Here is a 72,089-nt window from a genome sequence, read left to right on the forward strand (position 1 = left end):
TCTTCTAATAATGCTTCCGTAAGGGTTCCACGAACATATCAGGCACATGCCGTACTGAAAAAGATCTCTCAGTCTTCACAACCTAGCTTCGACACAGCAGTGGGCTCTTCTTAATTATCTGCTAGTTCGCAAAAAGCATCAGCGCGTGCTACTGATGAGTTGTCCATGTTTAGCACAGAAGCCGTTGCGCAAAGTTTTTCCGCAAAAAAAAGAAAAACAAGACACGCAAATAAAACCATGCGCCGATGCTATCTGAGTGTCCCATCATGAAATTGCAGTCCATGAACGGATCGCAGATGGCTGTTCCGACTGTTTTGTACAAGCAAACAGAAGGAACCGATTCATGGTTCTGTCATGCCTTTTTGTCAAAGCCCTATAGAAATCGCGTTAGGATCAAACTACATGTAGTGACAGTTACGGAAATGCTTCGAGTAGAATGTTTCCTTTGGTCGGCTTAAATTTATCTGTCTTCTCAGCAACGCCGCATTGCGCCGCAAGCTTTTAATACAATGTAAGATTATATCGTCGCGTCCACAGCTGTTCGTGCATCCGAACACATACAGAGCTGTGTTGTATCAGGTGCACCACACTAAGTTGACGTGTTTTGTACGTTCGCAGCGCACGCAAAACGAGGAACAGCGCACGCCGAAAACCCCGTTCGTTGGCTCTGAATGCCTCCGGCTCCTAACGGTCACCTAACCATGGACGGAGAAGCGAGGTTTCTCCTTCCGCTTTCCTCTTCTGTAGCAGTCGTGCGGGGCGCGGGAAATTTGAACTGCGCGCTTTCAGTCGAGGATTGCGCAGGTCTTTTATACATAATCGAAAAAAATTACTTCACAGACGTGACAAACAAATAATCTACTTCAAAAGCCTATAGTATTGGTACATTTGAAAACCGCTGCAGTGTCCCTTTAATGATAGCTGCTCCGAGGCGTAAATTCGATCCTCTTCGTCTTCTTCTCCTTCTCGGCCCGTTGAAACGTGCCTCACGCCCACACGAGGAGAATTGCGAATGCTCTGTGGCATACACATCGCACAACTTGTTCTGTCTTCTCTCTAGTTCTCTCGCTGCAAAGTGAACAGTGATTTCAGCAAATATATTTCTCTGGATGCAACTTAAAAGGGAACACACTTTCATACAAGGCGTTCAGTGATTTGGTGCAGTAAAGGGCACCTTGTCATAAATACGGCACACCAACATTTCATGTCGCCTCCTGTCTGTGTTGACCGCTGTATTTATGGCTATTTACATCCAAAGGCATTCCATATTGCAACATAAAAGAGACACAGCCTCATGGAAAATGGCAGTAATCTAACTGCCGCCGCTTCGACGACTCTCTGAAAACTGCTGACAGATATGCTGAGCGAACGAAATAGTGGTACCGAGAGGGCAATGACCTTTCGACGTAAGTGGCGATTCGACTATGACCAACCATGAACTATTGAAATCTGTCAAAGAAGCATAATCTTAAAGACTGCTGAGGATGCACATGTTATTGCTGGCAGTAAATTCGTTAAAACGTCAATTTTCACTTTATTTGTGTTGACATTTTCGAATATAATCGACCTGAAGCGCCAGCTTTCAAGATCATATAACATGAACTCCGACAATAATATAGCTAGCCGCATAGACATCTGACTTCAAAACATCATTTTATTTAAAGCACAATCTCGGCTAGTGAAATTTTTGTGGAATTATTTATTGGACGCTTTCCGCTGTGAAACATCGAGATGCCACAGTAAGCGGGCTACAAGAGTAGACGTTTGCCTTGCAGAAAAGTGAATTTTTGCGACTAGAAATTTGTCCTTCTTTAAAGAGATTTGAATATAGGAGAAAAAAAAAAAGAAAAAAGCATTTCGGCAAGAATACAGGACGACATTTAAGTATACAAAGAATAGGGCACATTCCAAAATTGCAAGCATTGTATGAATATTGCAAAAGTTTTTTAGCAGCCTTTGTAAGGTGAGATCGGATTTCTCATGCATAGATTGCTCACTAATTGAAAAAAAAAAGCTTGTTCAAGCAACAAAAGCAAACAGACCGGTATCCCATTCTCATTTTTTTTTCATAACGTTAAGTGATAATAATGGAGGCGATTTGAAATTAAATTTGATAATGATTAACTGGGGAGATCAAGCAATGCCCCTTTCTCATCTAATTTGTCTGTTTTGCTAGGCTTTAGAAGTGTTATGCAAGTCAGGTTGATAGTCTTAGCATTAGATGGGCGCTCCTTGAAGTGTTATATGGTTATCACGGCTGTCTAATTATTTACGTGTAGTGTTCTCGTACAGATTTTTTAAAAAAGGTTAGGTTAAACAAAAGTCCGAGTGGCAGAGGTGATCTTCCAATCTACGGTCCTTTTCGTGAATGTTTGACAGCTGTCAGTTCTAGGCTTCGATCAGAGTGAAGCAAAGAACAGAGACCTAAAAACCCTCCAGCAGTGGTACGTGTCTTATTAAGGTGGAGTTAAAAGCCAGATGGTCAGACACAAAGTACGTCAGAAGAAAGTAGCGCTGAGACGATGCAAGAGAAGGCGAGGACAGAACGGGCACTGCTGTTCAAAGTGTATGAACTGATATTTAAATGCTTCCGACCAATTAGGAGATAAGGTGCAGGTCTCTACGATACGGTCTCTTTTCAAAATACGTGCCTTGCCTTGGTAAAGGGCAGAATAATCTACCCTAATGCCATGATCATGCAATTCATTGTAGACAAGAATTGCAATTTTTGGGTGAACTATTCTGCTCGTCATCAGCAAATGGTGCTTTAAGTAAAAATGCGCATTTATGATCTAATGAATCTATATTTTTTATGCAACGCAGTTCATTTTTGCAATAACTTAAACCTCTGCATGTTTCTCTTAGGGGCAGCATCCTTTCCGGGCCTCGAAATAAAGGGTAGAATTCGTGCTACAAGTATTTTGTAAGGGCAGATTTTCGAGGCCTTCTAGGTAATAATCAGTCCAACTGGTCACCGTGGAAGGATTCATGAAGGGGAAAAAGGAAGATGATCGCGAGAAAGCGAGTGCCACGCGCTGCATTCGGAACGTGGCTCGCGTAGGAGCTGCGGCAGCGGTGACGTATCTAGCCGCTGGCTGACCAAATCAGAAGACCAGTTTCCGAAGCTACCGGGACACTTACTCCGAGCTAACAGCCTGATTTCTGCCCAGGATAGAACATATATGCCCAGGCGCACGGACGGCTCCTTTGAGTTCAGCATCGTGGCCCTAGCTGACGATGCGGCCAACGCTTCCAACACCGGTTCCAGAACCATCTCTGCCGAGTCAGATCTCGGGGGAGTCTGGGGAGCTCGCAGCATTGTGTCTCAGCTCAGGAGACCTCCATCCATACGCCGTGCATGGCACGAAGCTCTCGAGCTCAACAATTTGGCCCACTCGCTGCAGCCGGCTGCTGTGGAACGAGCCTAGTGTCAGCGCCAGCGCTTACACTCGCGGCTGGAGACCAGCGCCGGGACCTACCAGCAGAGCCGGTAGAGTTCCGTACACACGAAACCAAGCTTTTCAACAGCGAGAACTCTGTAGAGCTTGCCCCCGCCACTGATGTCTTTTCAAATGCAGAGCAGTCCGCCCCTAGGACCAAGACAGATGGCCCGTTCAACGGCGACGCGAACCTGTTGGCCCCACAGCGTGGCGAGAAGAACGATGCCCTTGAGCAAAGTTTCTACTGCACCAAGATGTCGCCGGCAACAAAGACACGGTTTGCCGGTCAGAGACGACGCTGGTTCGGATGCAAGATACACTGTCGTGCCTCGTGTTTGTTGGAGCAAGCAGCGTCGAAGACAAGGATGACTCCTCCACATGTGTCAACAGGTCGACCATTGTTTCCGAGACCATGGATGATCTACGCCAATGCCTCTTCATCTGCGCACGACTGCACTGGTGAGTGGACAAGGATGTTTCCTCCGCTTGTCTCAAGACCACACTTGGTGATAAGGGCATGGACATAACTTGCGCCAGCACATGTTCCCAATTCCGCCATGCTCTAACTGCTTCACCGGAGGCAATTCAGACTAGCTACTGTAGTTCCGCAACCCTGTTTGATTTTCCACAGGAGGGGCATCCGTGAGATAGGTAGAAGATTTGCCCGGCAATACAGCTTTTGATGACTGCAGTGCATATCGCCGGTGCTGTAACATTTGATTTCCGATGGGTGGGCCGAAGAAATAGGTTTGGGTGTGGCGCATAACTCCGTTTTAATGGTATGACGCCACAGCATTAACGGGCCATGTATGCGTCGCCAAATACTGATTCTCTTTAGTGTTCATGAACTTTGCACTGGCCTAATAATTGGACTATTTCGTTGTAATCTCTCTTATCTAATAGTTATTATCCGGGTCTATAGCCGTCACCTCCGATATTATGTCAAATACCGCATAACATAGACACAAAGTACCACTTAACAAAGCCTTTCAAATGTTCCTGACTGACCTAGGAGTACAATATGTCAGACTCTGAAGGCAAGGTTCGTGGAGGGTTCGATTCCCATCAACCTTCTATCTGTATTGACAGCCTGTTTGGCAGCTCCTACCAATAGGCTACGTCAAGTGGTCGCTTGGCGTAATTAAGCTTATCTGTCGGGGGCTTATCAGTCCCCGTCTATATCAGCTGGCATATAGTTACACACATGATTTTTCTCACATCGCAGAAGATGACGCCAGTAATGAAAATGACTGAATTATTTATTTTTGAGAAAGGATTTTTAGTGCTGTCATGATAAAAATTATATATATGATCTTATTCATGGCCCTATTTTCTACAACATCAGCTATGCGTGCTTTTAGAAGATACTGATATAAGCTCCCAAGACCTGCGTATACTTTTCCTGCAACCGATATTCCATTCATTAAAAACAAACATTCCTCGCATTACCAGGCCACAGATAGGCCAGTGTGAGCCACAAGTAGTAGATTCTAGGGGGTCAGGTTACGTGTCTAGTACATTTTTCTTTAGAAACAAGTGATACTTATAATTGTGTCGCATTTAAGCCTATAAATTCACAGTGCATGTTTTCGTAATGTTCATCCATGAACTGACGAGAACGATCGCCCGTCACGAATAATTATATATTGAGAGAAAAGTTTTGGGTCCGCTTTCTTGCCGCGCGGACCTTTCCACGATGTCGCTAAAGCAGCGCATTGTACTCGCGGGCTTTCAGCCATACAAGCATGGAATCATCGTTGCAAACGTCCGCTTCATGCCGATAAAGATATGGTTTACAGCGCGTAGCGCGTTTGTCCGCTGCGCCAACTAAAACTAAGGATGCTGGCTAACTGATCGTGAACAAACACAGAGTTACTCTGGGATGTTCAACCTCATAAATCAACTAACCAAGCAACCCAGAAATCGGGCACTGAGGATCAGGTAGGCGGGGAGCCGCGAGGATGCTTCCGGGCAAGACGGATTTCGCCACTCTATACAACTTAGGTGTTAAATTTCTACATATGCTATGCACTTATACAGCTTTTATACTATAATATGATATTATTAATTCACCTTTAGAAGTCCCCAATGTTCGCTGGCATTCGTTAGATATGTCCTGTATGTCGGCTGTCCAAAAACGCGTCGGTTGCCTACTAGACGCCTCATAGTCAAGGCGGTTGAAAGCGCGCAGCTACGCTCTAATCCGCAAAAATGTGCCAGAATTATCAAATGAGGTTTATCTGGACCGATTAACAATTTTTAACTTTAGTGATTGCTTCAAAAGACGTCGACTTTTTTGGCTCAAAGCATGAATTGAGAGTTCCATTCTGACTTCTTTCTTGGCTTCTATCACAGGTGTAGCGATAAATTCTTTGTCGATTATACGATCCGCGGAGATCATCAGACACGGTCGGGGTGTTGGTCTGAACAGTTTCAATAAAAGATTCTTCGCTCATCGTGTATATAGTTCGTCACATAATATTCTCCTGAGCATCTAAACTTAATTACCTAAACGGGCGACGTTCAAAGCTGCCAGATGTCAACAACGTGCATTAAAATACTCCTGATTCACAATAAGCTGATGCAGATTTTCACATACCGACTTAGCAGCCTACTCCTCATCCGGTGTTATCAATGGTTGACAGCCCTGATGATATTACTACAGATTTCACTATGGCAGAATCACCCATAAACCACCTCAAGACAAACATTGCCCCCGGACACGATGGCAAACTTAATCCCTTGTTTCGCAATATAAAAGTGTCGGCTTTACAGTCTCTGCTTGATACGTTAATTGAAGTGTGGTATTCTGGAGTGATTCCGAGAGAAAGGAAACATTCTATTGTTTTGCCAATACCAAAATCAGGTCCATTGCCAGTTTCTCTAACGTCCCTCCGTCCTATTTCCCTTACACCTGCTATATGTAAGCTTTACGAGCACATTCTAGCAGCTCGCTTGTCATGATGGTTGGAATCAAATACTTGTTATCCAGAATCTCAAATCGGCTTCCGTCCTCTAAATTGGAGAGAAGACGGCCTTGCAGTTTTCTCTGCTGATGTACTTAATCATTCTCCCGAGAGTCATTTGGTTCGTACTGTGATCGCTACAGACATCGCAAAGGCATATGACAATGTCCTTCACTTGTCACTTCTTGGCACCATTCAGAATCTGTCTCCCGAATCGCTTTCTTCTCTCAAATCACTCCTTTTTAAGAAACAGAACCTTTAGTATTCGTGTCCATGGGAAGCCTTTTGTTTATTTTACCTCCAACCAGGGGGTTCCTCATGCTCCATCTCCGCCTCTACATTATTTACCTTGGTTTTTATTCCTCGTGTCCGAGCCCTAGAAAGCATGTCTTCTGTACGCGTTCTTGTGTATGTCGACGACGTGACTTTGTAGTCCTCTCATCCAGATGCGTCCGTACAACAGTCGGCGCTCCAGCACGCGCTGGATGTTTCAACATCACAGCTCCCCACTTTGGGTCTATCCATATCATGTAATAAATCATATTTTATTCGCCTCGGAAACAGATCTGGCTTACAGAAAGCAGCATCTTTCACTTTTACGGTGGATAATTATCAAATTCTTCAAGTAGAATGTGTTCGTGTGCCAGGTCTTCTTCTTCATACATCTGGGACTGGAACAGCTTGGCTAAAAACTACCTGTAAATCGTCTCAAGCTGCACTTAGTCTGATTCGTCGCATAGCTATGCGCTCAGGTGGAGCGCGTTCCGATACTGCTCGTCGGCTCGTGCGCTCCATCCTTCAGCCGCGGATAGTGTACCAGGCACAATTTCAGTGCCTCACCCATCGTAAATGGGACTCCCTTGAAGCTATCAGTCGCGAGGCTATGCGCGCCATAACCTATCTCCCTCGTCTTGCACCCATACCCGTTCTGCACGAATATGCTCAACTTAATACATTAGCTGAACTCATCGACTAGCGTGAGACAAGCAGAGCAAGGAAAATGTCGCTTCACCTCCATCGCTTACCCACCCTTCCTCCTTGGTCGTATACTATCAACTCCCAGACAATCGCTCCACTGCTTCGCAGCTGATATCAGCCGTGCATTTGCCTCCAATTTGCATAATATACACCGATGCATCACTCACAGCTCGGCAGGGAGTTACCGCTGTGTACAGTCTCTCCCATCCTCATCTTCTCTCTCGCGCAACGTACGTATGGCGTGGATACATGCAACACCCTTGCATTGGAGCTTCAGGCGATACACAACTCAATTAGTTCCTTCCCACTCGAACCCACATTTGATACTGTTCTCATTTACACTGACTTCCTAGCCGCCCTTCGGCTGTTCGGCGCTGTTCGGCGCACATTCAAAATTACACAATCCGTTCACCAGCTCTGTAAAAAATATCCCTGTCCTGTTCGTGTACACAGGATTCGCGGCCATGCTCACGATTTACATAGTATCCATATGGATAAAATGACCCACCTTGACACATAAGACATCCCGCCACCCTCCTCTCTTCCTCCAGATCTGCTCATGTCTCATGTTTACGAGAAAGAATCTTTGCACCAGCGAACACGCGCTCTTATTCCTAAGTGTTCGTATCCTCTCCCCCGTAATCTCTCTCGGGAGGAGGAGGTATTTGTGCGCCGGATTCGGGCAGGAGCTGCTCTGACCCCTTCTGTGCGTCATCGGTGGCGTGACCAACGCTTACAAGTTACCGAAGAGTGCCCGCATTGTGGTGTTTCACCGAAACTGTGCGATGAGAAGCATCTGTTATGAACCTGCCCAGCTACGGCATCCGTGAGACAATGCTACCTACGGAGAGTAGGCCTGCGGATGGACCGTGAATGTGATTGCCGGAAGTGGACGCTGAGCTATCAGTTTATCGGCAACATATGTGATTATTTAAGGGAGACTTGTTTGTACTCTTTCTTCTAGTTTCCTCCTACTCCCTGTTCCCTTTTAAATATGGCTGATGGAAAATACCTCGACTAAAAAAAAAAGAAAAAAAAAAGGCCGATCTCATACAAATGGTACAATATCATTTCTCATACGCTGAATGGGGTTTGTTTGAGGCATGAGAAATATACGTGTCTTCTACGCAGGCGCTCGGGGGCCAAATTACGGGACTCGCTCTAAAGTTTTAGACCGTGACGTCTCAATGACGGCACCAAGGCGCCTCTGCGATATGTCAACTTATGACGAAACGCGAAATCAACCAATAATCGGCAGGGTGCAGCCCCGTACCGCTTATTTTTACGACAAGAGGTTTATTCGCACGTCAGTTACATGTTTGCTAAGTTTTTTTATATACATTGTGTGTGAATAAATTAACTAATGCTTTATTTTTGCAAGAAGCAGCATTTCTTTTTCAACATCATGAAAAAAAATATCAAGCAGCAGCTACAGTTTTGCAATTGAATGGTCTCGTGGAAAACTTCTGTCGCCTTGAAGGTGCGCTGGCAGAGGTAAACAAGCCGTACAAATGGCGCCCTTCAGTAAAACAGCTGATTCCACGGCCAGTTCTGATTGTTGTGCATTGTCTGAAGTCGAGATACTGTGTGGTGGTTCTATATGCGTGAAGAAATCTCATTCAAAACAATGCATTCGGGGCTCTGTTTGTTTTTCCTTAACAAACAGACACAAAAGAAACATCGACCGTGGGCACGCTCCATCGGACAAAGTAAACTTTTATGGCCGCACGAAATTCTCACACACAAATTCTTCAGTTAGAACGAGCACAGGAAAAAGAAATGAGGTGGAGCATACCCACTATCAACCTCGCTCGTTTTCACCTGTTTTCTACTGTACGTCGCCTTCGCCAACGCAGTTTGATTTGCGTGCACTGCGAAGCGTACCCACCCTTCAGAGCGCCAATCTTGCAGATAAGGTCAGCCATTACACGCACTTACTTGTTCCCGTGGGCTTTGAGAGGGCCACGATCTGCGAAGACTTGATTTACTCCGGAGGCAAAAAAAAAGAAATAATAAAAATCTATCGGAGCGCGCACGCCAAGTCGTACTAGGCATAGGAACAACCCGCCGGAGAAGTAGAACGCATTCTCACACACTGCCCTTCGCCGTTGCTTGAGCCGGCGTTGCCGCTTCAAACACCGCAGCCAGCGCTCCACCACCGATGCCGTCGCCATTTTCGCTCCAAAATGTTTGAGACCACCTCATCGGGCACTACAAAAATAGTTTAAAACCACGGACATAATTAGACGCGCGACGTATACTGTTTTTCTCGAATCCGCGACACAATCGCAGCATCCCGTGACACAACTTTTCAATGTGCGACGGCGACCAATAGGAGCGGACGTTTTAGAGCACTCTCAATTCTAGAGAGGCCCGTAATTCGACCCCGGACGTCACACTTTAGCAATACTGTTTTTAGAGGCCGACGCTAAATCGTTTCCACATGGTGATTTGCGTTCGCTTTCGTGCATTTTGGCGCGGTCTTTATCACTTTATTATCTTCATTTGTTATCTAAATTACCTAGTAAGCAGTCTTTAGCAGCACGCTTTTCTCAGCTACGATATTATATGAAATACCGCTCGACATAGAAATATCCCGCTTAACAAAGCACTATGGAGGTGCACATAGGGACCCTGCAAAGAAGTTTGGTGTATCGCTTGCCGCGCCGTAAGACATAGCCTAGCGAGAAGAGCAAACACTTTATGGGCGCTCCCGTAGGGCATTTTTACGCCACCTGCACGCGCTTACAGGGATCAGATTGCACGCAAAGCCGATCCCCTGTACGGCGTGCCTCAGATATCTGAGTTACGTTGAGCGTTTGGGCAAGGACGTTATCTGCCACACGCGTGTCTATAATGCTGAGGAATATGGTCGGTCATTTATCGCGAACCAAGCTGCTAACAGCTGCAGTTTTTAGGCGCACTGTGGAACAATCGCAGCGCCGCCTAGGCAGGGCAGGTTCCCGATAGGAGTGCCCTGTTTTAAAGAAGCTATACAACCGACTAAAGAGTACGACAAATCATTTTGTTCTGTCGTGAACGTTATTTTCAGTAGTTCTGCAGTACTCTATAGTAGTATTGGAGTTTTGTTTCGGTTGACGTTTCTGAAATCTGTAGATAGTAATATTTGTTGTAACTACAAAGAATGCCGACGTTATTACAGAAGCTCCCGTGGCGACAACAGGTTGCATGCCAAAAACCGAACAGAAATTATGTCGTAATAACGAAAACTTTCTGCAGCATTTCCCGACAGGGCGCCATGTCAGACTCAGAATGCAAGGGTCTTAGATGGTTCGATTACCCTCCCGCTTTTATCTGAATTGGCAAAACTGTGTTCTAAACTCCTGAGAAATCGCCAGTGTCAACCAGTGTCAAGTAGTTGCGTGACGTAATTAAACGCTAAGGCTTATCAGTCCCCGTCTATATCAGATGTCGTAGCCATGCGGCCATGCCATCGGTTTTTCTCTCGCAACGCCGGCGATGATTCTGACAACCCGAGCGACTTTTTTTTCATTTTTTTTCTTTTTTTAGGAAACGGTATTTGTAACACTACCGTTTCATGAGCAGATACATGATCTTGTTGACGGATATTATTGATACTACAAAAGTGCCCTCGTGCCCACTCCTCCTGACAAGGTGCTGCACGAGGTTTGTTATTCATGACTGGGTGTGTCTGCTTCGCAGATGCCAAGTGCGAGGGGTTCGCGAGGGCCGTGCTCGAGTCTCCACAACGAGCCACACTGCATCAAACAAGTCCCCGTGTTATTCAGCGCGGAAGGCAACGGCCCTGGATGAAAGTGCCGTTCATCGGAAACTGAGGGTGAAGCTGACAGAGGGCTTAGCGGCTAGATGCGGACATACTTGTACTAAGGCACTGCCTGCAGAGTAGCTGTTGGCCTCTGTCAGGCGGCTCATGCAGCTTTGCGAATCTCTCCGCTGGTCTGTGCGTTGTTTTTAGTCTGCTTCAGCCAAGAACGCCATGGCCACGTGCTGCTCATCAAACTGATATCTCGGCTTCCCCACTTTACATACTGTGTTATTGTTTGTTAGTGGACTGTGTGAATTTCCAATTATTCGATTCGATACAGCTCTATACATCGCCCCAAAACGTCTTGAGAGATCGTTTTGCTGTTTTGTTTACTTAGGGCACCTGTATTGGGAAAAGCTTTGGCCTTTGTAAGATCCATGGGAAACGTTAGACAGACGCCGGTAGCCCGTCTGAACAATTTCAGTTTACGAATCGTCCCCAGTAAGGCATATCTTCTGAGTCACACCCTAATAGCTGAAATCTGCCCACGGTCAGCAGCATATACAAATAAACCAGACGTGTAGCACACCAAGCACGCCTGTTTGTTCATCGGGGATTTTGTTGCGCACTACTACCTCAGCTATCGAGTTCATTCACATTCACTCCTTTAGTTCCCATCAATCCTGTCATGTGCGATGAAGGTATGAAAATATATTTTCTAGCATTATGCCTGACTGCGAAAGAATCTCGCGTGTTCAAAAAACAAACAAAATTTTTTCAACAATACATTAGAAATCATGCTTGCCTGCAAGCCACCGGAGACGTCGAAAGCATGCCAGAAGATCACATATACCAAAATATCACGTTCCTTTCATTAAAAAATTTAAGCGCGAAGAGCTGCTGCAATAACGCACACTTGAGTGTTTTGATACCTCGATATTGGTGGAATTTGTGTGCACACTGTTTCATTTGGATCTTGCAGATCAAACATGCTTTCAGCGACAGTTTAGCATTTCTACCATCTATGAGCCAGTTGTAAACACGTCAGTAATGTTTGAACTACTCGGTCCCATTATCTACAATCTCAATGAATTAATTATTGCCTACTTCTGTAAGTCCAGAGCAAAGCTAGAAAGCGAGGCATCTTTGGATAAAACATTGTTTAATACCTGACCACAATCACCTTTAGAGTTGAAAATATTTTTTGTTTTTAGTATGAATCACCGAAACCTTTCTTACGTTAAATAGGGTAGTTTTTATGTGTCCAACAGCCTTGTCAGTGCAATAATTATTTTTGATTTCACTCCGGATCTACGTAAGGTAGAGCAATTGAGTTTACGTACGTGGTTTGCCCTCCTTCGGTAGCCTTCCTAGCCCATGTAGAGTAACCCGCTTTGTTTGGAGGTGATATTAGAGGTCATGGAATCAAGGCAGAATTTAGCTTAATGCGTGTGCCATAGGTGCCACGTTCAAAGCCCATAATACCGCAGAGAAGAAAATTACACTTCCTATTAACTAATGGCGTTGAAGAACGCCAAGTAGAACACGTGATAGAGGAAGACAGCGAGGGTGTAATACTAATATAATTATTATTATTATTATTATTATTATTATTATTATTATTATTATTATTATTATTATTATTATTATTATTATTATTATTATTATTATTATTATTATTATTATTATTATTATTATTATTATTATTATTATTATTATTATTTACACTCCGCTCTCTAGTCTGCACTAATTTTAACCGCTTTAACAGCGTGCAATCAGATTCTTAACGAAACTTTACTCAGAATGTAACATGGAACCGATTAACTCAAACGATGAGGTAAGGCGGGGATAAGTGGAGCCACCGCTCCACTTCTTCGCCGTCTTCCTCTATATCACACGTGCCCTTTTTCTCCGTATTCTATGGCATATAAGCATACTCGGCCGGGAGTCGGTAAAATTTATGTCAGCCACCGCTTCCGCCCGAAGTCGTCAAAAAGCACGTGCCAGACGTTTCTTGCATTAGACATTACGGTGTCCTAATAGCTGCCAATGTAGGTACAGTCTGTGAAAATTGTAGAGCCCAGAGGGTCTGCTTCTGAGCCACATCGTGAAGCTTGTAATGCATTTACAGGGCTGCAGATCTCTTGATGGTAACTAGATTTTTTGTCCTGCCTTCTCCAGTGGGAAGGATCTCCACTAATGTTGAATCAGCACCACTGCAGAGCTCAGAAGCAGACCCCCCGGGCTGTGCCACTTTTTACAAAGGCTGTACATCCTTCCAGTTCTTGAAAGGTACCGTACGAGAGTCGGCTGCCCTCCGCTGTTGCGTCGGAAGACGCAGGATGTGACGAAGCGTGCGAGAGCAATAGCACGTCCACAGTTCCTTCTGCTGAATTCAGCGTCGGCTGCTCTACTGTTGTCATTAGTGGGAAGTAAACCCTGAATCGAATATTACGCATCGGGACTCCAAAAAGCTGCCTCAGCTTGTTTCGTTGCGAAAGCAACATTACGCCAAGTTTCGGCCCGTCGCGTAGTCCGTGGCCGCAGTCACGAATAACCTGGAACAGCCGCGAAGAAGACGAAGAGGAAAAGCACTAAGAAGAAGAAGAGGAAGAAAAAGAACGCTCGGCCACCCGCAGCTAATGCTTTCGCTTCGCATTCGGTTCAGCAAAGTTGAACCATTCTAATGTTTTATCGCTTGTATACATTGCGGCTAGTATCTGTAAATAATATTTGCAGTAAACAATTCACAATGCCCAATAACTACTTACAAGCACTTGTCTCTCAACAGTTATTCGTCTAGAGCATGGCCATATCAGTGCACTAAATAATGTAATAAACATCAGCGAGACAGTACCCGCAGATGGTACAGGGGACAAGCGCCTTAAGCGCAACGTTGCAACTTTGCTGCTATCAAAGCTGCAAGCACAAAGCTGATAGAATAAGCTATAGCTAAAATAAGCTCTCTCACAACTCGGACGTAAATCGTGACTTGAGCGGCTGCTTCAGAGAAGCAGATCAGCCAAGCAGACGTTTTGCCCTCAAGCAGGACGCTTACATCCCCACCCTTCCCCCCCACCACCATTCTCGTTCCCTCTCCAGATTTCGGCTTCGCTTCAGCTCAGCGCCGCTGTATCGGCCATTCGATGCTCGCACGGCACAGATAAAACATTTTCCACACGTACTGTTTTGAGCTTTAGGAAAGAGAACGCGGGAATGCGTGGCAGATAGCCGCATCGAACTGGAAGCGAAGCTCGACGTAGACGTTGAAAAAAAATGAGTGTGGTTCAGCTCCGGGTAAACCTCGTTGGGTAGCGAGAGCAACAGCTGCATGGCTACGCTTAGGATAGCGTGTAGGCTACGGTTTAGCAGCGGCCGGGCTGTCCTTCTCCAAATTGGTCGATTCTGGCCGCGCGCTCCTAGATTTATATATACACGAGTCCATACAACCAACGAAAAAAGTTATGCGCAGCTGTCGCCTGTTGTGGTTATGACGTCACTTATGCGACACCGGTTCAGCGCGCGGCCGAGCACTGCCGCGATCGCAGCTCCTACACACCAGCTGCTACCTGTGACTTCACTCGGCTTCTCGCGCATGCCCAGCTTGGCCCCTCCTGTACCACGCGAAATGGCTCGACGAATAGAGTAGTGTTGCTTTTGCAACAATAATGTGAAGGGAGTGTTGCTATTTCATGTTCTCGCTGCATCCCGTGCACAACGAGAGGATTTTGCATGGGCAGCTAAATGTCCCTGTGGCGTAAGGCTGCCGGCAACTGGTCCCCGTTCTCTTAACGCAAAATCGCAACAGCGGTTGATAACAAAATAACCACGTTAATCTTGGCGCTTGCGCATAAAAAATGAAATGTACAGTGTTTCTCAAAAGTTTATAGCCCAGGGGATCTGCTACTAATCCGTGTACTAGTGCTGCTTCAGCATTTGTGGGGGTCTTCGCGTTGAAAAGTGTAGGCCGAAAATAGTTTTATCTTCGTTGGATTAGAACACTGGGGAAGCACTACTCAGAAGCAGACGCCCAGAGATCTAAACGTCTGGCTGTACAACGAAAGAAAGCGATACGACATGCATTCTTGCATGCGGGAAGCTTGTGACATCACGCATGGCCCATGTATTGTTTGCACATGGTTTGTCTTGGTAGCACGTCGTGCACCACCGCCCTTGATCACTTTTGCAATCCTTGATTGTAGCAACGCGTAGAGGGCCTCATCGAGCGGGTAGTTCTGGCATCGGCGCTCCCGTTCTGGTTGGACTGGGTCCGATAGGTCTTTGGCGTTTTGCGATTTCAGTTATAACTTCGAAAATCACGCTTTCATTAGCCCCACGCGTGATCAACAACACCAAGGTAAGGACGGTCTTGTGGCCACACTGCAAGCATGACCTATCACTTGAAAAATATTTTCACACTCTTTTTGCAGTATATAAGCTGGAGATAGATCCTGCTGAAAGAGGTAGGAACCGTTTGGCAACGTTTCATTCAAGACGCAGCGAATCAGAACGTGGGCAAGTATTGTGATGTACGCGGTGCTTCTGAATTTTCTGCGCATTTTCACCAGAGGGCCTAGCCCGTCGCAGGACAGGGATCTACGCTAACAGACATGCGCCAACTGGCCATGACCTGCTTGATAATTTTTTGTCAAACCCCCGCCGCGCTCCGTGGTGTTTATACAATTTGATTGATAATGTTGATTGACCTGAGAAAAAGCAACTACTCTCTTCCAGTCCTGCGCAGTCCATTTACTCGAATATTTCGCAAATGTAAGGCGAGAAGCCCTACTTGATTCCGTTTTGATGGCTTCTGTGCCTCAACACGGCTTCATAATCCGGCCTCTCTTATCAATCGGCGGACCTAGGTTCACTGTCGCTAGGTTAACAGCTTGACGCACATCCCTTACACGCTGGAAGCTGTCCTGGGCTGCAGAAGCTATAATAAGTAGGTCCTCCTCATGCCTCTTCGTGGTCTTCCGCTCCGTGCGGTATATACGCTTAGACAATTCGGTTGGCCTCCATAAGTGGCCGTCCTGTGAGACGAGCGATGCGCCTTTGCCTGTAACTGCTTAGACAGAGCTCTACAATTCTGATGCTGTTATTATCAGACACCCTGAGCATCTTTAATTACGAGAGAATTGTGCCAAATCTGCTTTGATAGCCAAGGAGTAGAGGTTCTGTGTGCCGCACCGTTCCGAGACGATGCGTCTAGCGCAGCAGCGTATCCGATTGTTTCACAGCAGCAGGCGGTGAAGTTGTAAATAAAAAACAAAAACAGCCAAACCCTTTGTCGTATTGGTTTCTTTTTGTTCTCACTTTCTTCTATCCTTTTTATTGGAAGGCCTTAATAAAAATTACCGACGATTACGTTACTTCCTAATGCAAAATTTGAGCGCAGCAAATAAGCTGTTTCACCTTTTCGATAGATTGAGGAAAAGAAATCGAGCAACACATGTATGCGCTATCACTGAATTTTTTTTTTCACACGTTTTCCTTTAAGAAAGACTCCCTTCCCGGCGGCGGCGATGAGCTTCTGCTTCAGCCTCGCTTACACCTGGTTGCTCTCGACGGTGGCGATGAGCCTCCGCTTCGGCGGTGCGAACGGCAGGGTCTTCTCGATGGCGGCGATGAGCTTCTGCTTCAGCCTCGCTTACTCCTCTGGATTCTGGCGGCGACGGCGCTGCGCCTCTGCTCTGGGAGCTCGTTTAGCAGCAGCAGCAGCAGCAGCAGCAGCAGCAGCAGCAGCAGCAGCAGCAGCAGCAGCAGCAGCAGCAGCAGCAGCAGCAGCAGCAGCAGCAGCAGCAGCAGCAGCAGCAGCAGCAGCAGCAGCAGCAGCAGCAGCAGCAGCAGCAGCAGCAGCAGCAGCAGCAGCAGCAGCAGCAGCAGCAGCAGCAGCAGCAGCAGCAGCAGCAGCAGCAGCAGCAGCAGCAGCAGCAGCAGCAGCAGCAGCAGCAGCAGCAGCAGCAGCAGCAGCAGCAGCAGCAGCAGCAGCAGCAGCAGCAGCAGCAGCAGCAGCAGCAGCAGCAGCAGCAGCAGCAGCAGCAGCAGCAGCAGCAGCAGCAGCAGCAGCAGCAGCAGCAGCAGCAGCAGCAGCAGCAGCAGCAGCAGCAGCAGCAGCAGCAGCAGCAGCAGCAGCAGCAGCAGCAGCAGCAGCAGCAGCAGCAGCAGCAGCAGCAGCAGCAGCAGCAGCAGCAGCAGCAGCAGCAGCAGCAGCAGCAGCAGCAGCAGCAGCAGCAGCAGCAGCAGCAGCAGCAGCAGCAGCAGCAGCAGCAGCAGCAGCAGCAGCAGCAGCAGCAGCAGCAGCAGCAGCAGCAGCAGCAGCAGCAGCAGCAGCAGCAGCAGCAGCAGCAGCAGCAGCAGCAGCAGCAGCAGCAGCAGCAGCAGCAGCAGCAGCAGCAGCAGCAGCAGCAGCAGCAGCAGCAGCAGCAGCAGCAGCAGCAGCAGCAGCAGCAGCAGCAGCAGCAGCAGCAGCAGCAGCAGCAGCAGCAGCAGCAGCAGCAGCAGCAGCAGCAGCAGCAGCAGCAGCAGCAGCAGCAGCAGCAGCAGCAGCAGCAGCAGCAGCAGCAGCAGCAGCAGCAGCAGCAGCAGCAGCAGCAGCAGCAGCAGCAGCAGCAGCAGCAGCAGCAGCAGCAGCAGCAGCAGCAGCAGCAGCAGCAGCAGCAGCAGCAGCAGCAGCAGCAGCAGCAGCAGCAGCAGCAGCAGCAGCAGCAGCAGCAGCAGCAGCAGCAGCAGCAGCAGCAGCAGCAGCAGCAGCAGCAGCAGCAGCAGCAGCAGCAGCAGCAGCAGCAGCAGCAGCAGCAGCAGCAGCAGCAGCAGCAGCAGCAGCAGCAGCAGCAGCAGCAGCAGCAGCAGCAGCAGCAGCAGCAGCAGCAGCAGCAGCAGCAGCAGCAGCAGCAGCAGCAGCAGCAGCAGCAGCAGCAGCAGCAGCAGCAGCAGCAGCAGCAGCAGCAGCAGCAGCAGCAGCAGCAGCAGCAGCAGCAGCAGCAGCAGCAGCAGCAGCAGCAGCAGCAGCAGCAGCAGCAGCAGCAGCAGCAGCAGCAGCAGCAGCAGCAGCAGCAGCAGCAGCAGCAGCAGCAGCAGCAGCAGCAGCAGCAGCAGCAGCAGCAGCAGCAGCAGCAGCAGCAGCAGCAGCAGCAGCAGCAGCAGCAGCAGCAGCAGCAGCAGCAGCAGCAGCAGCAGCAGCAGCAGCAGCAGCAGCAGCAGCAGCAGCAGCAGCAGCAGCAGCAGCAGCAGCAGCAGCAGCAGCAGCAGCAGCAGCAGCAGCAGCAGCAGCAGCAGCAGCAGCAGCAGCAGCAGCAGCAGCAGCAGCAGCAGCAGCAGCAGCAGCAGCAGCAGCAGCAGCAGCAGCAGCAGCAGCAGCAGCAGCAGCAGCAGCAGCAGCAGCAGCAGCAGCAGCAGCAGCAGCAGCAGCAGCAGCAGCAGCAGCAGCAGCAGCAGCAGCAGCAGCAGCAGCAGCAGCAGCAGCAGCAGCAGCAGCAGCAGCAGCAGCAGCAGCAGCAGCAGCAGCAGCAGCAGCAGCAGCAGCAGCAGCAGCAGCAGCAGCAGCAGCAGCAGCAGCAGCAGCAGCAGCAGCAGCAGCAGCAGCAGCAGCAGCAGCAGCATGGGGGCAGAAGCGTGCGCAGGAAGCGGACAACGCGATAAAGGTAGGAGGGAAGAGATAGCAGCGACTGACTGATGCTGCTGACGCCGATATTGAGTCAACCCCAGCTGCGGAGTTGGTTTCAGGGAACCGCCGCCGATGCTGACGCAAACAATATGATACCCTCGCTTCCGCAGCGCCAAGAACCAGGTCTAGCCGTGGGAAGGTGGTCACGTATTCGTCGACGTGCCGGGACCTACGTGAAATAACCGGCGCGTCGGCAACTGAAGAGCACCCTATCTGCCACACAGGAACAGGGGGGGGGGGACCCTCCCCTCCTCTTTCTGCATGGCGGCGACGGTGTTCTATGCAGTCAAGTTATCTTGACTCTCTAGCGGCGTCAGCGGCATCCAGCGGTATCAGTCGGTCGCTGCTAGCGCTGCGGGGATGAAAGGGGGGCGGAGCTGGTTACGAAGCCGACGCCGACGCCGACGCCGACGCGAAACCCAGGAACGGACGCCAAAGAGCTGCGCTCTAAAACGCGCTCCCTTTCTTCACTCTCAGCCGTTGTCTCAGTTTTCCGCGAAGCAAGCGGTGGTAGCAGTTCCTAGCAGCTGACACCACACAGATATTTAGTTGCCGATGCAACTTTACTTTCACTTTCAACGCCGCCGTGGCGCCGCGTCTTCCTTTTGGAACGAAGCTATCTTCCAGGCGCTCTCGTGTTTCCTTTCATAAAGCTAACGACTGTAGCTGTTTGAGTTAGCGCTTTTGTACGATCTATACCAGTGTATACAAGCAGGAAACGGAGAAGACTTGCCGCTCGAATCTCAGCGAGTGAGGCCACCCAGCCTGCGAATATGTCAGTCGTCTAGCTTGCCGCGCACTACTTGGCTACATTTTCGTCTGCCGCAGATGGAAGGGTCGCCTATGCAGCTGCTGTACCCGACATGACAGCCCTGAGTTTAACTGGGGGCTTTCAAGCTTCAGGAGTATCGGTCAAATTTTCCTGAGGTGTTGGCTGTAAAACCTGGCGCGTGCATTCCACGATAAGGCCATGCCCAGAGTTCCTTCCGGCTTCAACAAACCCATACTCTCGACATCAATAATATTTTTCTTAGAAATTTACCAGTCACCATTGTATCATTTCAAAATGATTCTTACCACATTTATCGAAAACAGACGAATTGTCTACTGAAGCTGGTTTGTTACCTCAGAGTGTGAACGCATAAAAGCGCTATAACCTGTATTTTAACTGGGAAGCATACGGGAAAAAAATGGTGTCTAAGCATGGCTGTAACCTGCAGCAATAGAGCTAAAGCTAAGAGTGTTGCAGCGATGGTCTCTGAACCCGGCCTTTTAAATATGCGGTTTTTCTCAATATTTTTTCTTTCAGTTAGGTTTTGAGGGAAGGAAGGGGCCTCATACGTTTGGGTGTACACCATGAAATGGGGGACACCTATTCAGATTAAGTTCATGTTTTGATATTTTTTTGTAAATCGTAAATTATATTATAAGAGATGAATCTCGCAGTATCTGTCAGACTTCAGGAAAGGGGGGAAGGTGGGAGTGAAATCGGAAGGAGTGAAAGAGGTGACGTAGAATAGGGCTCCGACGCAATTTCGGCAACCTGGGGGTCCTTAACGTGCGCTGATATCGCACAACACAGGCCTGACTCTCCATTGAAGCTCGCTTTTGGGGAAAATAAATCCAAGTATACATTGACTGGACAACCACAATTAGATCAAAGTCACTTGAAGGTCTAATTTAGCGTCTCGCGAAAACCGGTTCTACCTAGCGTAATTGTGAATTGGTTTGTAGGAAAGGAGAGGCGCAATAATGGTCAAGGTCACTTGAAGACCAAATTATCAGACACGCGAAGCACAGCTCTACCTGCTTTAGTGAAAGCCGTCAACACGTCAATGCAGTGGCTCCCAAGTCGTTGAGCGCACAGGCAGGAAGTGACAAAGCAGTGCAATGGAATGGAGCACCTGCGATTCTCCAACAGAATCACGCAACAGCAATCATGTATGTATGAGCATCCAATCAACGGCGATGAATGCGAACGTTGCCAAACATTGCTTCCGCCACTTGAAGAATTCACTCTCATACGACTGAAGTTGTTTAGACGACCCCCCTCCCCCCCCCCCCCCCCCCCAATTTATGAAAAAAAAAAATTGAAGTGTTTCGTTCGCTGTCGCTATTGGCACTAGCATACTGACTTTATTGTGAAAACATTAAACTTATATGTATACAGTCCAGCACAATTTGAAGGCTATCGCAGGGGCGTCGATCAGTTAGCGTTCCAGGCGCCAAGCGGCCTGATTTATACAGGTAAAATCTCAATTTCACCTTCTTTTCTCCCTCGTTCACTGTTCCGCCCTTTACTTCCAACAAGACTACTAGAGTTTGGCATCAGTTTGAACATGTGTAAAATTGATAGCCTTATTTAGATGTATTTAAAGGTTTATATGCCATTTTCCTAGATTTCCCTGAAATACTCAAAATAACAGATGGTTAAAATAATTCACTGCCGCTCATTTGCATTCGCAGCCTCGTACAATAATGCGTTTTCTAATTGACTGCTCTCGAGTTTTAGGCGGCTGAACAGATCCTTTTCTGAGCAAATTAAATTTATAGTTAATTCCTGAATAGTCAGAGTCAGCGCCCTCCATATCTCCGCGTGATTGCTGCTTTTAAAAAAATAAGAACGATTATTTAATTTTAATCTGGTTGCTAATAGTAGGGTACAATTACCTCACTAGGCTTGCTTTTATTTACCATCTAATGTTACGCTCAGTCTGAAATAAAGAAATTAACAATCATAAAAAAATTAGAAGGAATAAAAGTATCTTAATTAGAGCTGGAAATTGTCGTCGGTTCGGCATATTGTACTTTACGGTGTGAACTTTAAACTGGCCATAAAAGAATGTTTAACGACGTTAAGAACACCGCACGACCCGTGGGAGTTATATTACTTACTTTCGTATTAAAAAACTTTTATACAGCATATTCAACACCGAAAACCAGCGCGACTAAAAGGATGCACCTCCTCTTCCCTCCTCAGATGCGCAGATGCGCGAGACCAAGACGCCATCTGTCGCTGAGTGTCCAAGCGCGTTCCACCCACGTCACTTCTGCACAGCCAGTGAAATTGCTAACCCACTTCCGCCGCTCTGCTTCAGAGGCAGCGCGGTGGCAATGAGACGTTTTTAGGTGGATGACACGCTATCGGTGGCGAACACCATTTTTCAAAAATAGTTTGCAAAGTATAGTGTTCACGCAGAACGTTTAAATTTCAGTCCAGTACTGACAAAGACACCTTATACAGATCTGTAGTATTAGAACATTCCTTTGAAACTGTTTAGAGAGACATCGGGGGCAAATAAAAGTTGGCAAGGACTTAGAAATTACTGCTCTATATTTACAAACAGGTGCATTTGAAAAAAAGTAGGTCAGCATTGATCGTTTTGCCTCCCCACCCTCCCCTTTCCAGACCGCAAAAAGAAATTATACTCATCGCTACCCTCGGCTGCGTTCACAAACTGGAAGCGATCAAGCCGAATTATTTTAGGATGCGTATCGGTGATACTAAGTCATACATTCCATTCACTACCAAACTGTGATCATGTCATCCTATTTGATACATATTTCACAAGTTTGCACCGAGGGGTGCGAAATTTTTAAGCCCAACTTTCTCAGGATCGGATTCCTTTATGTGTGTTAACGTCCCGAAGCAACTCCGTTTATGAGAGATACCGTAGTGGAGGACTTAGTAAATTGCGACTACATGGGGTTATTTAACCTTCACTGATATCAAACAGCACACATTGTAGCCTGCCTTTTCATCTCCACCAAAAAGCGGCCGCCGCAACAAGGACTGTATTCCGTATAATTGACAGCAGTCGAGCGCCCTACCCACTGCACATGAGCGGCGTGGTTTTCTCAGCACTGAACGTAGCTTGTGTTGTCAATCGTGCATCCACGTAGCAGTAAAACACTTCGCCAGCTCATGAATGCGGAAAGGTGGTTGTCTACCGGTTTCTAAACGTCAGGTTCTCTATTTTGTTTTCATTTTGCTAATTCCATAACAGTAGTTAGCTGAACGGTCGTATATATGAAAAGCAAAGATCGGATGGAGTTGCCCTTATTATCGGTTGTATTGAAGCCTATACTGGCAAATTAATTTATAGTAGCAGCTATCTCCAGGTATAAAACAACGATAGAGCGCAGCATATCCTGTGTGCGCACACAAAGTCTTGTTAGCAATGAATTAGTAGCAGGGGAAACAAAATTGCTTAGTAATCCGTTGCCGGGAATAGTTTCTTGTTTCGTCTCTATAGTGCAGCAAATATCATCTTCCAGATTTGATCTGTAACAGGCAATAACAGTGAATCATTGAGCTTACTAAAAGCATTCTGTGTTTCAGTCAATTTAATTCACTTGTGACCACATCGCTGAAATGCAAGGCGCTTGAATATTTCACCTTAAACACTGCATCATGCAACGACATCCTCGAGTCCGCCCTCACATCCTACATAGTACTTAAGGTTTCACTTAAGGCAAAGCCCCCGGGTGGAATACGAAGTTGAAGAAGAACGTGAGAAAACGTGTGCCTCCGATATATGTCTGGGGTCAGATAAGTGTGGGCAATGTGTTTTGAACTGGATGTCTGTAAATGATGTGCGTTGCTGTAATAGTACAGGCATAACCTTTTATAGCTTCTAGTTCAATAATTGATTTAACGCTAGCAGCGAATGGACTAAGGGTCTCATCATGGTCTACGGTGGATGGTGGTACCTTTAGCGCCACTTCCAAAGTACATTTAATCGCTCCCTTTAGAGCAATTACTTGTGAACAAACATTTGTCAACCATGAACTCTTTAACTCTTCAAAAAGCTTGCGAATTCCCCTTTCTCCTCCATACCATCATCTGAGCAATCTGAAGGTGCTTAAAAAACACTCTCTTCTCTGTTAGATGCCACTGAGCATTCAGTGGTCGCTGTGAAATCGTTTGTCTCTAACAGAATGTCGTGCCGATGGTGGAACGAAGAATGTGAAAAAGCATAGCGTCGTAGAAAAGCTGCGTGGAAGCGCCTCTCTCATAACCAGCGTCCCCAAAATTAGATAAATTTTAAATGTTATGCGGCATCATTTAAAAAGAAACCATTCGTTAAGCTAATGATAAATATAATGCAAATATGAATATTTATCTCTCTAATCCAAATAGTCGGAAGGCTGAGGAGACCATGTTGCCGGGCTAGTTGGTGATCCATTAAGTAAAACATTTAGCGCAAAAAAAGAACACAAAGGACAAAGAAGAACACATAAGACGTTTGACGAGCGCTAAAACCGAGCGCTCGTCAAACGTCTTATGTGTTCTTCTTTGTCCTTTGTGTTCTTTTCTTGCGCTAAATTTTTTACTTAATCACAAGGCATTGCATAGATTAATGGAACGCAACCAGAGTTCATCTGAATAACATGTAACCGAGTCAGAAGTGTTACCACCAAATGAAGCAAAATATAAATTTGAACAGATTGAAAAAACCCTTGCTCTTCGCTTTCAAGCGCAAACGATGTGTACGTTATTTCGAACTGCGCCATGTGCGGATTTATTGCAGTTGAGCCATCGGAGTAGCATTGTATAGTGGCTGCTCTGAAACCTGTAGCTCCTGGGCGCGACGGTATTACAGTCGATATGCTGAGAGCTTTAGGACAAGACAACAACTCGATCCTAACAGTTGACTGTTGTAAATTTTTCCCTGAAGACTGCTTGGTTGCCAGATGACTGGAAAGCTGCTAAAATTATGCTAATCTTCTAAGATAAAAAAAAAGGTTTGGCATGCAAAAATTTCGGCCGATTTCTCTAACTTCAAACTTTGTAAAACTTGTTGAACGCATATTTCACCTGCGCGCCACTAACCATGTTGTGACCCTGAATGCCTTTACTGATGCAAAGATTGGGTTTCGTCAAGTGTGCTCCCTTTGGACAGCTCATATAAACTTGGAGAGTAGAATTAGGATTGCAATGAAGAGGAAAGAGGTGTCAGGATTGATAACTTTGGACATCGCGAAAGCATATGACAGTGTAGAAGACTCTAAGCTGTTGAATAAGATAAACGAAATTTTACCACCTTTTTACATTTTTTCATGGCTAAAAGAATTCTAAGGAATGGGAACTTTTTCTGCCCTAGAAATTTTTTAACTTCAGAACCTCATTACTAAACAAGAGGTGTGCCTGATGGATCGGTGCCATCTCCATTGATTGGTAATATATTAATGAGGAATATTCCTGTTCATCCAAATATAAAAGTGTATGCGTATGCGGATTTTTTTTTTCTCTTCTGAAAAAGATATGTTCATTCTTTATACCAGTTATTGCAAGCCTGCTTGAATGCCCTTGAAGTTTGGCTGGGTAAAGTAAAATTAATTCTGAACGCGAAGAAATCCCCAGTACTCGTTTTCCCACTGGCACACCTTCTTTATATCACCCTTGTGTATTGTGGTTCGCAGATCTCATAGATTGAATCCATAAAATACTTTTGTATATTATACGACTCCCAATTAGACTGGTGGCCTCATATCAAAAGGAACTGCCTGAAAGCCGAGCCCTTGGTCGTCTGGTGAGAATTAGCCATACGAAATTCGGTATGCGCAGACTCTTTTGTTACTCTATAAACTTATGTAAGACCAATTCTGGAGTTCGGTTGGGTGCGTTTCTCTGGCTATCATGAATACAAACTACGACCTTTGTTGCTTCTGGAGAGACGTGCTTCAGGACTATGTTTGGGTTTACCAAAATCAGTTTAAAATGCAGTCCTCTATTCAGAGGTCCGTGTACGAGGCCTGAACTCTCGGTTTGAGCTCCTCACTGTGCTAACCTTTTTACGTGCACTTGAACCTCTGTCTGTAGTGGCTTCTCCCATTTTTATTCCACACCAAGCTGAGCATTTTTTATACATTTTAACCCTTTTTTCATTGATTTGTATTCCTATTGAATCAAATTTGTCCAAAATATTTGGGCAACACTAATTCGTTATTAATAAGTTATCTATCATACAGTCATACAGTCATCGACATCATGACTTTTCTTTTGAAAACCTGCAATGTATTCTGGCCAGTCCCCCACCGTAGGTATGTGCCACATGCACCGCAGAAGAAGAGAAAGAAGCCTGTCTAGCGCCAGTGCTCGCGCTGCGCTTTTTGATGCTCTTCAAGGATAATCTATTTATTCAGTCCTGAAAGATGCCCAGCGCAGGTCACCCAGGCCTGCCAATTCCTGTTGGCGATTGCCGAGACCTGTGTACTGGAACAGCCTTGGAGAAAGCACTCTCGGTTACTTTGAGCCTGGCGAGTGGCGGCCCTGATGGTCCGAGAACATGGTGCGGCGGCAGTCCTTCCTACCGGGTCTCCTCCTCAAGGTTCCCACTTCTGCCGGGGTTCACTGGGCACAAGTGAGGTGTTCCGCCTATTGACGGAGGCAATACGGTTCCTCGGGAGTTAAGTGCCGAGAATTTCCTCATAGATGGGAGCGTATAGAGTGCACGTGTGAGAGTACAAGTCCATGTGCCATTTATCTCGGTGTAATTCGCACAACAGCTTTAAGTGGCGGTTGTAGCTTTTTTTCAAAAATGAGTCCACGCATGCTCTAAACTACCTGTCTACGTAGGTGTAGACGTCGCTTCAGCGCATTCACGTCGCGGTAATTGTTGAAACTATTGCCCCCAGCTAGTCGTACACCTCTTTGTCGGTTTCTTTTCGAGTGCGCTTTTCAAGTAACCCAGGGGTGCGAAAAATACTTTGCACGCTGAATTAGTTTTTCTGCGAGTAGTTACCTCAGCTGGACGCTCTTGCTCAGTCTAGCTCATCAATTTATTGCGCTTGCGTGTAATTTAATTTCAGGTTCGTTTTATCGAGTTTCTACAATAAAGTCACAAAACTATACCTCTTAAACGCTCCTGGCAAGCGAGCAGCAAGCGACTAGTCTTTCTCCCCATCGCAGCAACTGTACGCAGAAACTGTACAACATCTACGCTTAAGGAAATTTAACAATAATTTCAATTGAAGCACCATGGTTTCCACTTTAAAGGAGTCGCTCTAATGACTCGCCCAAGTTGTCTAATACAAGCCGTTCTTTCTGAGGAGTAACAATTACTGCATTAGAAGTAGACGTGCTGGCGCTCCCTTTAATATGCATGGATGGTTGCGTCCAGATCTGCAGCGTCCGGGCTGTCCAGCATGCCGCCGGTCGAAGAAGGCTGCCCCTACCAATCTGCGTGGCTCGCCCACGGCCCTCACAACGCTTCTATGCAGTTCGAGCTCGTTTTCGCCGACTACCGCCTAATCATCGCCGAAGACGTCAAAGGTACGCAATGTAACACTCAGGCTGCTGTGAAAATCTGCAGTGGTGGCCCTATGACAAATTAATGATATGGTGTTGTGCACGCGAGACAATTTTCGGCGTCCGAGTGGGGATTGGATAGAGATTAAAAAAATGTTTACTTCACTGATCTCGTTCCTCCTCAAGGAAAACATTGCCTCCGTTGTAAAGGCGGGGAATGCGATGGTCAGACCAGTATATTGCAGTGTGCTGGCAACTCACGCCAAGTGTCTAAATCTATGGCACCTTCTGAGCACTTTAATATTTCGTGTTGCGAATTAGCGATCTGCATGTTAGCGGCATGCATAACGCATGATTAAGTTGGGCATGATGATCGGTAGCCAGCGATTTCTACTCCACGTCTAAGCGTCACTGCGACGAAGCTGTTTGGTGAAAAAGAGTGTCACAAAATGAGACATCCAGCCAGCGTTGTTTATTCTGTGAGATTGAGTTCGAGGCCTTCAATTTGGTATTTTATAGAAGCATGTATAGCTAAGCGAGGTGAATAACCTGTTCCGAATGTAATTTTTGGTAGGTGCAGCAATTCCTGGAATATTACTGGCATAGCCGCAGGTAACCACCTTTTTCGTTCTTCTTTTTGCCACTAAATATCTTAAAGTCACAGCTGCTCATCATGATTGGGGTAATCTCGAGGATGCTGCCATATTTATCAAGCAAACGATTTCCCGGATGATGCAGCAAAATGCACTTTTTCTTACTTTGGAGTGAAAATTAATACATTTATTAATATTACAAACAAGGAACCAAATATATCTACCATGCACTATATTCACGCGCTACTGGAGGAGTTCGCCATTCGGGTCTTGGTAGGTTCATGCGGAGTACCGTAAATGTCATTTGGCTGCAGGGAGCACAGGCGGGAATTCCCATTCATCGTGTACTAAGTGAGCATGCAAGGTCAAAGAGAACGTGACAAGGCAAGGAGCAAGATGCTTTATTTCATACATTGCATGTTGCACTGCACTCATTTACATCGTCAGACCCGAGCAAAGGGTCAAAACGTCCGCGTTCATGGCTGTGTTTTTTTTTTTCTGTCTGTGTGTCCCCGACAGTATACTGAAAAATTTGCTCTGTCGTGCGCCAGGTATTTCACATCTCGGTTCCACGACATACCTGCTACGGGTATCTGTGTCATCAGAGCTTGTAGCAGTGTTTCACGACATGTATTTTGGTAAACTTTGTCAAGGTAGTATCGGTATTTAAAGTCAAACTCGAATAATCTCATCTGGTATAGCGCAAGGACTTTAATCGAGAAATGAGGTACGTGACTGGCAGGAAAAAAACAATTGCCTCTTTTATCCAAAAGAGATCGCTCATTTATGCCTACTGCGTTACGGACAACTGAAAGGGCGTAAGACAACCACTTTTTTAATGCAAGATTTAACCTCAACCGACTTGCGAGGGCTTCCCTCGGCTAAATTGGCGGCGTAGATAAACACGGAGAGTACTTCTTATTTAGAGCCTGCACGCACATCAACCACAACGCTGAACTGTGAGCGAAGGCAACGCCTATCCTTCAGCGCCTCTGTCGAATTTACTCTGTTAAGGTTTGTCTTACGGATTTTTTCATCGACCGCTCGCGTCATATTGCAGCACGCTCGATGTACAGACGCCGCCTGAAGCGAAAGCTTTCAAGGGGGACCTTTGGCCACAAGCTCGACGTTTATTGCAACACCCTCCCGATATCTAGGGCCTCGCCCAAATCCACCAGCAGCACCCGCTGCTTCGGGAGAGCACACGACAACAGTGAGCAAGCTCTTCCACGTGATATCGCCCAATGGCTAAACAGCAAGGGCTTCCTAAGAAACGCGAATTCGCCTCTGGCTAACTAAGCGACGGTCCAGTGCGTAACTTTGTACAGCAAATTGTACGTTGAAATCCTGTTAGTTATTTCATTGTCGCGTCTTACAGGAGGGCGTAGTAATTAAGGCTCAGGTAGATTGGCACACAAGTGCCAGTCGCAGGTAGTTCAGAAGAAGAGAAAAAATTCAGAGGACGCTTTAGCTTCGTCCTAAGAGTGCGCGCGTAACGTCTTTCATGCCACATTTCTATTCCTTGGATTTTCACCGGTAAACGGCTGGCATATATTTTGCCAAAGTATTTAACGTTTTTATTAGCTTGACTTTTGGGGAAAGGAAGGTGCAGTATCTTCTTCTTGTTTCGGTGGACATCTACACTTAAATGGACGGCACACAATCGGAAGTGCATTCCTCGTCGAACGCGCATGTCATCAGTTTGAATCCTTGTAGCAAATGGAAATCGACGAGCAGAGTGAAACCGAATGTGAAGAGAAATGCTATCACACCATCCTGAACGCCGCAAATGAACAGCTCCCTCAAAATTTTGATATCAGGCTGCGTGTGCATTTTTCCGACACGTTTCACTACTAAGCATTATTTGGCTCACGCGCGCCGTGTACGGATTCTATGTACAGAATGTGTCCGCAGTGGGTTTGTAGCTTATGTCTACTACTGAGCGCGAGTGCCACAACCCTAGGCAGAACGGCGCTAGCGTTGATCTAGAGGAGCAAGAGGAATCCCGTAACTCCTCTTACTGCTGCTGCAGTAGGCGCTCGAATGAATTTCTGCATTGTAACAGCTATGAGTCTCGTATTTTAGCTTTTGCTCATTAGCCGGGGCCAACATTGCACATCTTGATCTTACGTCGTCGCAGGGGTCGCCATAGTTTATCTAAGCAACTGCTGCTGTGGTCCGTTCCTGTTTTGTACGTAAAAGCCGAAAGCATACCTCCACGAAAACTGTCGCGAGCTCTTATTTCTATGTGAAAAATAAGCTACGGGAAGCTTGGTTAATGGAACTGGAATTATGTAATAAAACGAACGGTATTTCCCTTTTACGCAGCGGGCATTTTAGAAAACAAGATTTCATCTCAGTAGTTACCACTGAACACTTGTGTGAGTAGTCGCCGCAAAACCAGTAAATACGCAGTAAATACTATAGAAGCAAGTAATGTGATTTCTGCAAGCATACTATGCCCAGCGAAGGAGTTTTTAAATTTTGCATTGCTGGAAACCAAATATACGAGGCAAGAAAAAAATGTATATTTCGAAATCCATTGCCGATAAATAAAATTTAAAAACTGCACTGAGCTTCAATATTGACAGCTGTAAATTTCTTAACATATTTTGGCCATTATAATCAATAGTAAGCACTGTTGATTATAGTTAATTTGGAGTAATAATGATTTCATCACTAAGTTCTATCACGCACATAACATCCGCCTTGCTTTACAATCCACATGCACCAGCAGCACGGATGTATTGCTCGCAGGGCTTGAAATAACAATTTGTAAACGGTAAGAATCACACATGGTAGGATACCATAAAAGGTCAAGTTCAATTAAGTCATGTAAATTGGACCATTCTGTTTCTCTTAAAATAAAAAGTAGAGCTTGGATCCACGCCCATGCTCGAACAGGAAGAGCAATTGTTGGGTAACTGCTTGGGCAATTTAAAGTGTAGTGTTCTGCGGTAGCTCCTCTAACGTTACTGTGTTTAAATGAAGATGAAAAATGAAGGAAGAGCTCACAGCAGTGAAACGGAAACAGGCAACAAGCACATTGGTTGTGTCTCCGGATTGTGTGTTTATGGTCAAGAATACGCGTTCAGGTTAGGAGTGTCGCGTGTTACGAAATACAAAAGGGTATAGAAAATGTGACGGAGTATAAGCGGAGCCCTTAGACCATGGCTTAAGATTTCAGTGCATTTTATCGTGGGATTAAGCGACATTGGTTCCCTATTTTCCGGCTGATCACGACTTATCTGGTCTCCGGTGATTGGGAGAGAATGAATGAAAGATCTCAGGGATTTAATGATGAGCAGTGTGGATGTGTGTCTCGGTATTGTGCAGAGTGGAAACACCCTGGGTCATCGCCTAGCTCTGTCCTGTGTGTGCTGCAGTGTTTAGTTTTCCAATGCCGCACCAACTGGCCTACATATCTACCCTGCTAAATTAAAAACAATAGTGATGCCGTAAATCAAAATTAATATTTAGTACCAGGTAATTCTACAAACCCAAAGGAACCCCAACGCGAGATCAAACTGGCGAAAGAAACGGAATGAGCGGGTACAAGCAAAAAGCATCAACGGCGTCCATCGAAGCTGTCTTCTTTTTTTTTTTATAGCCTAGTTTCCTACTTCTCTTTATTCCTTTACCAAGCCGACTCGGATGATATTTTATTAGTAGATTAGATTCAAGCTGGCCCACGTTGTGAAGGATGGTTGATAAGATTTCCTATATAAGCGCTTCTTCTTTTATTCTTCCTCTCGGCGCAGATGGAGGAGGATTTGTCCGCCTAGTGGAACAGAAGAGATATCTCAACAAAATTCGCGACCGTTGTTGAACAAACAGAGTAGTGTATCTTTCGTAGGTAGCTCTAAAGGCTAATCAATTTATACTAATTGTAGAAAATCCACGCTATACTGTAGTAAAAAAGTTGTATCACATCGACCTCTTTTTCTGCCTGGAAAAGCTTTTATATTATTTGCCTCCCAATTTGTTCGCCTAATAAACCGCGGGCGTTGTGGGTGACCAGTCCGCAATCCCCTTCGAGTTCCATATATCCAAGATCGACAGTACAGGTACCCTGGCCGCGTAACCTAGTGAGGTCTGGATACATTTTAATATGTAGCCCTGCAGCTGCAGGTTCATATTACGCGCAAAAGTCATCAATTTCTACGCCTTTATTTAGGCGTGCACGAAATCGCTAATTTGTGACCGACCTTAAAGTCATCCAAGCCGCTCATTCCGCAGCGAACAATTCTAACCGACTGGGCGTGTATTGATGTTTTTTGTATCCCCTCTTCGAATGTGGGCCCCTCGCCTTCTTTTTTGTTGAGAGATTCAGGAGCCTAAACGTATAAGGTGCTCTGTCCGTCAGCTATATAAGTTACCCTTAAAGCTATACACGTTTTTGGTTTAGTTTGGTTTGGTTTATGGGGTTTACCGTCCCAAAGCGACTAAGGCCATATATCTACATTTAGCCTGTGCCCTCTGCGAACAAGTATGTAAGTGTTTAAAAACTGGCAAAGAAAATCAAACAGGAAGATGCTGAGCCACGCATGCCTCTCTAAAATAAAGGTTAAGCCCTATGCAAGATATACATAAAAGTTACGCTGCTAAGAGTGTACTTCGACTTCCTTATTTGTTTTACTTTTGCAAGGAGCAATGCTGCATTGCAGAGGCATCGTGCATATATGCCTACCTTAAATTCGAACTCCTGCCTCCCCCCATACACCTTCCTGCTAACCTACTTCGAATGTCTAGCTATTAAGTCATTTTATCTGCACCACCTTAATACCTAGCTGTTTCTATAACCTGTATTTTAATTACTAATTAACGACCTTGTCTTCTATTACGTAGTGCAAATACAGATTAGTTAACCTTCATGACATGCACGGGCTCGCTCACTATGAAAGGGGACAACATTTTATCATTCAAATTAAGGTAAACGATAGATACTTGATCATTAGATGTGCCAAGCATACTTTTTCTGTTGCTGAATAGAATTCTCTTGTCATAGAAACGTATTCTCCAAAAGTCACTTTCCACTTTAGTAGATAAAAAATGAATCGTCTTTTTTGTGTATAAACTGATCGTTCCTTTCATACCGAGCCACCATGTGCAAAGTACTAAGAGTGGAGAGCAGCGAGCGCACTTCGAGTACGTGATGCGCCTGCGTGCTTACTTGCTTTCTGCAAGATTTTCCGCCTGTCGCATGCAACAGCCAGTTGTGTCGCAAGACGGTGCGGGCAGAATATTTTATTTTACACAGGTTAAAATGACACATGTCATTTGGAATGGCATTGTTCAGGTCGTCAAGCGGAGGTTTTGATACGAAGTGCTGCCCAAAGTATTCTTAGGGAGAAGGGAGGGTGAGCGCGATACTCCCGTGTCACCGGCCGCCTAAACTTTTCGCCGCCTCTTGCAGCTGCCCATAGGCCCGTGTGCGGCAGCTTGGAAAGGAGGGAAAAAAGTAAAGCCGTAAAGCGCGTCTGAAGAGTCCCGACTGTGTGTTTTCTGTGTCAGTGAAGCAATACGAGCCACTACCCAAGCGATGATCTTGTGCCATCTTGTGCTGTTTACAGCAACATTGCCATAGATATTCGGCGAAAAAACGTAGGAAGACAGACTTGTTTTGCGGAAGGAAGATCTGTGACACCTCAGAAAATAGGGTGCCTCCAAGGAATGCCTGCCTTTGCTTTCACTTTCAGGGTGGGAACGCCTTTTTTACTACCAGCTGTTAACCCGCCATGTAAGCTTCTCACCTGCGTGAAGGATACAGACACGAAATCGCGACGTCAGTGGCGTTGCGACGGGGGTGCGGAAGGATGCGGTCCGCAAGGGTTGAGCGGGAGCAGGAGGAAGGGGCGGGGAGCGAAATGAATTATTGTGTAACGACGCGACAAGACGCGCACTGGTACCGCTGAGACTGACTAGAAAGTGTGATCTTCTCGTAGAACGAATTATGGCGTGAGGAGTGCTCGAAAACACATGCCTTAGATCATGCTAGAGACTCCATGCCATTTTAACGTTGGGCCGGGCCTGTTCACGAGCGTGTACCCTCGAAACAACAGCATTAACCAACACCGATTGGAAACCCCTGCGCAGCAGCGTGTTAGACGACACCCGTCGACGGCCGCGACGCCGCATCGCCTCTTTTTTGGTATGTGCAGTTCACATCTCCTATCCCGAGCGAGGACCGCTAGCAGTATCTCTCCGGCAGTCTTTTGTCTTGTTCATTTATCTCCTGTCGTTCTCGACCCTCGGATGCAACTGACACTTTCAAAACGCTGAAAGGCACTACAGAGGAGGTACAAAGGAAGTTGCGATCCGGTGCTTAAAAGGCGGGGACGGCGGCGTGGGAAGGGGGGGGGGGGGGGCACCGTGCATTTGTACCTGGTGCGGGTGGCCCTAGCGACGCCACTAGACTGGGTAGCGCAATACATCATGCCCTGGCTACCGTGACGATTGAGAACTTCGATACCTTCCATAATAAAGCAGACCACGTGAGTGTCCCGCACCCAAAAAGCAAGACTAAATTTTAATGAAGTCAGCGATTTCTTCTAAAAGCGCAGCTCCAAGATCTATCATGTGCGTCCTGATTACTGGTAAATAAGACGTTGGCCTTAAAAAACTCTAGCATACTTTTTGAATTATAGAGGATTACCACTTTATAAAGCAAAAAAGGCTGTAACTCACTCAAAAGAAAAATTTATTTTGTAACAAAAAAAAAAGAAACAAAAGCGATGTTCCGGAATGAACACTTCAAAAAGCGCAATTTCAAAGATTGAAATCCGAAACATCCAACCCCTATTATTACGTAGCCAGCCCACGAAGGTGGAAGAGAACATTTCCTCCAAAAAGGTTAGGCACAATACTTTATCGCAAGGATTCTGGAATTCCTCTCAAATTCCTTTCAGTGGATACGCCGTCGGTGTTTGTAAAATAGCTCACTTTCTCATGTGGCCCAAATAGGGCACGTTCGAGAAAACGTGGTTTAAGTCCATCGAGTGTGAGCGGACTCAAATAAAAGCCAATTATTATCCACAACTACGATGCATGTTTTCGTCCACCCATAATCAAGCGTGCAAACGCATTTAGTGGGCGTTTGTTGATACATTCACATTCGCAACGCCGTATAAAGAACATATTGCATTAAGCCGGAACAGATAAGATCAGGGCCGAAGCAGACACAAATTCTGAATAGCTGTCAATTACTGGAACAAAAGCGTTGATTGGTAAAAGCTGCGAAGAACGGCTTGCCCGAAGTGTCACTCATGATACCGATTTAGTTTTCATCACATCGGTGCTGGTGTGAGGTAGAGTGACGGAGAAAACCAACGCACAGGAGAATAATTGAGACTCCGACTGCTCTTGTCAGAATATAGATGCCAATATAGCGTCAGCTGCGCACTGACGTAGTCTTTGACGTCACATGGAGACCCCCTATATGGTGTACGTTTCACTATAAGTTCGATGCGACCATGACATGTGAGAAATATATTCCAGGCTAACCTCTAACCGCTATACGTTCGTGCGCGATATATGATCACATTTTCGTTTTCAGTACCAATTCTGCGCCGAAAATGTGCCACCTGCGGTTACGTTAAACGTACGCAATGCGCGGAAGCTGCCGGATTCCAACGTTGCACAGAACATCCTATGCTATGGTGTGGATGCTATGATATACAATTAATAGTCGACAGCTCGGAACAGCAGTGGATTAAATGGGACGGCATTGTAGAGATCTCCGGTCCGAATTCGAGCGCCTGCCATTTTCTAGTGCCCTAATACCGCTCAGACAACAGATGGCTTCGCATTTCGTCCCCCCCCCCCCCCCCCGATGACATGCGGCCTTCACGGCCATTGACCGATTGACCCGGCGGCGCCGTACTAAGCATGGCTTTACCTTATGCCCACCAGGCCAGCGCTGAAGGCGCATTTAAAAGAAAATTGGGTATTGTGGAGCTAGTAAGAAAATGAAGAGTCGCATGTACGTTGAGATGCATTCTGTGACCATCTAAGACTGCATTTTTTTTTTCATACGATACAATGTGGTGACACTAAAATCCAAGTCGCTGTCAAGAGCTAATGCCGATGCAACAAGCGGTTTCTGTATGAATTCAACTCTTGGTGCACATCTGAGTGTATAGGTAATGATGTATACATTGGTCTCAATGTGTTATTAGTGAACATTTAACGCAATTTTTAAACCAAAATCCCTGCTTTTACAGATCATAGGGCTGCCTAATACCCTTCACGGTACTACATGCACTCCCCTCACACACCGCCAAAACTAAATGAAACGATTTTGTAATCTTTTGTCGTGTTATTGTACACGTAAATGCGTGTTATTGGTCCTACATATCCCCTAAACCTTGCTCACAAACAAAGCTAGATCAACCTTTGAATAGTTACATCCTTACGCAGTACGAGTCGCAACCCTTCAGGGAAACATCAGCCAAAACGCCGTTGAATTCCTTCCATTTTGCTGTCAGTTCGCTGAATTCAGTGGCTCTATGCAGTGAAATAAGACACACATTTCTTTTTCGCAATCGCAAGTGTGCACTATGCAGAATAATATAGATTAATTTCTTTTATTCTACATTACTGGCGCCTTCTGTCAAATAATATCATCATTTCGACATCATCTGCTGGCTCCAGGATCATACCTCACGCCGACAAATAGTGAAAAGGAAGCGGAAGGACACTAAAAGAAAAGATTACGAACTAATGCCCCTAAATTTCAATATGAGCGTTCGTGGTTAGGCGGCCAAATACGCGCAGACGTGATGCTGACTCAAAATATTTCTTGGCCCAAAGCCAATTGGCGTTAGGATGTAGTAACACGCTTTCATTTTTTTTTTTTACAAGGTGGACTTTCCTTTGGACAACACCCTGAGCTGTGGCGAAGATAAAATTCTTCCAAGCTCCCCAATCCAAGCAGCCTGGAATAAAGAATAAGAGAAAGGAGATGGGCGTTGATAAGAGAAAGGAGGCCAGCAGGAGAAAACAAAGGGAGGTGTCACGGACAGAGGTACAGATAAAATAAAAGAAAAAAAAGTGCTCGTACAACGGCTTTTCCCTTCATTATTTTCGCTCCTGTTGCATCACGCTCTCGTAATATGTTATTCTGGGAAGTTGCCGCGAGAAGTCCAGTTCCTCGGCTATCTCGCGCTTATGTGAACGGCTCCAGATTTGAAGCGCAAATGCTCTACGAGATGGAGCTCAACCAAGATTGCGTATGCGAGCTGGCGAGGGAAGAAGCTAAAAAACAAATAAAAAATCAAGCCTCTGCCGCGGTGGCTCAGGGTTGGGTCGTTCGACTGCTGATCCCAAGGGCGTGGGTTCGAAATCCCGGATGCGGTGGCTACGTTTTGATGGAAGAGAAAGGCAATGTGCGCGCGTACTGTTGGATGCTAGTGCACGTTAATGAGCCCCAGGTGGCCAAACGTTTTGGAGCCCTGCCATAAAGTGCCCCGTAAAGCAGGTGTCGCTTGCTTTCGGATGTTAAACCCGGTAAATCCAATTAGACAATTCGAAAAAAAAAAACGTGTGGAATGCGCAGCTACTGCCGTGTAGCCGTGCACTGGTGATGTGGAGGAAACTTGTTCGCGCTTGCTAAGGTCGAGGCCGGCGTAGACATGACCGAGCTCAGCTTGCCGTCCTGTCAAAAGCCAAGCGACGGCATCAGACTGAAATGCAGGGAGCGGGTCATGGCCGTAACGAGAGCTGCACCGACGTCAGAGCATAGCGAACGGGCCTTCAATTTTCTGAACTGCAACCTCAGACTAAATTCGTCCTAGGTTGGCGGACCTTTAGAGAGAGCGCACAATTCAGTAGCGTGGAACCGCCTCCTGCCCACATCAATCGTTTGATTAGGCATCTGCATAGTTCGGCCAATTTTATCTTTCTGCACATGGCCTGAACAAATGCATTCCTAAGCCGTTACAAAGGTCGCGCCAAAGTGACCCCAAATCGTGTGTGATTGTTACTAACATGAGTATCGCGTCGAGCTAAGAATGACAACGCCTTGCTTTCTTTTCCTGTGTTGGGATGCTGTCTCCTGCGCACTAATCACTGGCTTGGCAGTAGCGACGACCGATGTGCGCACTACTTTAACTGCTCCTGTTCTACTTCACAGATACGCTCTTCGCCCGAACACCTGCGTCAGTACCTGCTTCTGCATTGCGATCAAGCAAGCCAGGCGCCCAGCGACACAAGTTGGCCTCTGACGTGCGGAATTACCCACTGCGCCTGTGCTCCGATACGCCCACAACACTGCTTATCCGGATGCTACAAAAGGAATTACCGAATCGCTCCTGGCTCACTTGGCAATAGCGACGACCGATGTGCGCACCACTTTAACCGCTCCTGTTCTACTTCACAGATACGCTCTTCGCCCGAACACCTGCGTCAGTACCTGCTTCTTCATTGCGATCAAGCAAGCTAGGCGCTCAGCGACACAAGTTGGCCTCTGACGTGCGGCATTACCCACTGCGCCTGCGCTCCGATACGCCCACAACACTGCTTATCCGGATGCTACAAAAGGAATTACCGAATCGCCCCTGGCTCACTTGGCAGTAGCGACGACCGATGTGCGCACCACTTTAACCGCTCCTGTTCTACTTCAGAGATACGCTCTTCGCCCGAACACCTGCGTCAGTACCTGCTTCTGCATTGCGATCAAGCAAGCCAGGCGCTCAGCGACACAAGTTGGCCTCTGACGCGCGGCATTACCCACTGCGCCTGCGCTCCGATACGCCCACAACACTGCTTATCCGGATGCTACAAAAGGAATTACCGAATCGCCCCTGGCTCACTTGGCAGTAGCGACGACCGATGTGCGCACCACTTTAACCGCTCCTGTTCTACTTCACAGATACGCTCTTCGCCCGAACACCTGCGTCAGTACCTGCTTCTGCATTGCAATCAAGCAAGCCAGGCGCTCAGCGACACAAGTTTTCCTCTGACGTGCGGCATTACCCACTGCGCCTGCGCTCCGATACGCCCACAACACTGCTTATCCGGATGCTACCAAAGGAATTACCGAATCGCCCCTGGCTCACTTGGCAGTAGCGACGACCGATGTGCGCACCACTGTAACCGCTCCTGTTCTACTTCACAGGTTAGCTTAAGTTTTGTGTATTCTTGGTCCTTGCATTTTGATTTTATTTACGCCGCTACTGCCAAGTGTGAAACCTTGTGGTCTGGCCCGTGGGGGACTTGCGTTTATCGCTTTCCGCAGAGCTGTTTTTTTTTTTCTCTCCTGATGCAAGATGAAGGACGACGTGAAAGTTGATATCACCAAGTTAAAAGAGGAAATCAAGCAAGAGCTTAAGGTTTTTCGCGAGTGGATGAAAAGGGATCTGCGGAATGAAATCCGCGACCTCAAGAATGAACAAAAGAATATAACTCAGAGCCTTCAGTTTGCGTATGACAGAATTGAAAAGCTGCAAAAGAAAATGGATCATGTAGTTTCAAAGAACGAGCAAAAAGTGGCCGAAAACTAAGAACTGCATGCAACCGTCACGTCTGTGGAAACCAAAATGAAAGATTTGGAAAATCGGCTTACCTTTTCTGAGTAGTTCTCTAGGAAAAACAACCTGGAAATACAGGACGTGATTAAAGCTGAAAACGAATCGGTTATCGATGTCCTGACAGTGATCGGAGACGCTGTAAAAGAATCTATTTCCGAGACAGACATCGAGGTCTGCCACCGTGTGCCCACGCGAAGCTCTGATAAAACAAACATCACCGTCCAGTTCCATTCTCGAGCTAAACGAGATAACGTACTCAGGAAAGCAAAAAAACATGCATCTTACGAACAAGGACATTGGCTTTGATACTTCGCAACCCATCTTTGTCCAACGCTTAAGAAGCTACTAGCTATGACTATCAAGAAAAAGTAGGAAAAGGGATGGAACTCAGTCTCGGTGAACAATGGCAAGATCTTCGCCAGGCAAACAGACGGCATGCCGACTGTTCAGATACTAACTGAAAATGACATTGCTAAAATCTTCTCAAGCCAGCCCCATGCCAGTTATGCATCGAGCAATACCGAGCAAATAGTGTATTAGCTCAGCTACTTACAAAAAAAAGTAAAATGGAGTATCACGAATTGATACTGCATCAAAACTCGACTTACATCAGACTTATTTCGAATCCGTTCTGAATGTCAATGCACGTTCGGCTGGCTGTAAGGAGGATGAAATTGCTCAGCTTTTGAACCAGTTTTCGTTTCAGTTGGACGTAATACTAATAAGTGAAACTTTGTACTCAAACAACTGCAAAATGCTAGAAATGGAAGAGTGTGACAATTTTTTTCTCAACCGTCCAAGCAGGCGAGGTGGCGGTATTGCCATTCTTGTTGTAAGTCGAAAAAAACGTGAAATTCGTTCCGAATTCAGTATGATCACTGATGACTATGAAATTCTGACTCTGCAAAACAAAAAAGAAATAATTTCAGTTGTGTGCCGCCCACCGCGAGGGAGTGTCACACGCTTCTTTCAGTTATGAAACATTTCTCAACATTGCTTCACGAAGTAACCTCATGTTGATCAACGGCGGCGATTTCAACATAAACATTTTGGAAGATAGTATACAAGTGGAAGATTTCAAAGCACAACTGCTCTCTTTTGGTTTCTCAAATGTGATCGTTTCACCAACTCGTATTACGTGTTATGCATCTTCGACTCTCGATCTTTTGATAACTAACATAGGTACAACCTTTTACAGTGCAGGTAAAATCCCCTTTGATGTCAGTGATCACTGTCCGGTTTTTATGACACACTGCAGTGATCCTGTGGAGACTACTCAACCAAACATACCTTTTGTTACACAACACATCACGAAAAACAGTTTGGAACTGTTCAAACAAGCGATCACGTCTCAAAACCGGTCTTCTGTAAAATCCAAAGGTGACCCAAACAAAGCATGTAATAAATTCATCAAGGTCTTTGTAGTTGTCTATGCTAAACATTTTCCTTTTAAAAATATAAAACGCTGTAAGAAGGCCAGGAATCCTTGGATAACAAAAGAGCATCTAAGGATGATTAAGTTAAAAAATAGACTATATCAATCTTTTTTACGGAGAAGATTAGAATCGACACTTAGAGAGTTTAAACATTTTCGCAATACCCTTAATGCTAAGCTGAAAAGTGCAAAATTGGCATACTATGAACAAATGTTTGCTACTGTTACTCAGCTGCGCCCTGACGCTGCGTGGAAAGTAATTACCAGTGTCTTGGGTCGTCGAAAAGGTAACTCTATTCCTGATTCAATGCTGGTGGGTGGCCGAGAACTTCGTGGAAAAGAACTTACTGAGTATTTAAATCATTACTTTGTTAACGTTGCTGTCCCCGCGCCCGGAAGTAATCCCTCGGAAGAATTAATATACGACAATAGCGTCAGTGATAGCATTGTACTTAAGCCAACAGAAGACTGAAATTTTTAACATAGTGATGGCCTTGCCAAACAGCAAAGCTTTAGATGCAGATAACCTCCAAATAAAGCCTATAAAGTACGTCTTAAGTATAATTGCACTTGCTCTTGTCCATATTTTTAACTTTGTAATGGAATCGGGAATTTTTCCTGATGCAATGAATATTGCTAAAGTCTCAGTAATTTTAAGGGCGGAAATATAAACTTGCCAACTAATTACCGACCAATATCCATCCTTCCAGTTTTTAGCAAAGCACTTGAAAAAATTCTATCTCTCAGAGTAACCAAGTTTTTCGAAATCCATAAAGTTATAACTACCGCGCAATTTGGGTTTATGAAAGGCAACTCCACGGAGATGGCCCTGTTAACGTTAAAGGCACATATTTTTCAAAATATAGACGATAGCAAGTTCACTGTAGCTCTTTTCGCGGACTTCAGTAAAGCTTTTGACTGCCTCGACCTCCAAATTCTAATCCAAAGGCTTGAAACATATAGAATTCGTGGGCGATGCTCAGACCTAATAAAATCTTACCTTAAAAGTACAGCTCAGTTTGTAAGCATACATCGATATAACTGATTGCTTCTCCTCCCAGTGAAATATGGCATCCCGCAGGGCGGCGTACTAGGCCCACTTTTATTTAATGCCTTCATTAATGACATTGAAACTATAGACAAGACAATAGAATTTATTATATGTACCGATGATAGCACTTTGTTATTTTTCTGGTTTTAACATCAATTATTTAGTACTGAAGTCCAACGAGGTTTTGGAAAAATTGTCAAGATGGTCAAGACTAAATCTACTTAAAATTAATGCTGGCAAAACAAAAGCAATTATTTTTTGCGCAAAGAATAAGAAAGTGCAAGCTAATATTTTCTCTCAGCTCGATCACCAAGAAATACAAATCGTTCATGACCATAAAATCCTTGGAGTATATGTTTCGTCCAAATTAAGCTGGGACACTCACATTGGTTACCTAAGCAAGAAATTATCTTCGATAACTGGATTCTTATCACGCTATCGCAGCGTACTACCTGTAAAAATCAAAAATCTTAATCTATCAAGCTTTGTTTCTTCCTATTTATCTTACTGCACCTTAGTTTGGTGTACAACCACGAAAGGTAATTTAAACAGGCTTTTCATGATACAAAAACAAATAATTCGCCACATTGGAAACATGGAATATATTTCCACTACAAGAAATTCCGGTACAAGAAATGCCTTTCGGTTATATGAATTTGTATCTGTAGAACGCATTTATGAATTCCGATTGCTAAAAACATACTATTTTTCCTCTCCTGATAATACAAACTACATGGCATCACTGGCAAGATTACAATGCCGAAATACTAATATACCCACCAGAAATCTGGATATATGGGAAATTCCACGATTCCGTACATTTTACAAGCTCCAATCTCTGGCTCACAATCTAGCAGCAATACTGAACAAATTTCTGCACATAGTAATCCCCAATCGAAAAGAGCTCATGTCTTTGTTTTCAGAGCAGTAAAATTCCTGTTTGCTGTTTTTATTGTTTTATTTGTTTTTTTTTTTTTTAGATAGAAGAACTCATTTTTTAAGTTGAAGCTACTGAATTTGTTTCACTACTTTCTTTTTCTTTTGTCATCCCAGATGTGAATTTCGTGTTTTGAACTGTTTCGGGTGTACAGTTTTAGGATGTAATTAGCAAATTGTTTGATTTTTGTCTTTCTGTTTAATGTCCAATGTAAATATCATGTTTTCTACTTTTCGTCAACCAACTATATAACGACTGTTGGTGCTATATCCTGCTCCTGTGTCTTCGTTTTGTATGCTACTGCCACGTATTGGTCTCTTGGGCCTTAGTCACGCTTCTTGAGTAGCTTTTAGCCCAGGAGACCATCCAGCTTGTTTTCTGGAAACACAAAATACATTGATTGATTGATTGATTGATTGATTGATTGATTGATTGATTGATTGTTCTCGCGACGCTATACTCCTCTATAGGGAGGGGGGGGGGGGCTAACACAAATTGTGCATATCCTCGAGATTCACTGCGTCGCACCATTAAACAGCGTTCTACTGCGCCATACTAAGCTGTTGCTTTATCTCCTCTGCGCAGCAGTGATACCCATCAGCGAGGGCAGCACTGCGAATCCTGTTACCTAGATGGCGTAGATTCAGCTTAACCGAGAGCTCCAGATGTGGCTACGAGGACAATTACTTTATCATTTGAGGGTCAACCAGAGGGAAGGCTGCTAGCGAATATTATTCCACGACAAAATACCAAGCTAGCATGTCTTGCTCACGATGTAGGCGTTCTGCAGGCGTAAACTGCCGCTGAACGTGGGTTCGATTTAACCGCTGTTGTGAGGCTCGCCTCGGGGCGTTACTCTTTTGCCGCCCTCAGTTGTATCTGCCAGAACGAAAAAACGATTCTTCTGTTTTTTTTGTAACAAGAAGATGGTGGTTTCACTCACGTACGAGCTGCTGAGTTTGCACTAAACATTCTTGGAGGGATAGCCAAAGTTCGTATCGATTCAGGAGCATAAATATAATTCAACGTATAGTATACTGTTAAGCACGCTCGTATTCAGCGCTGATAACGGAGGGCCATGTATATAAATGAATGCAAGCAGTCTTTTATGATATTTTTTTCCGTCCAGAGAGGAGTTGTGGCAAATGTCTTTAGTGCTTACATGTCTGCCTCGTCCAAACGGACGACTTCGCATTGGAGCCAACAGGAGCATCAAGCGTAAGTGGGCATATTCATAACCTTCCTGCTTGACTTCAATAAGCGCAGTTCGGTCTGAAAAAGAAATATTAGTTTGCTGGATACTCGAGAGCAGAGAAGCTTCACAATTTAACGGAGCTAAACTATACCATGTGATTTACGATATGGTAAACCACGAAGTATTCAGTGATATCTCGAATGTGCTCAGCGGTGGTGGGTGAAAATTATGGTTACACTTCTAAACGTGGGGCAAGTTGACACGCCTCAGGGTTTCTTTGTTACAAAAAGAGGCTATTCTCAAAATAGGTTCACATAAAATGCTGGGCTCTTGTGCTTTCGTAGGTAGAGAAAAACAAGAATATAGAAGCGTCCTTTACTTGAACCGAGACGGCCACACCTTGCATGAGTTTAAACATGAGTAAAGCGGAAATGAACATTTATATGTGTTTAAATATTTAGAGGCTGTTTTCCTAGCTTTTCCTTTACTAATAAAAGCAACAGACAGATACGATTCTTCGCTGAATGCTCATTGGCACCCGCTGCCTCGTGTCGCAATGCTCTTTTTACTTGACTGTTCTCGAGATTAATAACTCATTTTTCTAAGCTAATCGAATTTATAGTTGGTTCTTGAATCGTCAGCATCAGCATCCTCTCAATTCTCAGCATTTGAGCTCCGGGGTCAGAACCAAACACAGCGCGCGTCATTGCTGCTGTAAAAAGATCAGAACCCTTGCTTAATAGCAATATCTGACAACTGGTAAGATTTAATTACCTCGCTAGGGCTACTTTCATTTGACCTCATATTGTAAGAAATTAACAATGAAGAAAAAATTCGCAGGGTACACATATCATGTTACAGCTGCTAATGTTCATGGTTGCGCATACTGAATTTTATGGTTTAAATATTTAAAAGCTCTCTAAAACGATGTTTACGGAAATTACGAACACCGCAAGAAATATCGGCATTCCGTCAATCACATTCGTATTTAAAACATGTTTTATGTAGCATATCGAACATCGAAGGGCGTTGCAATTAAACCGAATGCATATCCTATTCCTTCTAAACTTAGATATGCCGATGTACGCGACTGAGCCCCGTCGCTAATGTCCCGGCGCGTTCCTCCCGCGTCACGTCCGCACAGCCAGTGAAAAGGCTCACTATAGGTCTTCCGATCTACGTCAGAGGCGGAGAGATGGCAATGACACGTTGTTAGGTGGGTGACACCCAATCGGGGGGGAGTGCCGATAGGCTGTCACCCTATCGTAGGTTAGTTCTTAAATTATAATCACAACGCCAAGCTCTTATAATTGAGTCCAGTACTGACAAAGACTTCGTACATAGGTCTGTTGAATTAGAATGTCCCTTCAGAATTATATATATATATATATATATATATATATATATATATATATATATATATATATATATATATATATATATATATATACATATATATATATTACAGTCACCGTAAAGAGGAAAACGAGAAATTACTGCTCTACATTCACAAACATTTGTATTTGACTGAAAATAGACCTACATTAATCGTCCTACCCCCCCCCCCCCCTCCCCCAGACACATACTAATGTTCTCCAATTCCCAGAAGAAAATAGACTCATCGCTCGCCTCAGCTGCTTTCACGAGCCACGAGTGATGAAGCGGGTGTAGTTTAGGATGCTCCTCTCTGATTCTAAGCCATAACTTCCATTCACTACCAAATTGTCATTAAGAAGTCCTATTTGATATATATTTCACAAGTTTGCACCGAGAGGTCCGAAATTAATATTGATATTTATTGTTACATTTCTAAGGCCAACTTTCTGAGCATCGATTTCCTTTGGTTACCGTCCAAAAGCAACTCAGGCTATGAGAGACGCCGTAGCGGAGCACATAGGCAATAGCGACTACCTGAGATTCTTTAACCTGCACTGATATCAAACAGCACACTGACGCCTGGCTTTTCACATCCACCGAAAAGCGTCAGCCGCAAGAAAGACTGCATCTCGCATAATTGAGAGCAGTCGAGCGCCCTACCCACTGCGCATCAGCGGCGGGGATTTCTCAACACTGAAAGTAGCTTGTGCATGTCAAACGTGCATCCACGTAGCAGTAATACTCTTCGTTTGCGCGTGACTTTGGAGCAGTCGTTGTCTACTGGCTTCTAAGCGTCACTTTATATTTTTTTTCGCTAATTCTGCAACAGTAATGATCTGGTTTGGTTGTGGGGTTTAACGTCCCAAAGCGACTCAAGCTATGAGAGACGCCGTAGTGGAGGGCTCCGGAAATTTCGACCACCTGGGGTTCTTTAACGTGCACCGACATCGCACTCACGGGCACCTTGCTTTTCGGGTCCACCGAAAAGCGGCCGCCGAGGCCTGGATTGGATCCCGCGTCCTTGGGAACAGTATTCGAGCGCCGTAACCCCTGCGCCACTCCGGCGGGGCAGTAATGATCTGAACGGTCTCATATTCTTAAAGCAAAGAGTGGATGTAGTTGGCCTTAGTATCTGTTGCAGTTAAAGCCTGTACTGGCAAATTAATTTATAGTAGTGGCTATTTGATATTTGCCCCTTAATGGATCACTGCCTTGTCGTGGCGGAGGGACTTGCGAAACTCGATGAAGTCGTGAGCTCTGCTGTGTAGGGCCACCCAAGATAGACAGGTCACGGCAGAGAGTTCTGACAAAATGTGATTCACTGGAGAAGGTAATGGCAACCCACTCCAGTATTTCCTGCAAGAAAACCCTATGGCCAGTCACAATACCATTAAAGATATGGCGCCGGAAGATGAGCCCCCCATGTTGGAAGGCATCCCAGATGTTACTGGGGATGAACAAAGGGCGATTCCTAGTAGCTCCAGGACGAATGAAGCGGCTGGGCTAAAGCCAAAGGGACGCTCAGTTGTGGGTGTGTCGGAAAGCGACCGGAAAGTTCGATGTTGCAAGGAGATATATCACATAGCAACATGGAATGTAAGATCTATGACGCAAAGTAAACTGGATTTCGTCAAGCGAGAAATGGACAGATTGAACATTGATATCTTGGGTATCAGCGAGCTCAAGTGGACCGGAATGGGAGAATTTAACTCCGGCGACCATTATGTCTTTTATTGTGGGCACGAATCCAAGAGAAAGAATGGGGTCGCTCTCATAGTAAACAGAATGGGCGAAGCAGTGCTAGGGTACAACCCCAAAAACGACCGAATGATTTCACTTCGGATCCAAGGTCACCCTTTCAACATAACAGTTATCCAAGTCTATGCACCGACCACTACTGCTGAAGAAGCTGACGTTGAGAGATTGTATGCGGCCTTACAATGCCTTTTAGACCACACCCCATCATCAGACGTCGTTTTTCTCATAAGAGACTGGAATGCTAAGGTCGGGATTGAAGAAATATCCGGAATTATAGGCAAGTTCGGTCTTGGTGAGCCAAAAGAAGCTGGGCAGAGGCTAGTAGAGTTTTGTCAAGAAAACAACCTGACCATAGCGAATACTCATTTTCAACAGCACAAGAGGCGCCTGTACACATGGACTTCACCGGACGGTCTGTACAGGAATTAGATCGATTATATTCTTTGCCGGCAGAGATGGAGAAGCGTTATACAAGCAGTAAAAACAAGGCCTGGGGCCGATTGTGGCACCGATCATCAGCTTCTTGTTGCCAAAATTAAGCTTCGATTGAGGAAAACGCAGACAACTAGACGGCCTTTCAGGTATGATCTGGATCAAATTCCATTAGAATATGCTGTGGAAGTGAGGAATCGATTTCAAGAATTAGAACTAGAAGACAGAGAGCCCGAAAAGATGTGGACTGATGTTCGTAATATAATACAAGAAGTTGCTACTAAGGTAGTTCCTAAGCATAAGAAATGCAAGAAAGCAAACTGGTTATCTGAAGAGGCTTTGCAAATAGCTGAGGAAAGGAGGATGGTAATTTTATGGGGGAAAGAGAAAAGATACAAGGTTCTCAATGCGAATTTTCAGAAAATAGCAAGGAGAGATAAGAATGCCTTCCTAAACATACAGTGCCAAGCAGTTGAGGACAACAGCCAATTAAGGAACACAAGAGCTCTGTATAAGACATTCAAAGCTATCAAAGGAAGGTTCTGTGCTAAGCTGGGCGTGATAAACGACAAACGAGGCAAGGACCTCACTGAAGCCTCAGCGATAAATAAGAGGTGGCAGGAATACACAGAAGAACTGTACAAGAAGGACCCGAATGTGCAAACCCAACATAAGATGGTTGTGATTACTGATCTCGAGCCGAGCATCCTGAAGAGTGAAGTTGAATGGGCCTTAGCCAGCCTTTCTAAGAACAAAGCTAGCGGTATTGATGGCATTCCAGCTGAGTTGCTTCAAAACCTCAACCATGACGCTGTTAACATTCTGCATACATTATGTCAGAAGATTTGGACAACCCTGCAGTGGCCACAGAATTGGGGGAGGTCAGTTTACATCCCCATTCCAAAGAACGGCAGTGCCAAAGATTGTTCCAACTACCGCACGATCACGCTTATTTCGCATCCTAGCAAGGTGATGTTGAAAAACCTCCAAGGAAGGCTGCAGCAGTATGTGGATCGGGAGCTTCCGGACGTGCAAACTGGGTTTCGCAAGGGCAGAGGAACTAGAGACAAAATTGCCAACCTTCGCTGGATCATGGAAAAAGCAAGAGAGTTCCAGAAACCCATCTACTTCTGCTTTATTGATTATGCGAAAGCGTTTGACTGCGTAGATCACAGCAGATTGTGGCAAGCTCTCCAAGAGATGGGAGTTCCAATACACCTCATCTGTCTCCTCAGGAACTTGTATGAAGGAGAAGAGGCCACAGTCAGAATTGGGCATGGTCTTACTGATTGGTTTCCGATTGAGAAAGGAGTGAGGCAAGGCTGCATACTGTCGCCCTGCCTATTTAACCTATATGCAGAGTGCATCATGAGGAAGGCCGGTCTGGACGATTCTTCAGCTGGAGTGAAGATTGCTGGAAAACGTATCAACAACCTTAGATATGCGGATGATACCACTTTAATGGCAGAAAGTAAAGTGGAACTCAAGAGACTTCTGATGAGCGTACAAGAAGAGAGTGAGAAGTTTGGGCTTAAACTGAACATTAAAAAGACAAAGATCATGGCGTCTTGCCCTATCAAGTCCTAGAGCATCAATGGACAAGAAGTGGAAGCTGTGACAGATTTTCTTTTCTTGGGCTCCAAGATTACCTCGGAAGGAGACTGCAGCCATGAAATTAGGAGACGCCCGCTTCTGGGAAAGAGAGCAATGGTTAGCCTTGACCGCCTATTAAAGAGCAGAGACATTAGTCTGCCAACCAAGATCCGTATAACTCGTGCTATGGTCTCTCCAGTTGTGATGTATGGATGCGAGCGTTGGACTGTGAAGAAGGCTGACCGCCGAAGAATTGACCCGTTTGAATAGTGGTGCTGGCGGAGCGTCTTGAGAGTTCCTTGGACAGCCAGAAGATCAAATCAGTCGATATAGTCGACCACAAACCCTGACTGCTCATTGGAAGGTTAAAGCTCAGCTACTTTGGTCATCTGATGAGAAGAGAGGAGTCGCTGGAGGAAGATTTGATGTTCGGAGAGGTTGAGGGTCGCCGGAGAAGGGGTAGGCAGCGAACGCGATGGTTAGATAGCATCCTCGAGGCACTGCAGATGAAGTTATGTGATGTTAGGAAGATAGTGAGAGACCGGAAAGCGTGGCGTGACATGGTCCATAGGGTCACGAAGAGTCGGACACGACTGAACGACTGAACTGAACTGAGTGGCTATTTGAGGGTCTAAACCAAGAGGCCGCGTAACACATTCTCTGTACGAACACGTACTTTGACAACAATGAATCAGTAACAGGGGAAATAAAATGACTTACTAATCCTTTTGCCGAGAATAATTTCTTTTTTTGTCTGTATAGTGTGCAGCAAATATCTCTTTCCAGGCTCAGCCTGTGACAGCGAGTAACAGTGAATCATTGAGATTGAAAAAGCTTTCAGTGTTTCGGTCATTTAATTCACTAGTGGCCCCTTGCTAAAAATGCGATGCGCTTGAATATTTAGTCTTGGACATTGCATCATGCCAACCATATCCTCGACTACTTTAACTGCTTTATATGTGTTAACACATTTAAGACGATGCGCTTAACTGAAATGATCGTTGCGACTGGAACCTGCACTGCGTTACATCCATTCAGTGATACTTTGGTTACGATCTAGAACACCAAGTATGAGCGTCTAACAACTTGAATGAAAAGTTAACTCCTATAATTATTCACCGGCTGGTGTTTTTGTTGTAGGTTTTGCACTGGTTGCTAATGCATAGAGTGAAGCTTCGAGGTCACGCTTTCTCTATATTCCCAACTATACGTTGTTCCAACTCACCACACACCATGTTTAGTAAATTTACTCCTCGTCTGCCTGCGCTACCATTGCAACCAACGGCTTTGAATTCAGCATCATTGCAAACAAGCGCCGCTCCACGTCCCCCTCGAAACCGAGGCGCATTCAGCAGTATCCGACTATTTCGAGTTTTCAGGGGACCGTGATGTGGGCTGTGGAGTTTCAAAAAAAAATCCAGTTTTTTGATGGCCATTGTATAAATTTTTTTATTTCATCTCAGTTATCCTCTTAGTCCCGTGTCCACAAAATCAAAGCATTATTTTAACATTTTCCGGCGAAAGCCTTTAATTCCTCATACTCACGTCCGGTGTCCTGTACCACTATAGCTGTCAATCATCGTAGCGTAGCCACGCTGGGCACGTGATAAACTTATTTCAGTTCTCACTGTCTAGTGTCACGCCAGCGCGGCTGCCTTGGAGACTGCCACCGCTAGTTACTGGTACGAAGTGGCAGGGATAGATGTCAGAGATGACTAATTATGACTTCATGACCAGGGGACGTCATCTTGACGTCACATCCGACCATATCAAATAAATGAAACTGACGTCATGATGACACCACATCCAGTCATGACGTCAACGGGCAATTCACGCATATATGAAACTGACCCCGCCGGTAGTCCGATCCAGGCGTCCGTTTTCGCCATTCATTTGGCGCTTCCTTGAACGCCACACCACACAGCACACAGGAGCAGAAACTGTACACCAGGTATCATCGGCGTTTCGAATTGGTTTGCAGGAAAGAAAAGGCGATGTCACAATTATCCGCGGACACCTTAACCGAGCCGTAAGAAAAAGGAGGGAGGAGGAACGTGGGATTGAAAGAAGAGAGAAACAAGTGCTGTAGTGGAGGACTTCATACCACCCTGCAATGGACGCCTTCGCTTCATGGTATTTTAATAGCGCAAAGTGCCCCGTAGATGTTTCTAGAAAATTTTAAAGGGTAGACGAACTGCGTTAAAATGCTGATTTAAAATAATTTGCCTTTGTGAATGTTTGTTCTGTTCAATGTCAATCTTGTTTGTTTTTTTCCCCGGACACAGTAGTTTCGGTCATAATTTTTGGTGGAGTAACCTGTAAACCGAAACAAAATGTGCAAAAAATAAAAATTGTTCAGTGGAGAAAAAAAATTAGAAAAACATTTAAGCTCGGTAATAAAGGGTTTCACGCGAAAGCGTAGGTGGCCAGCCGAAAGCTCAACTTTAATCAATCCGAATGTACGTGCCTGCGTAGTCCAGCTGTACAGTGACGGCATCCAGGAGCACCGGAAGGTGCATTCTTATTGAACATACCCGCCGCAAATGAGCAATCAGAGATGACAACTCCTCCCAACTTTAACGCATCCATTGGTCTCGTTAAGTCACACAGGCCGTCAAAGAATCAGTGCCCATGTCAGCTGTCGCTGCAAGCTACTTGCGTCTGCTTGCGATTTTTTATTTAAAAAGCTCACGATGATGACGCCGACAACTCCAACGTTGGATGTTCGGATGAAAGGGGCTATTACAGCTACTTCGTTAAAATAAAACAACAACCAAACCCTTCAAAATTGATCTTTTCAGGATGGAGCGCTCATTAGTGAACAAACTTAGAAACCAATAATGTCGAAGAGAAAAAAGAGCGGGTAGAATCTATTGTGAAGAAATCAGGTTCAAAAGCCACGAAAGTAGCATTGAGAAGAGAGACTCACAGGTGAGCGCTGGTTTAGTTCTCCTAAGAGACCAGCGTTGTAGCCTCTGGTGACGTCTGAAAGATGAATTGCTAGGCCAAAATGTCTTTATAGCAGTGTGCTCCTGGCGACTCTTCACTCACAGCACCCCGCAGAAGCGTCTTGTGTTTCTAGGTTGTAGGCGGCTCAGTTCTTCCTTCTTTAAATGCCCCGCTCTCTATTAGGATTTAAATAGGGCTCCCGCAACATAAGAATTTAGTTTCGCTGAAAAGGAATACTGCGCGAGATGAGCAAGTCTACCTTACCTGGTAACCGACCGTGCCACCGGTTTTCGCAATCTCCACTTTTTGCTAGAGGTGTCATCAACGCCCGAATGTCATTTATCCGGAGTGTGTTTAACACCAGCATTATAGCAGTAATATTTTGAGAATGGATCCCCGAGGCGTAATTCCGATCTTCTTCTTCTTCTTCGTTGGTTGAAACTTGCCACACGCTGACACGGGGAGAATAGCGACGGTGGTGTTTTCATATACAAGGAAATTTACACACGCGATTACGGCAAAAGTAATACCGCCATGCAGGAACGTCAACGGTAGGTTCCCAAAACTTGTTTTCTCCTCTTCCTGGTTCTCTCGCTGCAAGGTGAACAGTGAGTTCAGCTGAAATTGTTTTCTGACTACAACTTAAAAGGGACTACACACCCATACAAGGCGTTAAGTGATTTTGGTGCTGTAAAGTCGATATTGCCATCATTACGGGACGCTAACATTTCATGTCGCCTCCTGGCTGTGTTGACCGCTGGATTTACATATATTTACACCAAAAAGCATTCCATAATGCAACATAAAAGGGAACACCGCCCCATGGAAGATGGCAGTAATCTAACTGCTTGCTGTATATTGTGAATAAATAATAACTAAAAAATCCGACGTAGTGGATTCGAACAGTTATCGCTGGTGTTCTATAAAGTATCGCAAATTCAATATTTAATTGTTTTTTGATTTCTTCATAAAGTTCACTTGCACAAAATTGCTGCTAGTTCTCGCTAGGTGGCGCCGCTTCGAGGACTCTCTGAAAACCGCTGACAGATATGCTGAACGAACGAAATAGCGGTCCCAAGAGGGCACTGACATCTCGACGTAAGTGGCGAATCGAGCATTATCAGCCATGAACTATTAAAATCTGTCAACGAAGAATCACCTGAAAGACTGCCGAGGAGGCACATGTTGTTACTCGCAGCGAAATTGCCGAGAACTTCAATCTTTGACTTTATTTGTGTTTACATTTGCGGTTATAACAGACCTGAAATGATCAGAAAACATGAACTCCAACGAGCATAGGTAGCCGCATAGACATCTGACATGAAGAATATCATTTTATATAAAGTGAAATTTTGGATGGTGAAATTTTTACAGAATTCTGACATCTCGACGTAAGTGGCGAATCGAGCATTATCAGCCATGAACTATTAAAATCTGTCAACGAAGAATTTTGTGCAAGTGTTACTTATTCGCCGCCTTCCGCAGTGAAACTTCGAGATGCCACAGTAAGCGGGCTACAAGGGTACGCAGTTTACCTTGCAGAAAAGTGAATTTTCGCGACCAAAAATGTGTCCTTTAAAGATAATTGAATATAGAAAAAAAAAACGGAAAAAGCATTTCGGCAAGAATACAGGATTATATTTAAGTATATAAAGAACAGGGTACATTCCAATATTGCAAGAATTGTATGGATATTGCAAAGGCTCTTTAGCAGCCTTTGTACGGTGAGATCGGATTTCTCACACATAGATTTCTCACTAAATTAAAAAAGCAGCTTGCTAGAACAACAAAAGAAAAGAGACCGCTATCTCATCCTCCATTTTTTCTCTCCATTTTCTCCATTCTCTCATTCTCCATTTAAAGTGATAATACTTCAGGCGATTTGAAATTAAATTCAACAATTATTAACTGCGGACGTCAAGCCATACCTCTTTCTCATCTCATTTGTCTCTTTCGCTAGGTGTTAGACGTGTTATGCTAGTCAGGTTTATTGTCTTAGCATTAGAGGGACGCTTCTTCAAGTGTTATATGGTTATCGCGGTTGTCTAATTATTTACGTGCAGTGTTGTCGTACGCATGTTTAACAAAAGGTTAGGTTTAACAAAAGACCGAGTGGGGGAGGTGTTCATTTCGGTCCTTTTTGTGAAGGTTTTATTGCTGTCAGTTCTTGACTGCGATCAGAATGAAGCAAACAACACAGACCCAAAAAACCCTCCAGCAGTGGTACGTGGCTCAGTAAGTTAAAGGTAAGGGCCAGCTGGTCAGACAAAAAGTAGATGGGCCCCGCCAGGGTGACGGAGTGGTTACGGTGCTCGACAACTGTTCCCAAATATGCGCGATCGAATCCCGGCATCAGCGGCCGCTTTTCGACGGAGGCGAAAAGCTATTCGCCCGTGTGGTGTGCCATGTCAGTGCAGCTTAAAAAACCCCAGGTGGCTGAAATTTCCGTAGTCTTCCACTACGGCGTCTCATAGCCAAAGCCGCTTTGGGACGTTAAACCCCACAAATCAAACCGAACCAAACAAAGTAGGTCGGAAGAACGTAGCGCTGAGACGGAACAAGAGAAGGTGAGGACAGAACGGGCACTGCTCTTCAAAGTGTGTGAAATGATATTTAAATGCTTCCGACTTATGAGGAGATAAGTTGCAGGTCTCTGCGATACGGTCTTTTTTCAAAATACGTGCCTTGCCTTGGTAAAGGGCAGAATAATCTTCCAAATTGCCATGATCATGTAATTCATTGTAGACAGGAATTGCAATTTTTGGGTGAACTCGCTCGTCATCAGCAAAGGGTGGTTCAAGTAAAAATGTGTATTTATGATCTAACGGGCATACATTGTTTATGCAACGCAATTAATTTTTTCAATGACTTAAACCTCTGCATGTTTCTCTTAGGTAAAGCATCCTTTCCGGGCCTCCTGCTAAAGGGCAGAATTCGTGCTGCAAGTATATAGTAAGGGCATATTTTCGAAGTCTTCTAAATGATAATCAGTCCAACTGGTCACCGTGGAAGTATTCATGAAGGGGAAAAAGGAAGATTATCGCGAGAACGCGAGTGCCACGCGCTGCTTTCGGAACGTGGCTCGCGTAGGAGCTGCGACAGCGGTGACGTATCTAGCCGCTGGCTGACCAAGTCAGAAGACCAGTTTCCGAATCTACCGGGGCATTTACTCCGAGCTAACAGCCTGATTTCTGCCCAGGAGTGACAAGTATGCACAGGCGCATGGACGGCCCTTCGGGTTCAGAAACGTGGCCCTAGCTGACGATGTGGTCAATGCCTCCCACTCCGGGCCCCACAACCCTCTCCGCCGAGTCCGATTTCGGGGGATTCTGAGGAGCTCGCACTATTGTGTCTCGGCTCAGGAGACTTCCATACATACGCCATGCATGGCATGCAGCTCTCGGGCTCCCCAATTCGGCCCAATCGGAGCAGCCGGCTGCCGCGAAAGGAGCCCGGGGTGATTTTCCAGTGTCAGCGCCAGCGCCACTCGCGGCACGAGACCAGTGCGAGAACTGCCAGCAGAGCTGGCAGAGTTCTCGGACACACATGACATCAAGCTTTTCAACTGTGAGAGCTCCGGAGAGCTTCCCCCAGCACTGCTGGTGTCTGCAAATGCAGAGCAGTCCGCCCCTAAGACCAAGCCAGATGGCCTGTTCAATGGCAACGCGAACCTGTTGGCCCCACAGCGTAGCGAGGAGCACGATGTTCTTGAACAAAGCTTCTACTGCACCGAAGATGTGGCCGGCAGCAAAGACACGGGGTTGCCGCTCAGAAAAGGCGCTGGTTCTGATGCAAGATGCGCCGTCGTGCCTGGTGTTTCGTGGAGCAAGCAGCGTCGGAGGCAAGGATGACCACTCCACATGCGTCAACAGGTCTACGCTTGCTTTCGGGACCATGGACTTGACCTACACCAATGCTTCTTCCGCTGCGCACGACTGCACTTTTGCAGTGGACAATGACGTTTCCTCCGCTTGTCTCATGTGTGGGGTTCTTAAACACTGCTTTTATTGGTATGACACCGCAGCATTAACGCGGGGTTGTCTGCGTCGCCAAATACATATTCTCATTAGTGGTCATGAACTTTGCACAGGCTTAGTGAATAAACTATTTCTTTGTTATCTCTCTTATCTAATAATTATTCTCCTGGAATACAGCCGTCGGCTACAACAATATGTCAAATACCACATAATGTAGACATAAAGTACCTCTTAACAAAGCCATTTAAACGTTCCTGAATGACCAAGGGGTACAATATGTCAGACTCTTAAAGCTAGGTTCCTGGAGGGTTCGATTCCCCTCAATCTCCTATCTGTATTGACAGCCTGTTATGGCAGCTTCTATCAATAGGCGATGTCAAGTGGTCGCGTGGTGTAATTAAGCTATTATAAAGATTATCTGTCCCCGTCTATATCAGCTGCCATAGCTATACCCATGATTTTTCTCACAAAGCCGAAGATGACGGTGGCAATGAAAATGAGTGAATTATTTATTTTTGAGAAAAGGGGTTTTAACGCTGTCATGATAAGCAGATATATGATCTTGTCCATGGCCCTATTTTCTACATTATCAGCTAAGCCTGCTTTTAGTAGGTACTGATATAAGCTGCAAAGAGCTGTGTAGACTTTTCCTGTAACCGATATTTCATTCATGGTATAACAAGCCTTCCTCACATTGCCAGGGCCCCGATAGACCAGCGCGAGCCACAAGTAGTAGATTTCGAGGGGACAGGTTACGCATAGAGTACAAATGTCATTAGAAAGAATTGAGACTTATAATGTTGTCGCGCTTTTACCTATAACTTCAGAGCACACGTTTTCGTAATGTTCATCCATGAACGCAAGAGAAGTATCGCCTGTCACGAAAATATATATATTAAAAGAAAACGTTGTGCGTTCGCTTTCTTGCCGCCCGGACCTTTTCACGATGTCGGTAAAGCAGAGCAATGTACTCGCGGCCTTTCAGCCATACAGCGATAGAATCATCGTTGCAAACTTCAGCTTCATCCACATAAAGATAAGGTTTATAGCACGTGGCAGGTATGACGGCTGCGCCACCTAAAACCAAGAACGTTGGCTATCTTATGGTGAACAAACGCAGAGTTACTCTCGGATGTTCAACCCTATAAATCAACCAAGCAAACAACCCAAATATCTGGCACCAAGAATCAGGTAGATGGGGGGCCGGCGTGGATGCTTCCAGGCCAGACGGATTTCACCGCTCAGTGCGACTTTGATGTTATATTTCTGCATATGCTATGCACTTCTTTTTTTTAATCAATATTTATTGCCTCAGGGCATCAGTGGGGTATGAGATGAAGGATGAATAAATGATTAATTGAATGGAAAAATGTTGGCTGATTTTATGAAGTCCTGAAGTGAGCGATGTTGAGGTCCCTGCGTCCAAGTGACGTATGAGGCAGGATTGGTTGCTGAAAGGCCAGCTGTGCTCAGGTGCCGGATTCGTGTTGGCTTGAGTGCTGGGCAGTCCCACAGCAAGTGGTGGATGTCAACCTCGATATCTTCGTTTTTACAGATCGGGTATCCTGGGCGAGGATATAAGTGTTAAAAGTATGACCACGTCCTAGTTACAGCTGGTGTAAGGGCAACACCGACCCGGATCTTCCTAAGCGCAACCTCCTCTGCACGGGTGAGACCGCGGGGAACGGATATCGCACACGGAGGGATAAGTCCACGTGTGCGGCGCCGGAAGTGCTCCTTTGTTGACAAAAGGAGGGTAGCATCGTCGACTTCGAGAAGCCGTGGGATTGATGCGTCTTGGCTCACGAGGCGGGTTGCAAAATCAGCTTGACTTTGGGAAGGCAGCAGATCATGTTGGACCTACTCAATGCGTATTGATTGTGGGATTCGCGCCGCAAGCTGGTGAATGTCCTGGCAAATGTTAGGGCAGCGGCTGACACGTCGGAGCAGACGTACTGCTTGAAGTGCGTCAGTGCGGATGACAACGTTGGCTGTAGGGAGCATGGTTATAGAAATCACGGAGCAGAGTGCCTCCTGAACTGCCACAAGCTCAGCGCAAAAAGATGTAAGTTGTTCCGAAAGCTGAAACGTAGTTGTCTGATTCAGGCTAGGTGACCGTGGACAGTAGATTTCCGTATTGGCTTCACAGCCTTGCACGCTTCCATCTACGTACACTGCTATGGAAACTTGAGGCAGGTGAGTATGCTCTTCAAATTTCTGGCGTAGCAACGATGCCGAGTTGGCAGACGTCGGTCTGCGAATGTCAGTTGGCTTGTTGTCTCCTAACTGTATAAATTTCCAGGGAGGGAGAACTGGCGCAGGTGGCTGAAGAATAATGTGTGACGTTGCATACGCCCTCAGTGCTTGCACTTCTTCCCTTCTATGCACTTCTTCAGCTTGTATAATATAATAATGTTACGGACCAGGAAGGAGGAAGAAGAGACAGTGGCGCGGGCAGGAGTGCTCACGCTCCTGCCCACGCCACTACTCCTTCTTCCTGCTTCCTGGTCCGTAACAATATGATATTATTACTTCACCTTTTGAACTCCGCTGAGTTTTACGTATCTCAGAAGTGCTCGCTGGCATTCATCAGATATGCTTTGTGTGTCGGTAGTTCATAAACGCGACTGCTGCCTACGAGGCACCTCATAGTCAAGGAATTTGAAAACGCGCGCAGCTACGCTCTAATCCGCAAAAATCTGCCAGAATTATCAAATGAGGTGTATTTGGACTGATTAACGATTTTAAAATTAAGTCGATTGCTTCAAAAGATGTCCACGTGTTTGGCTCATAGCATGAGGTGAGAGTTCAATTCTGACTTCTTCGTTGGCTAATTTCACAGGCGTAGCGATAAATGCTTTGTCGATTATGAGATGCTCGGAGAACACTAGACACAGTCAGGTTGTTGGCCTCAACAGTTTCAATAAAAGCTTCGCACGTCGTGTATATAGTTCGTCACATAATATCCTCAGCATCTAAACTTACCTAAACGGGCGACGTTCAAAGCTGCCTGATGTCAGCAACATACCTTAAAAAAACTGCTGAGTCACAATAGGCTCATGCCGAGTATCGCATACCGACCCCATACAAATGTCATACAATGTCGCTTCTCATACGCTGCAGGATGTTATATGAGGTATGATATTTCTACTTGTTCTGTACGCTGGGGCTCTGCGGCCAAATTACAGCACACGCTCTAAAGTTTTAGACTGTGCCGTGTAAATGACGACACGAGGGGGCCTCTGCAAGACGTCAACTTATGACGAAACGCGGCATCAACCAATAATCGCCAGGGTGCCTCCCCGGGCCTCTTATTTTCACGGCAAGAGGTGTATTGGCACGTTTAGGAATTGTTCGCTAACGTATATATATATATCATCACCAGCCTGACTATACCCCCTGCAGGGCGAAGGCTTCTCCCATATTTCGCCAATTAATCCGGTTCTGTGCAAGCTGCATCCACTTGACACCTGTGAACTTCTTAACCTCATCCTCCCACCTAACTTTCTTCCGCCCCCTGCTACACTTTCCTTCCCTTGGAATCCAGTTTGTTACCCTAAGTGACCATCGGTTATGCTCTCTTCGCACTACATGTCCTGCCCATGCCCATTTCTTCTTAATTTCCACTAGAATGTCAGTAACATTATTATTTTTCTAACCTACTCTGCACGCTTCCGATCTCTTATTGTTAGCCCTACCATTTTCCATTCCATAGCCCTCTGAGTTGTCCTCAACTTAAGTAGAACCCTCTTGGTTATCCTCCACGTTTCAGCCCCATAGGTGAGTATATGTAAGATGCAACTGTTGTATACTTTCCTCTAGAGCGATACCGGTAAGCTGCTAGTCATAATCTGCGAGTGCTTGCCAAATGCGCTCCATCCCAATCTTATTCTTCTTGTTATTTCCTATTCATGGTTCGGATTTGCGGTTACTACCTGTCCTAAGTAGACATATTCGCCTACTACTTCCAGTGCTCTCCTACCTAACGTAAACTTCTGTTCTTTCCCGGGGCTTTTGAACATTACCTTAGTCTTCTGCATATGGATTTAGCCTACCTTTCTACTTTTCCTGTCAAGGTCATCAATCATTATTTGCAGTTCATCCCCCGAGTTACTTAGCGAGGCAATGTCATCAGCAAATCGCAGATTACTGAGGTATTCTCCATCTACCCTTATCCCTAACTGCTCCCATTACAAGTCTCTGAATACTTCCTCTAAGCAAGCTGTGAATAGTACTGAGGAGATCGTGTGTCCTTGCCTAACACCTTTATCTATGGGAATTTTGTTACTTTCTTTATGCAGAACTATAGTTGCTGTGCAGCGACTATATATATTTTCTAGCACTTTCAAGCACAACTCGTCTACCCCCTGATTTCGCAATGCGTGCATAGCCACCGATGTTTCAACTGAGTCAAATGCTTTTTCGTAATCAATGAATGCTATGCATAAGGGCTGGTTATATTCCGAGCAGTTTTCTATTACCTGGTTGATGGTATGGATATGATCTATAGTAGAGTACCGTTTCCGAAAACCTGCTTGATCTTTGCTTGATTGCAGTCTAAGGTTGTCCTGCTTCTATCATCGATTACCTTAGTAAATACCTTATACGTAACGGACAGTAAGATGATTGGTCTGTAATATTTAAGGTCTTTAGAGTCCTCTTTTTATGCATGAGGATAATGCTTGCATTCTTCGAATATTCTGGTACCGTCGATGACATCAGACACTGCGTATACAAGGTGGCCAGTTTTTATAGCACGATATCCCCCCTTCCTTTAACAAATCTGTTGTTATCTGATCCTCTCCAGCTGATTTCTCCCTTTTCATAGTTTCTAATGCTTTCTTGACATCGTCCTTCGTCACTGGTAGAACGTCTGACTGTTTCTGCCTACCGCCAATCTCATTACGGTCCTGACTACTTTGGCTACTATAAAGATCTGTACAGAACTCCTCGGATACTTTGACTATCTAGTCCATATTCACAATGACGTTGCCTGCCTTGTCCCTTATCGCATACATAAGGGTTTTGCCTATGCCCAATTTCTTCTTTACCGCTTTAAGGATTCCCCCGTTCTTTACAGCATGCTCAATTTGGTCCATGTTTTATTTCCGTATATCGGCCGCCTTGCGCTTATTGATTAGCTTTGATATCTCGGCCAATTCAATATAGTCTTTTTGATTGGAAGCTTTCATACTCTGGCGTTTCTTAATCCAATCTTATGCCTCCTTAGAAAGCTTACCGGTATCCTCTGTAACTACCCTACCGCCTACTTCTACAGCGCACTCAGTAATGATATGTCTGAAATTATTGTTCATTGCTTCTAGGGGAATGTCGCCATACTCGATTTGAGCGGAATATCTATTCTGTAGCGAGATTCAGAACACTTCTGCCCTTCTCCTCACCGCTAATTTGTTGATGGGTTTCTTTCTTACTAATCTGTTGCGTTCCTTCTGAAGATCTAGGCTAATTCGGGACGTCACCATCCTGTGGTCACTGCATCGCACTTTCCCGATTACCTCTACATCTTGAAAAATGGCGGGGGTTGAACACAGTATGAAGTCAATATTATTTCAGTCTCCCCGTTAGGACGTTTCCATGTCCGTTTCCGGTTCTTCCGTTTGCTGAAGAAGGTATGCATGATTCTTAGGTTATTGCGCTTTGCAAACTGAACTAGTAACTACCCCCTCCTATTCCTAGAGCCAATGACATAGTCACCTACTGCCTGTTCTCCTGCCCTGCTTTTTCCCTACCTTGGCATTGAAGTCGCCCTTTAGTACAGTACACTGCGTCTTTACTTTTCGCATTACCGATGCTACATCTTCGTCGAAGCTTTCAACTGCCTGGTCATCATAACTACATGTGGGTGCATTGGCCTGCACAACCTTCAGTTTATACCGCTTATTAGGCCTAATTACGATGCCTGCCCCCCTCTCATTAATGCTATAGAATTCATCTATATTACCCGCTATATACTTTTTGTCAAGGAAACCTACTCCTAGTTTTCTCCTCTCCGGTAAACCTCGATAACACAGTACATGCCCATCCTCCGGTAAAGTAGATGCCTCATTCGGCCTCCTAACCACACTAAGATCTATGACATCCTATTTCATACCCGCTAGTTTCTATAACAGCACTGCTAAACTAGCTTCACTAGCTAGGGTTCTAGCGTTAAACGCTGTCAGGGTCAGTTTCCAATGGCGGCCTGTCCAGCTTTCTTACTAATCTCATAGCTTTTGAATAAATTAGCTAATGCTCTATTTTTTCAAGAAGCTGCATTTCATGTTCAACATCATCAAAAAAAAAATCCAGCAGCATGCTTCAGTTTTGCAATTGAATAGTCTCGTGGGTAACTTCAGTCGCGTTGAGTTTGCGCTGGCAGAGGTAAACACACCGTACAAATGGCGCCCTTCAGTAAAACAGTCAATTCACGGCTAGTTCCACGAAACGCTCTGTCGGACAAAGTAAAGCTTTATGACGGCACGAAATTCACACTCACAAATTCTTCAGTTAGAATCAGCGCAAAAAAAGCAATGGGATGGAGCATTCACTATCAACCTCACTCGTTTTCATTCGTCTTCTTCTGTACGTCGCCTTCGCCATCGCATTTTGATTTCGGGACACTGCGTAGCGCACCCATTCTTCAGAGTGCCAACTTTGCAGATGAAGTCAGCCATTAGATGTATTCACTTGCTCCGTTCGGTTATGAGAGGCCGACGATCTGCGAAGGCTTGAAATCATCCGGATGAAAAACAGAAACTATCGGAGCGCGCACAAGTCGAAACAGGCGTCGGAACAACTCGCCGGACAAGTAGAACATATTTCCTCGCACACTGCCCTTCGCCGTTGCTCGAGCCGGCCTTGCCGCTTCAAACACCGCAGCCACCGCTCCACCACCGACGCCATTTTCCCTCTAAAACGTTTTAGACCGCCTCATCGCGCTCTTCAAGAATAGTCTAAAACCGCGGACATAATTAGGTGTGGGAGGTATTCTGTCTTTTTCGCATCTACGGCGCTCGACTACAGTTCCCAAGGACGCGGGATCGAATCCCTGCCTCAGCGGCAGCTTTTCGCTGGGGGCGAAAAGCAAGGCGCCCGTGAGCTGTGCGTTGTAAGTGCACGTTAAAGAAACCCAGGTGTTCGAAATTTCAGTTCACCACTACGGACTCTCTCATAGCTTAAGCTGCTTTGGGACGTTAAACCCCACAAACCAACCAACCAAGCATCCGCGACGCAATCGCAGCATCCTGTGACTCACCTTTTCAAGATGCGATGGCGACCAATTGGAGCGGGCGTTTTAGAGCGCTCTCAATTGTGGAGCGGTCCTTGATTCGGCCCCGGAGTATGCACTTTAGCAATAGTGTTATGAAAGCCGACACTTAATCGTTTCCACGTGGTGATTTGTGTTCCCTTTCGTGCTTTTTGGCGATGCCTTAATCACAATAATCTCTTCCTTTTTTATCTGAATTGCGTAGTAAGTACACAAAATATTCCGTGCTGTCGTGAACGTCATTATTTTTTGTAGTTCTGTATAGTACTCAATAGTAGTATTGTAGTTGTGTTTCTGTTGACGTTTCTGTCTGGAGACTAATTTATGTTATAACTACAGAGAATTTTGATGTTATTACAGACGTTCCTGTTGTCAGTACAGGTTATATGCCAAACATCGAAAAGAAATGATGTCGAAAAGTAATGAAAATTTCTGCAGCTTTTCCCAAAGACAGGCGGCATGTCAGACTCAGAATGCAAGGGTCCTAGATGGTTGGATTGCACTCCCCCTTTTATCTGAATTGGCAAACCAGGGTTCCGAGCTCCTGCGAAATCACCAGTGTCAACCAGAGTCAAATAGTCGCGTGACGTTTTTAAAAGCTAAGGCTTATCAGTCCCCATCTATATCAGATGTCGCAGCCATGCCATCGGTTTTTCTCTGACAGCGCCGGCGATGATGCTGACAACCCGAGCGAAACGTTTTATTTCTTTTTTTTAGACAACGGTGTTTTTAACGCTAGCGTTTCAGAAGCAGATACATGATCTTATTGACGGATATTCTTGACACTGCAAAATTCAGGTCCCCTCTTGCCCGCGTCTCCTGATAAGGTGCTGCACGAGGTTCTCCTTTATGACTGGGTGTGTCAGCTTCTCAGCTGCCAAGTTCGAGAGGTTCGCGAATGCCGTGCTCGAGAGTCTCCACAAGCAGCCACACTGCACCAAACAAGTCCCTACGTTGTTCAGCGGGGAATGCAACGGCCCCGGATGAAAGTGCAGATCACCGGAAACTAAGGCTGAAGCTGATAGAGGGCTTAGTGGCTAGACGTGGATATACACGTACTTAGACACTACTTTCAGAATGCCACCGTTGGCCTCTGTCAGGCGGCTCACGCCGCTTAGCTATCCTCTCCGCTGGTCTCTGCATTGCTTTTCGTTTGCTCCACCCACTAACGCCATGGCCACGGGCTGCTCGTGAAACTGATATCTCGTGTTCCCCCCTTTACGTGCTGTGTATTGTTAGTTAGTGGATTTGGGTGGATTTTGATTTTTTCGATTCTACTCAGCTGTAATACATTGCCTAAAAATATCCAAAATGCCCCAAAAAATGCTAATATCTGTAAAGAACATTTGCAGTTGTAAGGTGTTTATTGGAGCACCAAGACCGTAGGCAACGTCCGCAAACCAAAGCGACGGGGGTAGCATTCGAGCCAACAGTGCACTGCCAACAAGGCTCCGGCTCCAGTTCTTCTACCTCTTCGGGTTGGCGAGCGAGATGACAGCGATAGGGATTACTACACAGTAAACAATTCACCATGCCCAATAAATAGTTGCAAACACTTCTTTTTCAACAATTATGGTCTACAACATGAAATAATAATGAAATAAATAGTTTAATAAGAAACTCCCGCGAGAGATTACCCGCAGATAGAACAGGGGACAAGCGCCTTAAGTGTAACGTTGCAACGTTGCTGCTATCAAAACTGCAAGCACACAGCTGATAGAATAAGCCTTAGCCTAAATAAGCCATGGCTTAAATAAGCCATAGCTTTCCTTTGTAGCCGTATGGCTGCGCTTGGGTGGATGCCAATAGTAATTACTCCCTTATTACCAATTTACTCTAACTTGGGGGATTCCCCTAAATATTCGATTAACATTAGTGTAGTGTGCTGGTTCCAGTTAACAAACTATTAGATTTTGATAATCTCAAGAAAGTGGCTTTTAGAGCGTAGAAAACTACTCAAGCAAGTGTGGTAAGGTCTCGACAAATGCCTATCACATGTAGGGTAGAACAAGCGAAAGAAGATGGCTGCGGAGTTTGAAGAGCACTGAACAAGGGTAGAGTGGGAACCTCAGATCTTAATAAAAGCCAACGTTTCGACAAGTGGACTTATCTTCGTATGGCTGCTCAAATGAAGACAAGTACTCTTTACAGAACGGTGGCTCGACTGGCAAACTGAGGCTTCCTCTCAAACTTTGTTCGGTGCTCTGGCACATACAGGGATACACAAGGAAAAATTCACAGTTCAAGGAGTTTAATGCGGGGAGACAAGTTTAAGGCCATGCGGCACATTAGTAGTACGCCACGCTGCAGCCTGAAAATGTCTTCTAATAACCTCTATGTAATGTCTTGTAATTCAGCGCGGAAGCAGTGTAATAAGACACCGGCAGTTGCGTCCACGCTGCCGTAATGTGCCACAGAGCATCACTTCCTCGATTTGTGCAGGCTCATCTTGTGATAAAGCGCTAAGCGTTTCAAACCAAGATCAAGAATCGGAATACAATGCTGCAAAAAGACTTGCACTGGCTGCACGTCGAAGGGGACGAAACCAAAAAAAAAAAAAAACACGGCTGCAGGGGGATATTAAATCTCACCAAATGGCGACGGAGCAGTGACCAGCAAGGGCATCGAAATCTTCGCAAAAGGGGCACTTTGAGACTTGGGAACGTAATTTATACGCTTTCCCAGGCGGTACAAGGCCCGCACTACAGCAGACGGCGATTAGAAACCGCTTCGTGCTTCGTCAGTTTCCTTATCTCCGTTGCCTTGGTTACCTCTGGTTGCCTACTTCGCAAGAATCTCACAAAACCTGAAACGTTTCGTCAAGACTGATGAAACATCAAGGGGGTGCGATGTTGCATCGGTCTTGACGAAGGCTGGGGGTGCGGGTCCCAGCCTTCGCCCCCACTCCACTTCCGCCATGGTGTGCCAGCCGAGGGCGCACCTAGAGCAATGACTGCCAGCAGCTGCCGTCAGGGGCGCTGCTGGCAGCAGATAAATTCGACGGAAAAGAAAGAGTGTGGAATTATACCGAAAGTGGAAAAGGGAGATCAGGAAGGCAGCTTTCTTTGATAACTGATAACAGCTGGTAGAATAAGCCTTAGCTTAAATAAGCCATTGCTTTCCTTTGTAGCTGTATGGCTGCGCTTGGGTGGATGCCAATAGTAATTATTCCCTTATTAACCATTTACTGACGCGACCTTTCGTAAGACAGCGATCGAGGCCGCAGTGCCGTTCCGTGATCGTCGTGGTAATCCTGTGCTAGCTACAGCCAGAAGAAGGCTACTCAGAAGCTGTCCTGGGAGTCCTCAAGGTGTTCGGTGCCTGGTGCTTCTTCGTGGTGAGGTCTTTCCACGTTCAAGGGGGTCTTGGTCAGGGTTCAAGCTAGCTTTATAGGATTTGGTAATGTAAAGGTGTCATTACCTTGCGCACAGGCATGTCTTTCGCCTCCCCGGGAAGGGGCTCGGCAGATTGGTTCGCCAGCCTGCCGAATGAAAGCTTGCCTCTGGAATCATTTGCTAAAAATGGTGTCGATGTGATTCCTGTCGCACTTATACCGATAGGCGATGGAATGCTGAAAATGAAAAATCCGAAAACTATTCAGCAGCAACTCAAAAGTCTGACGGATCACTACCTTGATATCTCTCAGGTGCGACCTTTCGGGAGACGAGGTATAGTTTGAAAATCTGCAAACATTAATTGTGTGTCTGATCTGCTACGCTGTAGTTCTTTTACATCGATTCCTGTCAAAGCCTTTATTCCTGAACAGCTGGCTTGCACTAAGGGTATTGTGCGTGGAGTGGATCCTGCATATACTGCTCAAGAAATTTTGGAGGAATTTCAGGACGCAGGAGCTGGTGTTCTTTCAGTGTATCGCTAGTCTCACATAGTGGCCGGGTGCATGTTGCTACAGAGTCAGTTATAACAACTTTTGCCGGTCTCATGTGTCCATCTGAGTAAAAAATTTGGCCAATTATTTATCGCATTGACCCGCTACGTCCTCGCCCCCTTCAATGTACCAACTGTTGACGATTTGGACACAGTGGAAGAGCGTGTAAGTCTGCGACAAGATGCAGGATGTGTGGGGAAGGACACTCTTCTAATAGCTGTACCGCTGCAAGACCTAGCTGTTGTCTGTGTACTAACGAGCACTCGGCTGATGAAGCCAGTTGGGAAAAACGATCTCAGGAGCAGGCGTTACTACAATTAATTCAAGAGAATCGTTGCTTTCGAGCAGATGCTTATGCCCTTCTTGATCGGAAAAGGCACACTTATGCCAACTGTGTGCGCCCTTCTACTCCAGACTTTGAGACCACGTTGTCTACTGCAATTGTGAAAACGGTTGAAAAAGCCCTTTCTGTCGTGGTTGACCGTATGCTTACCAGCTTTACTGAAGCTTTGTCTAGTATTGTTGGTAGTCAGTCATCTTGCCCACCTCAACCTGTGCTGACTCCAGCATCTATTTCATCTCAAACCCGTGCTGAAAGTTTAAATGCAGATTCTCCTCTAGTGCTGGCTCAAGTGCACCCAATCGACAGTGTCCCTGTAGGCATTTCTCGCAAAGGTATTTGCTCTAATGAGGTTGAAATGGCATGCGCTACTCAAAAGCGCCGTGCTTCTAGCTCACCCTCTAAGTCCTCCATTTCCCAGACCAAAACTAAACAAGGGCCTTCCAAAGTTTTACAGCAAACCGATGTGTTAAAAGAGTCGGTTGCGGCCTCAATTTTAGGTAAGTAATCATGGCAGGTGTACAAGTTCTGCAGTGGAATTGTCGCTCTATTGTTGCTTCACTTCCAGATTTTTATCTTCTCCTTTCAACACATTAGCCAGATATAGTGCTTTTCCAAGAAACTTGGCTCTGCCCCGCAAAGTTATTTACCTTAAAGAAATATGTTTTCCGCGCCGATCGTGTAAACGGTCGGGGCGATGGTTTATTAACTTTGATATCGTCAAAATTATGTCACCGGGCAAAAATAAGCAAAACAATAATGAATCCTGAGTGTGAGATTTTGGCTGTAGATATCACATTGCCGCATTGTGGCTCTGTCACAGTCGCTAACGTCTACTGCCCCACAGGTGTACGTAGCACAGACTATTTTGACAGATTACTTACGAATTCTAATAGGGTGATTTTAACTTGCACCATACTCTTCGGGATAACTACTCCGACGCATGTGGACAGCTGTTATGGACGTGGATGTCGGCAAATGCTGAGCGCTGCTGCAGTTTTTGGGCTATAACCTTCATGCGCGGAAATTCGCAATCTGTCATTGATTTATCCCTGGCAGCAGGTGGGATAGGTATAGGAGGATGGTCCACAGTAGACAGTGGTACGTCTAGTGACCACTTTCCAATAACATTTACCATCATGATGAGCACAACACGAGATAGAAGTTTGGACCGTAAACTAGTAATCAACGCCAAATATGCAGCTTCGCTACGCTCCTCCCTCAAATCAAACCTTTGTTCATGTAGGACCGACAAAGCACAAAAGGTATTTTCCTCAATTGCGAATGCTACTGTAGATTCCCAGTTCACTGTGCGGTCTACAGTAAACAATAAGTCGCCATCCCCACGATGGAATGACGCGTGTGAGAAAGCCTTCCGCCGTAGAAAAGCAGCATGGAAAAGCCTTTCTTATAAACAGAGCCCAGTAAACTGGATAAACTACTAATTTTGTTCGGCGTCATTCAAAAGAGCCATAGCGCGGGCAAAAGACGAGTACAACGAAAATTTAAATACTTATTTGTCAAACCCTAAGCAGAGGAAGACTTTGTATCGTTTCATGGAACGAAATAGAAACTCGCACCTATCTCAGTCATTAAGTTCAGTAGTGTTGTCTCCACAGGAGGCAAAGGATGAGTTGGAACAAATTCCCCAAGGACTAGCATTACGTTTCCAGGGGCAGTGCAGAGTTCCCTTGCACGCTGCCATTTCCTGCTCAGACTATGTTGAGGTTGATGGGTCAGAACTCCTATCTGCGATTTCTTCCATGAAAAACTCGGCTCCAGGTTGGGACGGGGTTACGGTAGGTATGCTCAATATTTTAGTAAATGATTTCACTCAGGATCTCCTGGATCTGGTTAATGAATCATTAGAATGTGCATGGCTGCCGCACGTCTGGAAAGTGGCGAAAATTATATTGCTCTTGAAAGACCCTGGTAAAGGATTTCATGTTGAAAACATTTGGCCGATAGCTTTGACGTTGCATCTAGTAAAATTAATAGAAAGAATTGTGCATGGCCGCCTCTCAAAGCATATCTCAGAGGTTAATGCTTTGAGTTCTTCCCAGATTGGTTTCCGCAACGGATGCTCAATATGGTCTGCACACGTAGATGTAGAAAGCAGGATTCGCCTTGCAATGTACAACAAGGAGGTATCAGCGTTAGTGACGCTGGGTATTGCTAAGGCCTATGACAGCATTGAACATTCGATTCTACTTAACAAGTTGTCATTATTACGTCCTCAATTCTACATCTATGCATGGATCAGGGAAGTTTTGAAAGGACAAGAGTTCTTTTGCACTGATAGCTCATTAATCTCAGACACCTATGCACAGACAAGAGGGGTGCCTCAGGGCTCTGTGCTCTCCCCACTCCTTTTTAATATATTAATGTGGGATATTCCGGTTCATCCTGATGTCACTGTATATGTATATGCAGATGACATAGCATTCTTCCCCTCTGCAAAAGATATTCATGACCTATATCGTTCACTACAGGCTTACCTAAATGCACTTGCGGTCTGGTTAGACAAAATTAAATTGGTTTTAAATGTGTCCAAATGTAGAGTGCTAGTTTTTAAAACCATAACCCCCTTATAAGTTTCGTTAAACTACCGCTCAGATGTGATACCTCAAGTGGAATCTGTGCGGTATTTAGGCATTACGTATGATGCTAGTATGGATTCGAAGCTTCACATCAAGTCTAATGTTTGGAAAGGTGAACGTGCCCTTGGTAGACTGATACGAATAAGTAGCAGGAAATTTGGTATGAGTCGAGATACTCTTCTACTTGTGTACAAAGCCTTTGTGAGACTTATTCTGGAATTTTGCTGCATTCTTTTTTCTGGGGTCCAAAATATAAGCTACATCCTTTGCTGCTTTTAGAAAGACGGGCCTGCCTCTCTGTCTAGGGCTTCCACAGTCAGTCTCCACCACTGTTCTGTACTTGGAGGCCCGCATTCAGGACCTTAACTCCCGTTTCCGCCTTCTAACTGTCAGATCATTCTTGCGATAATTTGAGACTACTCCCAATGTGGCTATACCTATTTTTCTGTCAAGCCCCGCCCTCTTTCTCACTCACCAGTGGCCAAGGGTCTGCAACCCCCAGGTTGTTTTTACGCAGAGCATTTTTACAAACATTGGTGTGGACCTTGCTTCTATTTGTGCTATTGGTTGCTCAACGTCCTTTGTGGGTATAAATTATGATTCTATATTTCCATCTAATGTGAAGCACTTACCCTCAAGTCTAATATCCAGTCTCCTATGTGAACACCTTGAAAAGGTCCCTGATCACACGGTAATTGCCACTGATGCGTCTATGATTGCGCACAAAGCTGCGATTGGAATTTTTTCGGAGTCTCTTTCCTGGAGTTTTTCGGTGCGTGTCCCGGATTACACACCGATATTTCTAGCAGAGTTTATGGCAATTGGGCTAGCGCTACTAAAAGTTCCCTGCAGTCAATCAAAAATAATTTTTCTATTAGACTCTCTTTCTGGTTTGTTGTCACTGGAGTCAGCACGGGATGCTCTGTTGAGCCGCTAACTAAGGTATTTCATACCGGGGTGGGTGAAAGAAATACGCTTCATCTGGGTGCCCGGACACAGCGGTATTTTTCAGAACGAAGCGGAAGATTTCCTGGATGAATCAGCTCTTGATGCATCTGTTTCATGTACCATCCCTAATATCACCATTTTTGGAATGTCCCAATTCCAGCGATATCAATACCTAGCCGCTACATGAAATGATTCTTTGCTATCTACAGCCGAATACCAGCATCTCATATACTCATGGAAAGTTCGAGCATGTAAATCACGGCAGTGTGAGGTAACGATGATTCTCCTGAGATGCAGGATTCCTCGCCTAAATCTTTATTTATGTAGATGCGGGATCAGCCCCACAAACCTTTGTGAGGCTTGCGGTGAAATTGAAAATATTGATCACTTCCTTCTCGCTTGCCGAAGGTTTTCACATCAGAGGAGGGTGCATTTAGAAACTCCAATTACACGCTTGGTATTTACGTTGTCGGTCCCGCTTCTACTCTCCTTCGATGCGAGTGCGAAAGGATTTGCGGTGCCTCAAATTTGTCAGTACTTACATAGCTACATCACAGCTACGGACAGATTTCCTTGCTAATTGTATTCCGAATTTACAAAACTCCAAATTTTCGCTTCATATTTTTTCATTCAATAACTTTTGTGATCTTAAATCTTATGTTTTTGTTTAGTTGTCAATTACTTTAACACACTAATTCAGTTTGTGTAGGACATTTGGCAGTCCACACTGAACCCTGACTAATCCCCATATTTGGCACATACCCCAGTGGGTATGTGCCAAATATCAAGGAAGAAGAAGAACTCAAGAGGCAGTGCCCTACTTTATGAAGCTAGATCTGGGTGCCTGAAAACACGAAGCAACAAAAAGAAATTTAACAATGAAGATGACGCATGTGCTGTATGTGGTAACTCCAATAATTTATTGACCACATTTTAGTCGAATATAATGGTATCCATCCGGAAGTCGATGAAGGCGCAGTACCTCTTCCTGAAGCTCTGGGGTTTAGAGATACAAGTGGCCGGGTGAATAAACCGGCGGTGGAAGCTAGCAAAAAATGACTGGAAGATTGCTGGCATAAAAACAGAAAAGTGATATAATATTAGTAATGTAGAAACAAAAATTCAATAAATAGAATGATAGTATAGTTAACAAATCTACAACAATAATTAG

The sequence above is a fragment of the Amblyomma maculatum genome, unplaced genomic scaffold, assembly GCF_055883805.1.
Source record: "Amblyomma maculatum isolate TAMU_Amacu unplaced genomic scaffold, ASM5588380v1 scaffold_13, whole genome shotgun sequence".
Classification (NCBI taxonomy): Eukaryota; Metazoa; Arthropoda; class Arachnida; order Ixodida; family Ixodidae; genus Amblyomma; species Amblyomma maculatum.